This window comes from Oncorhynchus gorbuscha, linkage group LG01 (assembly GCF_021184085.1).
Source record: "Oncorhynchus gorbuscha isolate QuinsamMale2020 ecotype Even-year linkage group LG01, OgorEven_v1.0, whole genome shotgun sequence".
Classification (NCBI taxonomy): domain Eukaryota; kingdom Metazoa; phylum Chordata; class Actinopteri; order Salmoniformes; family Salmonidae; genus Oncorhynchus; species Oncorhynchus gorbuscha.
In genome coordinates this window covers 59643502-59715590 of record NC_060173.1, presented here as the reverse complement: position 1 = coordinate 59715590, position 72089 = coordinate 59643502, and the positions used below count along the sequence as shown (strand labels likewise).

Below are 72089 nucleotides of genomic sequence, written 5' to 3'. Positions count from 1 at the left end.
GTGTCATCCGCATAGCAGTGAAAGTTAACATTATGTTTTCGAAATAACATCCCCAAGAGGTAAAATATATAGTGAAAACAATAGTGGTCCTAAAACGGAACCTTGAGGAACACCGAAATTTACAGTTGATTTGTCAGAGGAAACCATTCACAGAGACAAACTGATATCTTTCCGACAGATAAGATCTAAACCAGGCCAGAACTTATCCGTGTAGACCAATTTGGGTTTCCAATCTCTTCAAAAGAATGTGGTGATCGATGGTATCAAAATCAGCACTAAGGTCTAGGAGCACGAGGACAGATGCAGAGCCTCGGTCCGATGCCATTAAAATGTCATTCACCACCTTCACAAGTGCCGTCTCAGTGCTGTGATGGGGTCTAAAACCAGACTGAAGCATTTCGTATACATTGTTCGTCTTCAGGAAGGCAGTGAGTTGCTGCGCAACAGCCTTCTCTAAAATCTTTAGGCCGATAGTTTTTTAAATATTTTCTGGATCAAGGTTTGGCTTTTTCAAGAGAGGCTTTATTACTGCCACTTTTAGTGAGTTTGGTACACATCCGGTGGATAGAGAGCCGTTTATTATGTTCAACATAGGAGGGCCAAGCATAGGAAGCAGCTCTTTCAGTAGTTTAGTTGGAATAGGGTCCAGTATGCAGCTTGAAGGTTTAGAGGCCATGATTATTTTCATCATTGTGTCAAGAGATATAGTACTAAAACACTTGAGCGTCTCTCTTGATCCTAGGTACTGGCAGAGTTGTGCAGACTCAGGACAACTGAGCTTTGAAGGAATACGCAGATTTAAAGAGGAGTCCGTAATTTGCTTTCTAGTAATCAACATCTTTTCCTCAAAGAGGTTAATGAATTTATCACTGCTAAAGTGAAAGTCATCCTCTCTTGGGGAATGCTGATTTTTAGTTAGCTTTGCGACAGTATCAAAAAGAAATTTCGGATTGTTCATATTTTCTTCAATTAAGTTAGAAAAATAGGATGATCGAGCAGCAGTAAGGGCTCTTTGGTACTGCACTTTACTGTCTTTCCAAGCTAGTCGGAAGACTTCCAGTTTGGTGTGGCGCCATTTCCGTTCCAATTTTCTGGAAGCTTGCTTCAGAGCTCGGGTATTTTCTGTGTACCAGGGAGCTTGTTTCTTATGAGAAATGTTTTTAGTTTTTAGGGGTGCAACTGCATCTAGGGTATTGCGCAAAACCGAAATAAACTAGGCTAGAACTCTGTCAGCTGCTGTAACAATGCATCCTATTATGTAACCTTGTAACATGTGACTACATAAGTCACTACCACCGAAATAAACTAGGCTAGGACTCTGTCAGTTGCTGTAACAATGCACACCCTATCATTAACTACAGCTTCAGTTATCTTAATTCCATATTGTTTGTCTTAAAGAATGTACTGAATTAAATGTAAGAGCAATGTATTTACAGTGGATATACATGTAATTATAATGTACCTACCCAGGAGCAAGCAACTTAATGTAAAGTGAAACATAATGGTATAACCTTTGTAAATACTATGTACCTGCCTTTGAGAAGGGATGTTGGGTTTATTTCTCTAGCTTCAAAGGTGTAATGTAAGTGAAATGTTGTTCAAAATAATATAATGTATAATGTTAATGTAGGTATTCATGAGCAAGCAGCTTCAAGTGAAGTGAAACACAGTAAACCTTTTTATTACAATCTTGGTGAAAATACACTTAAAGGTAAAATAACTGTTGTTACTGCACCTGTAAATGTAATTACAATGTACTTTCAATGCAATTACATATCTCATAGAATATATCAAAATGTCAGTTATTACAATTTTGTTGTAAAGAAAAGTATCATAACTACAATGTTTCTACAAAGGAACAAGCAACTTAACGTAAAGTGAAGCAGACCATGAATTACTCATGTAATTACAGTACTATGTAGTTACTGTATTACAACAATGGAAGACACCCAATACAGTACTTGTAGTTGTGATCAATGGGAATTAATCTCAATCTAGGAAAAACGTTGTAATTACTATGTACTTTCAATATTATTAAATATATTATTAAATATACCGCAGAGTATGTCAAAAGTTAGGTTGTTACAATGTCGTTAGAAAGAAAAGTATTGTAAATACAATGCTTCTACACAGGAACAAGCAACTTAACATAAAGGAAAACACATTTGTTACAACATGTTTTTGATTATAGAAGGTGAAGTTTGGTAATACACTTTGAGAGTTGGTGCGTAGCCTGTTGATCAGACATTTATATGTTTGGAAGCAAAGGAATCCAGAGTCTCCCGTTTCATGTGATATCAAACATATTTATGTGGTGTGACCCAAAAAACACTGTTAGCAACAAACATGCTTAAAACCCTGTCAAAAGAATGAAACACATTCACTTGCTGTGGGATCGTAGATCCAAAGGACCCATCGTATTGGTTGATATAAATGAAAAGTTGAGATTCTGTTGTTTTGATCAAAATAGAGCCTGCAGGGGTTGCGTGTATTTAAAGGGCCAGTATTGACCATGATTTAAATTGACTGCAGCAATGTACCCGGCACCGGGTACTCCCGGCTCCATTTCCTCTAGGGGATGCATGCTGAGAGTAAAAATCTTACAGCTACTATACTAATCGGATGTCTTTGAAGAGTGGAGAGAACTCCTTTTTTATTTTCTTCACCCAACCAGTACATCCACTCAATAAAATGGAGATACTTCTTTCAACTTTTTTTTGGTCCGATTGCCCCTTAGCCTCCCGGCCTTGCCCCTTTATTGTCTGGCACGCTCTTTCAATGTGTTGTGTGGGACATCCTGTGTGAGGAGTTGTTTGTGTGGCTGACTGTCTGGTGATTGTAACCCAGCCTTATTCAGAGACCTGGCATACGCTCTCCAGCAGTCACTTAGAGTGGTGAAACCTCTTCGCAGATGACGTCTGATGAGAGGGATTAAGGTTGTCTGTGAACGGTTTTCCACCATTTTAAGAACTGGGCGCCGTCTGTTGTGTTTGACCTCCATCATCCCAAACACCCAACTCTGTCTTCTCCATGTTGGCACCATCCTTCCACAATTGTAGTGAAATATAGGAAGAATTGCGACATGCCTTGAAATGGAAGGGATCAACAAATCCATAGGAACTACCGTAATGCCACTTATGTCATAAGGTAAGTTCTGATAGGTTAAGTTGTATAATGTTGAAAGACCCAACACATGATTCTAGGAAACATCACTGATGACAGAGCACAGAGATGTATTTATCAAAGAATTCAGTTTATGAAATGTGTAAGCCCTCTATTTTTTTAATCCATATCAGTATATCTACTGAGGAGTACCTTAAAATGAAAATGATTACCATAAGTAAAATATATCAACAAATTATCTCTCAGTTCCTAAGCCAAGATGGTGAATGTTAGTACATCAAAATTGATAATGTTATAGCTTTCTTTTGTGCGAGAACTTGGATTCATCTATCACCACCAATCTCCATAGAGAACTTGACCCAATTTGAAATCCCTTCCTCCTCTTACACCTCTTTAGGGCTTTGTTGCAGACCTTCAATAATGAAGACAAATATTAGTGATATGAGAAGACTTGAGTGTCCCAGGGATGCATGACCAACAACTTCTATAGGAGGGACACCGAAATCAAATCTCACTTGAGGTCCCAAATCGTCTTGAGCTGACACTACTCCTGTCTCGTGGAAAATACACTTTAATGGAAGTTCTCAGAAAAATAACTTTCTTTGAGTTTGTCTGTTGTTGCTATTTGCACTGTAATGCACTGTACATATTTGAATATTTGATAAAACATTCAAGCTATACTCAGTCAAGCAAAACAGGCTTTTTAAATGTCAAACAAATTGAGTAATCAAAGTAATAACTGACAGATTGATTATCAAAATAGCTGTTAGTTGCACCTCTAAAAACAGTACTCCAAACACATTTGTAACAGCTTTAACAGGCTCACAAGAATAATAAATTAAATAAATAAATAAATTAGGGCAGCAGCAGTGGTGCATACCTCCCCAGTCAGGCCATGCTGCTCTTCCCGGCATGCCACCATGACAAGTAACCCAAATGCCTGTGGGAAACACTGGTGGGGATGGGTAGCAAAGCCAGCTAAATGTTGTTGAAAATCTTGGAGAGCCCCTTTTAGCTGTCCAGTAAATAATGCATGAAATAGTTTGTAAGTGAACAAAAATGTCCTCAGAGTGAATATAGATAATAATGTATTTACTTAGTAGAGAACCCCACACTCACCAGTGCCTTTTGTATGGTTGTTATGCTTCATTTTATTGGGGGCTGAAAGAGCATGAAACCTTCTGTGGGTGATAGCTATTATTAACAAACAAAGAGGTCTAAATGATGTTTTTTCTGACCTTTGCAGGTCTACCACTAGCCCAACTATTTAATCATCAATGAAGCATGCCATCCCAGTGGAAAAACAAAACAAAAAATGTGTTAGGGATTTTTGGAAGCGCTTTTGGGTAATGCAGCCTCTGATTGTGAACCACTTTCTAAAGATGTAATTATCCCAAACATTCTGTCAAATTCATTAACCAACCGATGAAGAAATGTTACCCAATCTGTAAGTGGAACCCGAGAATGGCTAAACATTGAATCCTTCCGGAATGGAGCAGGAGGAGGAGGGAGTCTGATGGTACCTCCTCTTGCCTCCTCTTGTTTGGACAAATCCTGCAAGGAAACATGCACATTTAACTCAGACACAGGTGCATGTTTTAGAGACGGACACTAAGTGATAATTGAAATGGACCGTACGCTAAGTAATTCTATTACATTCAATTCCATTATACTATGATTATCAATAAACTTTTTCAGTAGCAGTAGGAATACCTACACATTGTTGGATATAGGAGAGCAAAAGCTTTCCAGACAGACATGAAACATATTGAGTGATTGGCTGCAGGCCAAAGGTAGACCAGAATGGTGTGCGTCTCCTAAGCTCTTTACTCACTCTACATGGGCTTGCAGTCCATAGTGTCCAGAGTGCGACTGCAGCCTGGACACAGAGCCCTTGTAGAAAGTCCAGAAATCACATTTCTCGAAAAGCATATACACAATTATGAAGGACACTGGCCACTGGAAAGCTATGAATATTCTCTTCAATGCATCGTCACAGCAACATAAAAAAAACGTGTTCCAGCTGGTGAAATAATATATGGGTCAATGTCAGAGGAGGCTGGTGGGAGGAGCCAAAGGAGGACGGGTTCATCATAACGGCTGGAATGGAATTAACGGAACAGTAACAAACACATAGAAATCACGTTTGACTCTGTTCCATTTATTCCATTCCAGCCATTACAATGAGCCCGTCCTCCTATAGCTCCTCCCCCCAGCCTCCACTGGTCAATGTAAGCCCGGCCTAGCAGTGTACATGCCTAGAACCTATGAGACTCGTCTACATACCAGCTCAAGATTAAAGTTAGATTCACTGTACATTTACACCATCAAACATTTCTTACAGTATTCCTCATTTAAAACGTTCCCAAAGTTCTCTAGGCCAATCAATATCAGTTGTCAGGTGTAATATTAACTTATGTTTCCATCTTTGCATGCATGCTGTATCATTTTCGTTTTTGTGGCCACTGATAGGACACCTCACAGATTTCTTGAGCAGGCTTTTCTTCTGGAGGTTTTTGATGTTTTCTGTTTTGTTTTTCTGCTGTTTTTTTTGTCGACAATACATCACTTAGCACGCACACCACGTTCAATAAAAAAATCCTTGTGTCGGGTAAAAAAAACAGTGTTGGATTTGGATGTGCACTTTAAGAGTTTAAATGTGTTTTTAGCTGGAAATTGTTGAAATTGTTGTGAATTACCCATGTGCAGGAAATTGAAGTAATGTTAATCAGTAAAAAAAAGACATGTTGAACGACATCGAGGACAAAAGTGCAGTGACAGAACGTTGACCAAGGAAAACCAAGATGAATAAATAGTAAGATATTAATGTAGTTCAAATTTAGAATTGATTTTGTCTTGATAATCGGTGGATTTCATGTGTCATGTTAGTGCAAATGATGCGCCTTTTGACCATCTTGATCCCAGCCTGTCATTAGCAACATAGTTAGCTAGCTAACATTAGCTAAGGACTAAGTGACACAGCTGGAATTTAGCTGGTTAACACAAACAGTAGCAAGCTACTTGTATTTTGAGAATTATACTATCTTTACTTGGTTAATTATCTAGCTAACAATGTAATAGGCATGTTAATTACCCATTCTGACACCGACTGTAACTCCTTGCCAAGACTCTCCGTGAGCTCACTGGCTGTAGCTACTGATTTGTAGAGTGTACAATCATCAGCATACATAATCATTTTAGCTTTTTGTAAGACAAGTGGCAAATAATTTGTAAAAATATAGAACAGTAACGGACCATGGTCTGTATTAAAAATATATCACCATTTTATAAATGGTAAATTTGCATGTGATCTGATTCCTTTTTTATTTTTTTACCCAGCTCCCGCTTAGCCTCAAGATGAATGGTTTGGACCACGCACCAATGCTTTGATTGGTGCAGCACCCGTGAAAGAAATTTCCACCAACTAGTTTGTCTATATTGTGCTGTTGTTCCATGCATTGGTTTTTCATTTCATGATGCGCATAGGATGTTGACATATATTATGTGAACATTGCATCCTGAGCAAAGTTGTTGTAGCCTTTCATTTCACTTCCTCTAGCTGTGAGAACCCTGGCATGAGCACAGCCTGACTTGGCATTGCTGTAGCGTAGCCAAAAAGCCTGCCAACAGCCTACCAAAGGTTGCACTGTGTCCATTACAATGTAGGAAAACTCAGTTCTAGTCCTAACCAATAGTTAGGCTATCCATATTGCCAAAGCTAGGAAACCTAGCAGTTAGGAGCGTTGGGCCAGTAACCAAAGGTCACTGGTTCAAATTCACGAGCAGACTTGGTGAAAAATGTGTCCATGTACCTTTGAGCAAGGCAGTTCACCTTAATTGCTCCAGGGTCGCGATCAATAATGGCTGATCCCTGGCTCAGACCCCACTCTCCAATTCACACATGCACTTGTACATAGGACAAATGTAACCACACAGCTGATTATTATTTCTATGGAGGATTCACGGCCGCAATTTATGTAACATGCCAAAACCTTTGAGATAACAAAAGACATGGGTTTCCCCTATCCATCAGCAACAACGTTTTGCCTAAATGCTTATGACAAATCCAGAATCGAAATGATAATTTCCGCTATGGGACAGGAATTATGCCAAAATAGGGGTGGCATTGCTTTCTGGTGGGGGCCTTTAAAGCGACATTCCTACAATTCTAAACATTTTGCCTTGACATGCCATGTTAATATGATATTTGAGTCAGATTGACAAACAAAATCAATGATGGGCCCCTTGAGGACAGGGCTCGTGCGTGCCCTGTCAGTATTTGAGTGATTACTACAAGATTAGATAGCTGGCTTGACTAACTTTCAATCTAAAAATGTACATAGCAAATTGTCAGCTAATTGAGTGACCTACATAACAAGAGAAAAACTGCTGATGTACAACCAAATTTCGAAATTGAACCTGGTGTATTTTACTATTCTTACTCTCAATAATAAGTTGAGACCCCGACATATGCGGTTGCTTATGTCGCTTAGGCCTGGAGCCGGCCCTGCAGGTATTAGTCACCATAAGAAGTTTGTAAGAAGCTTGAGAGGATACCTGGGACACCAAGAAAATACATGTCTCTGTTAGCATCAGAAACCTTAGAACATCACACACATATTCTTCAGATAATAACAGTTTGAACTTGGTGGCCTAAAGCAGCACCCTAAAAGAAGAGACTTCAGCTGAGGCAGGTGAACCTGCAAACACAGCACTTCTACTTCATTTGTCATGAGATCCTCTCTGAGCTTTACAGGAATATTACTCTGAATATATACAGCAACACCTCCCCCTAGACATTCCTGTCTTTTCATTCCTGTCTTTTACATCCTTGTATTCCTACTGCTGTATCATCAAAGGTGCTGTCTAAGTGAGTCTCAGAAATGGCTAATATATAAATATGATCTAAGATTAGGATATTCCTAATCTCATGAATTTTGTTTCTGAGGCTTCATATATTTATATGAGCTAACTTTAACCCTTTCCTGGGTTGCTTATATAGAACTGAACTCATAATAATAATAGGTTGTATTTCTAATAATTATATTTCTGATAATAACAAAGAAGGATTTAATGGATATTTGAGCAGATTATGTTCAGCCAAAGCCTTATCTGGTTTAGCTCGGCTGCAGCAGGGTGCTCTATTCTTCGTATAACTCTTCTGCATAGCTGTCTTGTTGGACTGTTGGTCTCTTTTGATTGGGGGTGTTGCCCTGTTAGCATGGGGGATAGTGGGGTGCTGTTCACTCTGGAAGGGGCCTGAGGTTGCAGGGTGGAGATGGCCTCTCTTGAAGGGGCCTGGTGATGTAAGGTCAAGCTGGCCTCTCTGGTAGGGGCCCGATGGTGCAAGGTCGTGGTGGCTGTTCTGGATGGCGCCCAATGGTGTAAGGCGGAGCTTGCCTCTCTGAGTGGGGCCTCTTGGTGCAGGGTAGAGCTGTCCTCTCTAGAGGTGGCCGGTGGTGTAGGGTGATACTGATCTCTCTGGGTGGGGGCTGGTGGTCATGATCTTGCAGGATGTATGGCAGAGTTCCTCTTATTTTGTTTTTTTCCATTGTCCCAGAGCAGTTTCTCTCCGTTTCCTAGCAAACACCTTGACAACCTGTTGGTTCAAGTGTACTACGTCGTACATCAGCTATGTGTATGGTGGTTCGCTAAGTAAACATTGTCCAAGAGAGCACAGCATCTACACAGCTCAGTGTTGTTTCTCTAAATAATGTGGAAGGGAAAATCTCCACATGGCAACAGAGTGGACATAGTGATTTTGGTGTTAGGAAATCTCTCTGCAGCTCTCGCTGCCACTTGTTGCATTGCATGAGCTACATGTTCTCTCATTGCCATCAAATCATTAGTACCTGTGTGAATTATAGTTTGGTTTAATTTGTTGCTTGACAGACTTTTCAAGGCACTTGCTGTTGTTGGGCACCATGGCTTTCTGACTGACATGCCAGGGAATAGCAGTTTCTCTAACAGATTTCCCATTGGAGTCACATAAAATGAAGACCATAGGGTGCTCTGCCTGTGTACTGCTCTTGTGTGCTGTGGTGTCTGGAGAGATGTTCTTTGGATAGAGTGGGGTGGGGTGGCCTTCCTGTCTTCCTCTCTCCCGAGGGTCCCAGCAGAGCACTAGTGTGAGTATCTTGTGGAGGCTTGATCTATATCTAACGAGGAGAATGTGCTGCTGTGGGAGGAGGAGTTGTTCTGGTTCTGATTACTTGTGCTGAGTCTGTGTTCCAGAGGTTCCCCATGAGAAGCAGTGGTATTGCCAATGAGGTGATGTGAGGGTGTGGTAGTGAGGGTTGTGGTAAGCTCCCAGTTGTTCTCTTAGAGTGTGGGTTCTGGTGTCTCTGTGTTGTAACAATTCTATGACTGCTGACAACTCCCTTTCTAGCTCCTCCCTGATGTCAGCTACCTCTCTCTTCATGAGGCTCTCGACCGTTGCCTGTTAGTCTCTCAGCTCCTCCTTATCCTGCCTCAGAACTGTCACCTTACCACCAAGACCATTCATCATCTACCTCCAGTAGGGAGATACTCCCAAAGAACTGGGACAGCTAGGACATGTTGTCTACTTGGATGTTTTGGTTAGATATGAGGGTGGGAGAACTTTTAAAATAAACGGATTTCTCCCCAGGTCTGTCATCTGATTGAAGTAAAGCAGTTCATTCTCTTTCAAGGTGTCTGCTAGCTCTTTACATTTGACATTTTAGTCATTTAGCAGATGCCCTTATCTAGAGCGACTTACAGTTAGTACATCCATCTTCAGATTGCTAGGTAGGACAACCACATATCACAGGCATATTAAGTATACTTTTCCTCAATAACGTTGCTATCAGCAAAGTCCGAGCTAGGGGAGGGGATTAATTAAGATAGTTTTTGAAGAGGTAGGGTTTCAGGTGCTTTCGGAAGATGGGCAGGGACTCTGCTGTCCGAGTTTATACCAGTTTATAATAGCAATAAGGTCCCTCAGGGGTTTTGGTATTTGGCCAATATACCACAGTGAAGGGCTGTATCCAGGCACTCCGAGTTGCATCGTACGTAAGAACAGCCCTTGGCTGTGGTATTTTGGCCTTATACCACAAACCCCTGAGGTGCCTTATTGCTATTATAATTGCTATTATAAACTGGTTACCAACATAATTAGAGCAGTGAAAATGAGTGTTTTGTCATACCCGTGGTATAAGGTCTAATATACCACAGCTGTCAGTCAATCAGCATTCAGGGATCGAACCACCCAGTTTATAATCAGCAAACAATGACTCTGGATTTTCCCTCAGCAGCTTTTGTTTGTGATGCTGTTTATAATGTTCAGAGTTCTGTTCTGCTCGTAGATCATATGGAATGTGCCAAGCTCTTGCTACTGTTGCTATTCTTTTTAAAAACATGTTTTTTTTCAATTTAAGCATTGATGTGTGCAACTTCTTAAATAATGACTTTTTATAATGAAAATGTAAAGCTATTAAATGTGTAATTTACTGTAATTAACACTGTACACATCAATTGCAATGTCCAGAACAATCTTAGGGTGGCAGGGTAGCCTAGTGCTTAGAGTGTTGGACTAGTAACCAGAAGGTTACAAGTTCAAACCCCTGAGCTGACAAGGTACAAATCTGTCATTCTTCCCCTGAACAGGCAGTTGACCCACTGTTCCTAGGCCGTCATTGAAAATAAGAATTTGTTCTTAACTGACTTGCCTAGTTAAATAAAGGTAAAATAAATAAATTACCTTGCTTTTTTGTTTGTTTGTTTCCTTTTCAATGTCTGTCTTTTAAAAATCCTGCTGAAATCCTCCAAATCAATTCCTTTTTGGCTTTAAGTAATACACATTTAATGATAACATAGACACTAAGGAGCTCACTCGGTGAAGGCCACAGGACTGAAAATGAATGAATTTAACAACCATGTCTCGGTCACTAACGAATGGACGTCAAATGTTCAGCCTGCTGCACAGACCCTATGGACACTAGTCCAGAGGGCATGGTTACATTGTGCTTAGGATCATTTGTTTACTCTCTCCATGGTTAAAGTAGAACGAAATACAAGTCACTGTTGTAAAAATGTGTGACTGTGCTACATTTATTATCATTATATGTAGAAATATTAAATGACTTTGAAATATTTAGTTATGTTATATTACACTAATTTCCTTACGGTGGACATTACATGTTACCCATATTACAGCGTTTTTGAAAATGACCCTTTTTACCTCAGATTAGTGATGTTAGTATTACAGTTCATAGTCCTCATGATCTCATGAAAACGATTGCTTAAACCACATCTTTGGTTTATTACCATTGTTTTTGTCATACACGGCAGTCAGTAGTGGTGCTTTAGAGCGCAGCTGTAATTTTCAGGCCACTCCTCTCATAAACTTCATTGGCCTCACATGAATTCATGGATTTGAGCGTTAAGCCCTCATTCAAATGAAAACCAACCCATGTTGCTATTAAAAGCCAATTTAGGCTTGATCCGAAAATGTGGTTGGAGGCTTCGTATGGAGGGTGTGACTTTTTGCGGAGCTTGTAAAAGCATGCAGTGGCCAAATCAAGACCGTACTGTTTCATAGTGCGCCTCTCAAATTTTGTAACAATGCGGTGCGTGCGCTCAGGTATACTGCAGCTCTGCATTGACATGATTGGTTGATGGTAGGTGGGGCAGGAGGTCCTGAATAAATACAACTTCCTACACAACAGCTCTGCACTCCACAAAGCACAAAAAGTATGTTTACTCTGACTTATTGCATGAAATGCTGTACGGCCACTGCAGATGTCGGATTGACCATGAAGGGCCTTTTTGAAACCGATGTGAGTTGGTGATTGGTTGGAATTAGTGTTTTGTTTCCTTTTCCGTATTGGCCATCTACCAAAATAATTTTCTCACGGAGATTTAAATGTTGATAGTAAATGGCTATGACAGGTTGTCATCTGTCAACAGATATACAGTCTGTAGTATATTCAAGTTCATTCAGGTTTGTCTGTTAGAAGAGTGCAGACTGTATATGTCCTAGTTCCATTGATTTCAATACAATATCGATGTGATTAATTTGCACGTGCCATTGATTACAGTAGAACAAGCTGATCAATTCCAGCCTTTAGTGACCGCTTGGTAAATATTGGTCCATGTACAGTTTATAAGGTGCCAATTTAGTAAAATACAAGTAATCTGAACACAAGTGTGACACAAAATATCACAACCTATTTCAGCATATTGATTATGAATTTGGATATCGAAACCCAATGTTTTGACACTCGGACATAAATAAAAAATCAATGACAACAGGAAGCAGCAATAGTTTAATTTTCAATGTATTTTTTAGGAATACAAATTGCACTTTTAACATTGTTTTTCAACAGGATTCTACTTCATCAGGTAAAAACATTCTATGATTGATTTTGATGATATTAGTGATATCGTGAATGTAATGTTTGTCCTGGCTACTAATACAGTCATTCGGTGGTAACTCTAAAATTCACTCGAAAGTCAAAGCAACTTGGGAAATATGCAAGTAAGGCTTTACACTAAGCAGTGTGTTAATTTAGCACTGAAAAGTGTGGACCCGTATAGACACTGGAACAGTGTTACTTTTAACACTCTCAGTGCTTTGTAGCTGTCTACCTGCCTGCACCTTAACCTTTTGCTTGTAGGGGGCAGTATTTTCGTTTTTGGCTAAAAAAAAACTTACCCATTTGAAACTGCCTATTTCTCAGCCCCAGAAACTAGAATATGCATACAGTGGGGCAAAAAAGTATTTAGTCAGCCACCAATTGAGCAAGTTCTCTCACTTAAAAAGATGAGAGAGGCCTGTAATTTTCATCATAGGTACACTTCAACTATGACAGACAAAATGAGAAAAAAAAATCCAGAAAATCACATTGTAGGATTTTTTATGAATTTATTTGCAAATTATGTTGGAAAATAAGTATTTGGTCAATATCAAACGTTTCTCAATACTTTGTTATATACCCTTTGTTGGCAATGACAGAGGTCAAACGTTTTCTGTAAGTCTTCACAAGGTTTTCACACACTGTTGCTGATATTCTGACCCATTCCTCCATGCAGGTCTCCTCTAGAGCAGTGATGTTTTGGGGCTGTTGCTGGGCAACACGGACTTTCAACTCCCTCCAAAGATTTTCTGTGGGGTTGAGATCTGGAGACTGATTAGGCCACTCCAGGACCATGAAATGCTTCTTACGAAGCCACTCCTTCGTTGCCCGGGTGGTGTGTTTGGGATCATTGTCATGCTGAAAGACCCAGCCACGTTTAATCTTCAATGCCCTTGCTGATGGAAGGAGGTCTTCACTCAAAATCTCATGATACATGGCCCCATTCATTCTTTCCTTTACACAGATCAGTCGTCCTGGTCCCTTTGCAGAAAAACAGCCCCAAAGCATGATGTTTCCACCCCCATGCTTCACAGTAGGTATGGTGTTCTTTGGATGCAACTCAGCATTCTTTGTCCTCCAAACACGACGAGTTGAGTTTTTACCAAAACGTTATATTTTGGTTTCATCTGACCATATGACATTCTCCCAATCTTCTTCTGGATCATACAAATGCTCTCTAGCAAACTTCAGATGGGCCTGGACATGTAGCAGGGGGACATGTCTGGCACTGCAGGATTTGAGTGTTTTGCAATATTGCACTTGTGATTTCATGATCATGATTTTTTTTTGTAATATTATTTGACTGTGGCGCTATGCTATTCAGCAGTTGCTGATGACAATTATCCCATTATCGGGATGGGTAGCGTCAAGAAGTTAAGAGACTATTTGCTACGACACACACACACACACACACACACACACACACACACACACACACACACACACACACACACACACACACACACACACACACACACACACACACACACACACACACACACACACACACACACACACACACACACACACACACACTGCATTTTTGAGGAGAGTTAGCAAATAAGCATTTTACTGTACCGTTTACACCAGTATCCTGTGCACTGACCAATAAACTTTGAATTGATTTTGATTTTAGCTGCCCCACGATGAGGACAATGAAAAACCGAGTCCAGGAATTGAACAGTTAAGCCCATGTCCTGCATCTCCCATCATAATAACCAAGGACCAACATTTTGGAGCAAACTGTATTAGTCAAGGAAGAAGCACACAAACGGTGTGAAAGTTAACTTTTGTTTATTATGTTTTAGTATTTAGTATCAATTTTATTTATGAGTTTTGGAACGGCCTAATTGACGGTTGAAAATCACTTCAACTTGTGTGTCATACCCCTCAAGCCTAAATGCATCTGTAGAGGTGAGATCTGTGTCTGAAAGTGCACCACCATCACAAAAGACAGAGGTAGGGCTCTTTGATTGGGCACAAGCTAACCCTGAGTCAGCCAACCAGTTGACCTCTGTAATGGGACAGCAGCTGCCCAAATATTTCAGTGGTTTGTTACAACCTAGGTTTATCCATTATGATCCCTTTCCAGGGAAGCTGTGTCACTAATTTCAAAATTAAGTTCAGGCTCCCTTATCCTGTACAATAACAATCAACTTGAACCATGTGCCATGAACAAAGACAATGGAGCTCCTATATGCATTAATGAAGGCCTGTACATGCAGGTGTACATCTGTGCTCACTTCTGGAATGGTCATTTGACTATGAAAGGAACATGTGTTCTGCACAGCATGGCATGGCGTGGTCCAACGGAGTGAAAGTTGCTGATTGCATGTCTCGCAGCCAACCGTGCACCTGCTTCAGCTGTAGTGCCCAAACAATAACCTCTCATAAGCACACTTGGAGCTCCTGTGTGTGTGTGTGTGTGTGTGTGTGTGTGTGTGTGTGTGTGTGTGTGTGTGTGTGTGTGTGTGTGTGTGTGTGTGTGTGTGTGTGTGTGTGTGTGTGTGTGTGTGTGTGTGTGTGTGTGTGTGTGTGTGTGTGTGCGTGTGCGTGCGTGCGTGCGTGCGTGTGTGTATTAGACACCCAGGTAAAATAGCGTTGCTTGTTAATATGTATTTTGGTGTGTATGGAAACTTTGTGTACTATATCAGGCAGTATTTCCCATCTTATATCGTTTGGTTGTGGATTTATTTAGCACTTTTCCAGTGCTTGTGCCACTCATCACTCACCCACTGTCTGAATCACTTTTACAGCCAGTGCTTGTGCCCTCCCGACAAAAAAACACACATTTACAACCCAGTTGGCCATCTCTCAGAGCCTCTTCACACTTACTACACTTTTCGTAAAATGATGGGATCAGATTATTTTTCTAATCAGGTCATATGGTATAAAAAAAAAACTTAAGACAGGGATGCATCATGTAGGCCTTTGAGTTTGTAATAAATAAAGATACTTACACATTATGTCATCACCTGCCAGGTGACATGACGTGTGTCTGCACCAAATACTCTCACTACTGGTGTCCCCCGGGGCTCGGTTCTAGGCCCTCTTCTCTCTATACACCAAGTCACACGGCTCCTTCATATCCTCCAAAGGCCTGCCCACTCAAAGACCTCTCCATTACAATTGACCCTACCTCACACAGGAAACAACGCAGGTCCTAATCTAGGCACTTGTCCTCTCCCGTCTGGACTACTGCAACTCACTATTGGCAGGCTCCCCGCTTGTGCCATCCAACCCCTGCAACTTCTCGTGAACGCTTCAGCCTACCTGGTTTTCAACCTTCCCAAGTTCTCTAATGTCACCACTGCTCCAATGCACACTCCACTGGCTACCAGTCAAAGCTCACATCCACTAAAAGGACATGGTGCTTACTTACGGAACAGAAAGAGAAGCTGCCCCTCCCTACCTTCAGGTTCAAACCCAAACGGAGCACTCCGTTCTGCCACCTCAGGTCTCTTTGCCCTCCCTACCCTACGGGAGGGCAGCTCCCGCTCAGCCCAGTCCAAGCTCTTCCCTGTCCTGACACCCCAGTGGTGGAACCAGCTTTCCCATGAAGCTAGGACAGCAGAGTCCCATCCCATCTTCCCAAAACATCTGAAGCCCTACCTCTTCAAACAGTATCTTAAATAATCCCCCTCCTCACCTCAACCCCACCCCCCAACCCCACCCCAAACCCTCCTTCTAGTTCTGACTCTACTGATACGTTAAAAATGTGTACACCTGTGATATGTGGTCATCCCACCTAGCTATTTTAAGAAGAATGCACAGACTGTAAATTGCTCTGTATAAGAGCGTCTGCTAAATGAATAAAATGGAAAAAATGTAAATTAATAATTCCAGTCAATAATTTTGTATTAAAAAGGCCCAAAGTGTGAATATAAACCAAACTTGATCACATTCCCATTTTCTCAGAACACAATTAAATAGGCCTATTTCAAGCTATATATACAGTACATAGCTTGGGATATAAAACATGACATTAGGTTTACACTGGCCAGGCCCAGATGGGATCATAGGCTTCTTTCTCTAGGCTACCTGCAACTCATACACACGTTTTCTGTTGCAATTTGCTTTTACATGTAATGATATGCATGGTATGGATAAAAATGAAGCCTGATTAGTTGTAATGTTGTAAGGTCGGCCTACTGTACTTTTATATTCATGTGAGAGGGTGAATCATTCATTTTTGACAGGCTAACGTTACTCGATGAAGGCATGCTATTTGAAACTCTGTGCTTTTGTCTTGAAGATAAAATGTAACGAGTGTAAATAGACGTGAAAATAAACCCTTTGGCAACCACAACGAAAGGTAAGACAAGGATATAATGTAAAATTTAAAAGTGGAACTCTCTTTCACCACCCGCTCCTCAGACACTCCAGCATATCTCGTAGTGGGAATAGGACCTCAGTCTCACGACCCCTTTGCCTCTCTGCCTCTCTGTCTTCTCCTCCCCCTAAAGATAAGTGTCAGTGTGTGCTCCAGTCATCCAAAACGTTAAGGCCTTTGGCTGGAGTCCAAGTGCTCTAACCCCCCCAGTGCAGTGTTCCAGCTGGCAGCTCTAGCCAGCTCTCTCCCCTACCTAGTCCACTACTCACTGCCTGCTGCACTCCCGGACTCCAGATAGTATCTACTGTATGGAGAGAGGAGGGGGGAATGAGAGGGGGTAAAGGAAGATAGAGCATTAAGCGGGAGAAGAGAGATACAGTATATCAAGTGAAGTTGGGGAATGAGAGGGGGGTAGAGAAAGATGGATAGAGAGAGGGAGGGTAAAAAGGGTGTAAGTGCACAGTTGTTCAAGTAGACTAGAGAGAATGAGTAACAGCAAGAGACAGGGTAGGTAGTTTGAGAAGGGAGACAGGAGTTTGAACAGTGTGTGTCTATACATGTGTGTGCTTGTGTGTATGCGTGTGTGTGTATGTACAGTATGTGTATGTAAATATCACCTGCCCCTTCCCCACACACACTCAACCATGGCCTACAACACAGTACGTCAGAAGGCAGATAGCAACTTCTTTACCCAGCGTACTTAAAGTGTAGTGTGTATGATAGTCGCGCCTGCTATCGCTTTTATTAATAACCTGACCTTGAATCAGGAGGAGGCCTCAATAGCTCTCTCCTTTTAAAAGCACCCCACTGTAGTACAAAATAATAGGAGGAAAGGTCAGTAGGCTACAACTGTAAAACACATAATAAGGAAATAAAGAGTACACATCCTTTGAGGGACATACAACTCCAAGAAAGAGATGAAAGTTGCACAATTATTACCATAAACCCAGTTGCAATTGAAGACATAGAAGTAGACAAAGGTGGCTCATGGAAAGTGTAACCAAGTGTAAACAAAGTGACTTGGCAAGGGGAGGGCTGTCTTTCAATTCAGAATCTGCATTGAACATGCTTTTTGGTGAAGGACTATGCTTAATCTCAGTCCAGGAAACCGTCTCGAGTACCAGCCGAGTCTAACTCAGTCTAGTCTATCAGTTGAGAGTACCAACCAATGCAGCCGGGGTGAGAGTGGGCGAGGGTTCGGAGGGTTATGATATGAGTAGGTATAGGAGGCTGCAGTGTCTCCAGCTGGCCATGGAGGGGAGGGAGAGTAGGGTAGTCCCCCCTAATTTATCTGAGAGGCTTTTCATTAGCTGGAGAGCCAGAGACGCATTTAAGCCTTGCCATGACTGCTGCGGCTGCACAGCTACATGTTTGTCTCAGCAAACATCACAGGGTTCCCACAATAGCTCAGACACACCGGTAGGATTGTCAAACATTTGCCTGCCGACAGTGCTTAGCACCTCTGAACCGAATGTTGTTTTGTGTTCACAAAATCTGTTTTGTGTTCACACAACAAAGGCCTTGCTTTGAAATCATCAGCCACTCAGTCTTAGTAAAATATTCCAAACCACAAGGTGGCAGTAGCATTGTTTCACAACGCATGTCCGTGCGTGGAGCTTTATGGTCTAGTCAATGTTAGCTAGTTAGCTGCGCTAATATTGTTATTGTTGAAGAAAGCCTTTGTTGATACTAACCATATGGCCACAGCTAGATAATTAGCTAGCAAGATGACAAAGAAATAATTGTATTCACTCTCCATAACCATATACAGACCATTGATACATCTTTAGGTAGCTGGCTAACATTAGTTAAATGATTAGCATGATTCTCTAGCTAGCTGTTCTGCTAGCTAGGTAAAGTAAAGACACTGCATTCACTCTCGGCAGCTAGCTACAGGCAGCTGCTTCGTGGAAACAGATCCATTGTGATTGAATTATAATGTTACTAGAGTGGCCAGATAGTTAGCTTGGTAAAGCATTTGGTGTTGTGTGCAGTGTGCTGCATTTAGCTACAACCACATTCGTTTCATATGAAGAAAATGTGTGACTGCCATGCTCAGTCAGCAATCTAATGTTAGTTAGCTAGCTAACTAATTAACTAGTGCACATATATAAAATCAAACTCCAAAAAAACATTATTCATGCACAAAACTCCTTAGCTACACTAAAACATGTTAAAAAATATGTATTAGGCAGCTTTTATCATTTTAGTTTTTAGTTAGAAGATTTCTCCTGATAATAAATAAAATAAGACCACCTATTTTCCCTTTCTCTTGTCACTCCTGTCGGCCCTCTCTGATTGGCTCAATGTCAAGTTTTCGGGCCACTGCCGAGCATTGCGATTCTACAAGTAGAAACGGCAGTACCTGGTCGGTACATAGCAGGTACGTCTTTTGTTCTAGCAAGAGAAGGAATGGCCTCCTACTGTCATAAGTACCTATCGACAGTCTATTGGTAACTCTTATAATTACACAAACACACAGACATGCATGCACGCGCACACACACTGGTGGGTGGACAGGGCATGGAGGCTTCTGCTAAAACAATCCCACACAATGTCCACCATAAAATATCCATGTCCTGAGGACATCGGGAAATGCCTTCAAAACCAGACACTATTAGCAACAGTGAGTGCAATTACCATCAAGTAGGCTTGGGTTTTCCTAGGGCGTTGTGGACAGGGGTGACGTGTGTGTGTGTAATCCCGTGACTCTGGATCAGAAGGTTGAGTGTTTCTTTTTTTTGTTTGAACCCTATCCCAAACTTTAACCCTTACCTTCACCATTCGGAATGAGTGCCTAAACTTAGTGTTTTAACCCTATCCCAAACTTTAACCCTTACCTTCACCATTCGGAATGAGTGCCTGAATTTAATGTTTTAACCCTATCCCAAACTTTAACCCTTACCTTCACCATTCGGAATGAGTGCTTGAATTTAATGTTTTAACCCTATCCAAAACTTTAACCCTTACCTTCACCCTTCGGAATGAGTGCCTACACTTAATGTTTTAAGCCTATCCCAAACTTTAACCCTTACCTTCACCATTCGGAACGAGTGCCTAACCTTAATGTTTTAACCCTATCCAAAACTTTAACCCTTACCTTCACCATTCGGAATGAGTGCCTAAACTTAGTGTTTTAACCCTATCCCAAACTTTAACCCTTACCTTCACCATTCGGAATGAGTGCCTGAATTTAATGTTTTAACCCTATCCCAAACTTTAACCCTTACCTTCACCATTTGGAGTGAGTGCCTAAACTTAATGTTTTAACCCTATCCCAAACTTTAACCCTTACCTTCACCATTTGGAGTGAGTGCCTAAACTTAATGTTTTAACCCTATACGAAACTTTAACCCTTACCTTCACCATTCGGAATGAGTGCCTAAACGTAATGTTTTAACCCTATCCCAAACTTTAACCCTTACCTTCACCATTCAGAATGAGTGCCTACGCGTAATGTTTTAACCCTATCCCAAACTTTAACCCTTACCTTCACTCTTCGGAATGAGTGCCTACACGTAATGTTTTAACCCTATCCCAAACTTTAACCCTTACCTTCACCATTTGGAGTGAGTGCCTAAACTTAATGTTTTAACCCTATCCCAAACTTTAACCCTTACCTTCACCATTCAGAATGAGTGCCTACGCGTAATGTTTTAACCCTATCCCAAACTTTAACCCTTACCTTCACTCTTCGGAATGAGTGCCTACACGTAATGTTTTAACCCTATCCCAAACTTTAACCCTTACCTTCACCATTTGGAGTGAGTGCCTAAACTTAATGTTTTAACCCTATCCCAAACTTTAACCCTTACCTTCACCATTTGGAGTGAGTGCCTAAACTTAATGTTTTAACCCTATCCAAAACTTTAACCCTTACCTTCACCCTTCGGAATGAGTGCCTACACTTAATGTTTTAAGCCTATCCCAAACTTTAACCCTTACCTTCACCATTCGGAACGAGTGCCTAACCTTAATGTTTTAACCCTATCCAAAACTTTAACCCTTACCTTCACCATTCGGAATGAGTGCCTAAACTTAGTGTTTTAACCCTATCCCAAACTTTAACCCTTACCTTCACCATTCGGAATGAGTGCCTGAATTTAATGTTTTAACCCTATCCCAAACTTTAACCCTTACCTTCACCATTTGGAGTGAGTGCCTAAACTTAATGTTTTAACCCTATACGAAACTTTAACCCTTACCTTCACCATTCGGAATGAGTGCCTAAACGTAATGTTTTAACCCTATCCCAAACTTTAACCCTTACCTTCACCATTCAGAATGAGTGCCTACGCGTAATGTTTTAACCCTATCCCAAACTTTAACCCTTACCTTCACTCTTCGGAATGAGTGCCTACACGTAATGTTTTAACCCTATCCCAAACTTTAACCCTTACCTTCACCATTTGGAGTGAGTGCCTAAACTTAATGTTTTAACCCTATCCCAAACTTTAACCCTTACCTTCACCATTTGGAGTGAGTGCCTAAACTTAATGTTTTAACCCTATACGAAACTTTAACCCTTACCTTCACCATTCGGAATGAGTGCCTAAACGTAATGTTTTAACCCTATCCCAAACTTTAACCCTTACCTTCACCATTCAGAATGAGTGCCTACGCGTAATGTTTTAACCCTATCCCAAACTTTAACCCTTACCTTCACCATTCGGAATGAGTGCCTACACTTAATGTTTTAACCCTATCCCAAACTTTAACCCTTACCTTCACCATTCGGAATGAGTGCCTGAATTTAATGTTTTAACCCTATCCCAAACTTTAACCCTTACCTTCACCATTCGGAATGAGTGCCTAAACTTTACGTTTTAACCCTATCCCAAACTTTAACCCTTACCTTCACCATTCGGAATGAGTGCCTAAATGTAACGTTTTAACCCTATCCCAAACTTTAACCCTTACCTTCACCATTCGGAATGAGTGCCTAAACGTAACGTTTTAACCCTATCCCAAACTTTAACCCTTACCTTCACCATTCAGAATGAGTGCCTAAACGTAATGTTTCAACCCTATCCCAAACTTTAACCCTTACCTTCACCATTCGGAATCAGTGCCTACACTTAATGTTTTAAGCCTATCCCAAACTTTAACCCTTACCTTCACCATTCGGAGTGAGTGCCTAAACTTAATGTTTTAACCCTATCCCAAACTTTAACCCTTATCTTCACCATTCAGAATGATCGCCTAAACTTAATGTTTTAACCCTATCCCAAACTTTAACCCTTACCTTCACCATTCAGAATGATTGCCTAAACTTAATGTTTTAACCCTATCCCAAACTTTAACCCTTACCTTCACCATTCAGAATGAGCGCCTAAACTTAATGTTTTAACCATATCCAAAATCTTAATCCTTAAATTTCTAACGTTTTGGAACAACTTCAACACTTAATGTTTGACATTTGGAGAAACGGAGAAATACTGAGCAGGACGAGTCAACCCAGTGTGTCAAAAACACTTTGAAATTTGACGTTAGGAGCATATGTGGATAAACGTCTAATTCTGCAGTGAGACTATGAGAGCTTGTTGAAAATAGGACCTAATTGCACAATGAGCAAGGTTTCATCTCCAGACTGGCTCTGGAACCTGTCGACTTGGGGTTAATCAGTCTGCCTGCCTCCAACCACTAAATGGGGCAAGGGTAGAATTACAAGGGGACTGATCAGACAAGCATATGAAGGGTCCCCTTCTAAGGCTAGACCAGTGGAGCCTGAATGGAGCCCCTGCCAGACACAGTTGCCCTTAGGGTTGTCTTTTATGTCCCACCAGACAACACTTTTGCGTCTAGGAAGGTTCTTACTGTGAAATTGTTGTTTGGAATCAAGCTGTCTTTAAAACAGAAGCCTCAAAATGCCTGCCTAGCCCTTTCATTAAAATAATTTGCAGAATTTCTGGCAATTAAAGCAAATGGATGCAGTTGGCTTCAAATAGCGCTATGGCTGGAGGTGTGGGCTGTGTTTTGGGCTCTCCGGGTTGGTGTGTGTGTGTTTATTATGTTTGACTTGTCCAATCTTGAATGTTTGTTTGTGATGATGACAATGACGATATCATAAGCTAAACATAGCACTGACACACACTATACAATGAATAAGAATGACAATAGGCATTACAGTATGCCATAAGGTAAAACATCTATGCATATAGGAATCTGCTCCAAGCCATTTTTCTCATTTGCAATCTGTTATGACAAACCTCACAGTTTGGCATCCTCATCAGTATGTACATTCAAATGAACTTGCGGTGTGAACACAGGATAACTAAGCGTGATTTGGCATAGCCCACAATCTCTTAATTAGAAAATGTCATTTTCCTGTCGTTTCAATATGCCTTGACTTGCACTGTCAAGACTTCGGGCATGCACTGAATTATAATAAGGTCATACAAAAGTAATGCAGCAGTATCAGCTTACACACAGTGTGCCGACAGGCATTCATAGATACGCATGCTATTGAGATACATTTATGCATGTCTATGTCTATGCACATGAATACGCTGTAAGGACAGGCACAAAAACAGACACACAGCTACAGTAGATATAAGTATTGCCTGTTACAACAGGACAGAGATTTCACTTTCATGTCGACTATCCTTGAAAAACAGAATAGAAAGAGGAAATGAGAGCTAGATGAGTAAAGAGTGAGTGAGTGAGTGAGTCAGAGAAAGAGAAGTAAAGATTGTGATACTGTGTGTTACTTATTTCTCTATGGGCCCTGGTCAAAAGTAGTGCACTATAAAGGGAATATGGTGCAATTTGGGACGCAGGCCTACCTCTTTCTTGCTTGGTCCAAGACACAACACCTAGTCCTTTCTCTCAGCAGTTTGTAGATACAAATCAACTGGATAGGTTTAAGCAATATCCAGCACAGTATCAAAGCTGGCGAAATCTATAGTTTGCATAATGTTGTACATTTTCACATAATTCATTCAACCTGGTTGACATGTCTAGTCATATCGCTCAGGTCTTTCCAGTTCGCCATAAGCATTTGGAAGCTTTGTTTTGCACAGCCCTCTCTCCCTTCTCCCGACCGGTGACAGCTGTCAGTCGGAGGCAGGAGGCTTTTTTCAGCGTCAAGCCTGCGGCTACTGGCTTGATTACTCCCTGTCGCCACTTATTTGTATATCTTTATGGATTTTTATTATTTGATACATTGGTTGCCATTTGAAAAAGGTTTGTTGAAAGTACTGTAAGTGATTATGTGTTTGCACAATATATCAGATAACGATGGACAGTCCTGGACACCTGGATCCACCAGTGACAACATATCAAATCCAGTGAAATCAAATGTTATTGTCAATGGCGACAAAAGTGACATAGTAATCAAATAAGTCACATAGGACGCAATCAAATAAGTGACATCGTAAATATATAACGTACTAAGAAAAGACAAAGTTAACTAAATCAAGCACAAGAGGTGTGTGATAGAAGAAAATAATCTCTAAATGAAAATAAGATTTAAAAAAATAGCCTATAGAGTATAGTAAGGACATTGTTTGCACATGTGCATAGTGAGTGGAATAAGGAACATTGCATTAGCAGCATATAAGTATATGATGTATATACATTAATAGTGCAGTAAGATGACACAACTATTACATTGGTCCAGTAGACAAATACATTTCAGTGTGCGAATCACACCATGACATTCAGGGGTCTCTTGAGTGCAAGCGCCTAATAACTGTGAAAATGATTTAGCTTTTAATGTTGCATGAACACAACCATTCATGATATTTTCATTTGATTATCAAACAAATCATTTCAAAAAGTAGGCTACATGTGGGCACACTACATGGGCACACAAATCCAAAATAATGTAGACCTATGCTGACAGGTGTATAAAATCAAGCACACAGTCATGAAATCTCCATAGACAAACATTGGTAGTAGAATGGCCTACCGTCATAGGATGACACCTTTCCAACAAGTCAGTGCGTCAAATTACTGCCCTAGAGCGGCCCCAGTCAACTGTAAGTGCTGTTATTGTGAAGTGGAAATGTCTAGGAGCAGCAACGGCTCAGGCATGAAGTTGTAGGCCACACAAGCTCACAGAACGGGAGCGCGCACATAGAGCGTAAAAATCGTCTGTCCTCGGTTGCAACACTCACTACCGAATTCCGAACTGCCTCTGGAAGCAAAGTCAGCACAATAACTGTTCCTCTGGAGCTTCATAAAATGGGTTTCCATGGCCAATCAGCAGCACACAAGCCTAAGATCACCATTGGACGCTGGAGCAGCCCAAACTTGGCACCGTTGCCCTGTAGTAGTGTCTCACTCAAGGCCCTGTTTGAAACAATAATGTTACATTGGCATTAAGTAAATACTGTACAAGAAAGAACAGATAGGCAAAGAAACATCTAGGCTAAGTGAATGTAACGTTAAATACCTCCATGGCTATCACATCCACATGATGCTGTGTTGAATATGATGCTGGGGCTGGCCATTGCCATAATTGAAAGACACAACCGATAAGCAACATGAATAGAGGGGCTTTTTTCTCCTCTGAATGTACATATAACTTTAGTCAATGTTGTTAGCTAGCTAGCTAACTTAAATTAGCAAACCATCTAGCATAGCAAGCTAGCTAGCCAAGTAACTCGGCTAGCAAGGACACAATCAGATAGCAAACTAGTGAGCTTAACAGCGTTTACCATCATTTAGCTAGCTAGCAAAGTCCAAGTTCATGTTTCAAGCTAGCTAGCTAATGTTAGCAAGACATCTAACGCTAGCAAGCTAGCCAAGTAAAGTTAAGTAGCTAGGCTCGCTAGCTAGCTTGCGTTATTGGCCTAGTTGACGATAATGTTCTTGTCCTGCTAAGAATTCAAATTGTAACCAGTACTTTTAGGTGTCAGGGAATGTACTGAAGTAAAAGTAAAAGTTGTCAAAAATAGAAATAGTAAAGTAAGGTACAAAAACTACTTTAGTAGTACTTTCAAGAACTTTTACTTAAGTACTTTACACCAATGTAGGTGACCAATAACCCAATGACCACTCTGACAGAATGACACAGTTCCTTGGCTGAGATGGGAGAACCTGCCAGAACAGTCTCTACAGCATTTCACCAATCTGGGCTTTATGGGAGAGTGGTCAGGCAGAAGCCAATCCTGGAGTTGGCAAAAATTGCACATGAAGGACTCAGAGCATAAGTCAAAACATTTGGAGACTCTCACAAACAAATCAAATCAAATCAAATTGTATTTGTCACATACACATGGTTAGCAGATGTTAATGCGAGTGTAGCGAAATGCTTGTGCTTCTAGTTCCGACAATGCAGTGATAACCAACAAGTAATCTAACTAACAATTCCAAAACTACTGTCTTATACACAATGGAGAACACCATCATATTCGTGAGAGTCTCCCATTTCCATGGAATGGTCAAAAGGTTTTGTAGGTCAAATCGTTCGGAAGCTACAGACATTTGTGTGAGAAGATTTTCAAGATGTCTCATTGTTTGTCAAACATCTGCCACCTTTCACCACAGATGCAGAGGTGTGACATAAGCGGTTATGGAGGAATCCAGTGGAATAAAAATTATATCTCTAGTTTAAAACTGACGGATTTTAATGGGGTTTTTTGTTTTTATTTTACTTCGATTCACGTACTGGTGTGTCATAAATGAGTTCCAATTCATTTTGATTACTTCTTTTTTCATTTTCTCTTTAAAAATCTTAATTTCTCTCATTTAGCTCTTTCTTCATTTGTCAACACTCTCATCATTAGTTTTTTTTCTGTTATGGGTAATGAAGATTGAATCTGAAAGACGCAGCAGATGAAATACAGAGGATTTGAACAAAAATGGAACTCTTTGGCCTGAATGCAAAGCGCTATGTCTGGAGAAAAATCAGGCATAGCTCATCACCCCTCTAACACCATTCCTACCGTGAAGAATGGTGGTGGCGGCATCATGCTTTTCAGCAGCAGGGACTGGTAGACTGGTAAGGATAGAGAGAACAATGAATGGAGCCAAAAACCGGCAAATCCTTGACGAGAGCCTGCTTCAGAGTCCAAACGACCTTAGACTGTGGTAAAGATTTACCTTCCTACAGGACAATGACCCCAAGCACATACTGTATACAACTCAAGCACATAAACACATATACTATTCCATCCACATATTCTTCAGATATACTATATATTCTATCTAGATACTATACATAATGGCTATACATGCCATCACTAGGGTTGCAAAGGGTCGGAAACTTTCCAGGAAATTTCCAGAAATTTTCCATGAGAAGTTAAGCCCTGGAATTTGGAGAATGTTGCTTAAATTCATCAAAAATGTTAGCTTATAACAGTTAACCTTTATTGTGGGATACACTAAAGGCAATTCTATGTCTTGTGGCATATTGTGGTTAAACTATCCCCAATTCAATGGAATTGCAACCCTCTGCATGCACAGTGCACTCTTCCATTACATGTACAGCTGATTCTCAAGATCTTGCACACAAATGAGATGCTATTGAGCCAACACTACTACACTGTCTGAGCCCAGGACTACATGCTTTCTGGTAGATTTTGATTACAATACTGGGTGGGGTGATTATATTTTATATGACATACATGCTTTTTTGTTAACTAGTAAATAGTAGCCTACAGCAAAGTGTGTTTAAATTATTTCTAACTTGTTAACCATTTCTGCGAGTTAGTTTTTGCTACCTGTGTGTTTTAGCTTGCTTGAGCCTGCTAACTGAGGAGTGTTAATTCACCTGTTCCAATACATGTTTCATTTTAAAACAGTTATCTTACAAAGGAGTTGTTTAATCTAACTGCTTAACTATTTATCTGTACATGGAATTGTATTATTTATTTATTTTTTACTCTATTTTTTTATCATCTTTAAAAGGAAAATGCCACGGGCACAATCTGATATGTGGAGACATTTCACTGCAGCCAATGTAGAAAGAAAAGCTGTGTACATTTGCAAATACTGTGCCAAATCATATGTGAAAAATGCAACAAAGATGCAGAATCATCTGGCCAGGTGCATAAAGTTCCCTCAGCGCTCACAACAACCCCTGACAAGTCCCTCTATTTCTATTTGAGGTGAAAATGATGAATCAGATACATAATCGATAGCAACAGCTCATGGTCCTCCTGGAATCGTAAGTTTGTTTGACTCAATGGAGGAACGTAGTCAGAGAAATGCTGATGAATGTCTTGCTCGAGCCGTGTATGCAACTGGTTCACCTCTGATGCTCACAGGCAATGTGTATTGAAAGAGATTTCTGAATGTTCTTCGCCCAGCATACACCCCTCCAACCAGACATGCTTTATCTACACATTTGCTGGATACAGAGTTCAACAGAGTTCAAGTGAAGGTCAAGCAAATCATAGAGAAAGCCGACTGTACTGCAATCCTCTCTGATGGGTGGTCAAATGTTCGTGGGCAAGGAATAATGAACTACATCATCTCCACCCCTCAACCAGTATTCTACAAGAGCACAGACAAGGGACAACATACACACCGGTCTCTACATTGCAGATGAGCTTAAGGCAATCATTAATAACCTTGGACCACAGAAGGTATTTGCACTGGTGACAGACAATGCTGCGAACATGAAGGCTGCTTGGACTAAAGTGGAAGAGTCCTAACCTCACGTCACACCCATTGGCTGTGCTGCTCATGCATTGAATTGGTTAGGTATGTGAAGGGTCTACAAGTTATAAAAGCAATCTACCTCACCAAGTAAAGTGTGAAGAATAAGACCACCACATTAAAGCTGCCCAGCAACACCCGATGGGATGGTGTTGTCATCATGTTTGACAGTCTCCTGGAGGGGAAGGAGTCTCTCCAAGAATTGGTCATATCACAGTCTGCCGATATGGATAGCCCCATCAAGAGGATCCTCCTGGATGATGTATTTTGGGAGAGAGTGGTAAAAGTAAGTAAGTACAAAGTACACTACCAAGCAATGGCTTTGGGATGGAGATGCAATATGGCAGTCGTGCCAACGTATCTCATCAGCCACCTGGTGAAAGGGACTTTGTGGATCTGAGGCTCTTTCTTTACTTAGAAATGTACTTGTTTTTGAAAGAAAATCACTTTTTTGGTCCATTAAAATAACATCAAATTCATCTGAAATATAGTGTAGACATTGTTAATGTTGTAATTGACTATTGTAGCTGGAAACAGTTGATTTTTTAATGGAATATCTACATAAGCGTACAGAGGCCCATTATCAGCAACCGTCACTCCTGTGTTCCAATGGCACGTTGTGTTAGCTAATCCAAGTTTATAATTTTAAAAGGCTAATTGATCATTAGAAAACCCTTCTGCAATTATGTTAGCGCAGCTGAAAACTGTTGTTTCTGATTAAAGAAGCAATAAAACTTGCCTTCTTTAGTTAGACTAGTTGAGTATCTGGAGCATCAGCATTTGTGGGTTCGATTACAGGCTCAAAATGGCCAGAAACAAAGGCCTTTCTTCTGAAACTCGTCAGTCTGTTCTTATTCTGAGAAATTAAGGCTATTCCATGCGAGATATTGCCAAGAAACTGAAGATCTTGTACAACACTGTGTACTCCTCCCTTCACAGAACAGCACAAACTGTCTCTAACCAGAATAGAAAGAGGAGGCCCTGGTGCACAACTGAGCAAGAGGACAAGTACATTAGAGTGTCAAGTTTGAGAAACAGACGCCTCACAAGTCCTCAACTGGCAGCTTCATTAAATAGTACCCACAAAACACCAGTCTCAATGTCAACAGTGAAGAGGCGACTCCGGGATGCTGGCCTTCTAGGCAGAGTTGCAAAGAAAAAGCCATGTCTCAGACGTGCCAATAAAAATAAATGATTAAGATGGGTAAAAGAACAGACACTGGACAGAGGAACTCTGCCTAGAAGGCCAGCATCCCGGAGTCACCTCTTCACTGTTGACGTTGAGACTGGTGTTTTGCGGGTATTATTTAACGAAGCTGCAAATTGCAAAAGGGTTTTCAAATAGCCTTTTATAATTATAAACCTGGATTAGCTAAAACAACATGCCATTGGAACACAGGAGTGATGGTTGCTGATAATGGGCCTCTGTACGCCTACTCCATTAAAAATCAGCCATTTCCAGCTACAATAGTAATTTACGACGTTAACATTGTCTACACTGTATTTCTGATCAATTTGATGTTATTTTAATGGACAAAAAAGTATTTTCTTTCAAAAACAAGGACATTTCTAAGTGATCCCAAACTTTTGAACAGTAGTGTATGTCTACTTCTGATAAGGGTTAAGGTTTATGTTTCTGTCTCTCTATGATATGGTAAATATATTCCCATATCTTTCCATTAATTCCCATTAATTTCCACAGTGTCACGAACATCGGCTTTGTGGAAATGACCGGACCAAGGTGCAGCGTGATGAGCGTACAACTTACTTTTTTATAAATGTCATCAACAAAACAAGAAACAAAAATGAACGTGAAGCTTACTAGGGCTATACAGGCCACTAACAAAGACAACTACTCACAAAATACAAAAGGAAAAAAGGCTGCTTAAGTATGATTCTCAATCAGAGACAACGATAGACAGCTGTGCCTGATTGAGAACCATACCCGGCCAAAACATAGAAACACAGAACATAGAGTTCCCCACCCGAGTCACACCCCGACCAACAAAACATATAGAATAAATAGATCTCTCCGGTCAGGGTGTGACGGGGCATCTACCTCAGTGGCAGCTCCGGTGCGGGACGCAGACCCTCGCTGGAGGCTTTGGACCGGGGACCGTCGCTGCAGGCTCCGGACCGGAGACCGTCGCTGCAGGCTCCAGGCTGCAGCGACGCCACCATCCGCCACCATCCGCCACCATCCGCCACCATCCGCCACCATCCGCCACCATCCGCCACCATCCGCCACCATCCGCCACCATCCGTCCTGGCTGAATATCCACTTTAGCCCGTCCAATGTGGGGAGCTGGAATGTAGCGCACCGGGATGTGCATGCGCACTGGAGACACTTTACGCTTTACCGCATAACACGGTGCCCGACCAGTACCACACTCCTTGCCGTGAGCACAGGGAGTTAGCTTCGCCAATACCCCCCCCCCCCAAAAAAATGTTTTTTTGGAGTGGCTTCCCAGGCTTCCTTGCCAGACTTGACCCTATGTAAAGCTGGTTTCCTTTACTAGCTGCTTCCACCTTCCTCGCTGCTTCCACCTGCTTCCCCGGCAGGCGATCCTTTCAAGCCAGGATCTCCTCCCACGTCCAAGATCCCTTGTGTCTTCCCATGTCCACTCTGTCTGCTCCTCCCGGCCACGCCGCTTGGTCCGTTTGTGGTGGGTTGTTCTGTCATGAACGTCGTCTTGAAAATGACCGGACCAAGGTGCAGCGTAATGAGCGTACCTTTTTTCTTTATTTCTTTAAATGTCGCCAACAAAACAATAAACAACAAAACGAACGTGAAGCTCCCTAAGGCTATACCTGCATCAAACGAAGACAACTACCCACAAAATACAAAAATAAATATGATTCCCAATCAGAGACAATGATAGACAACTGTCCCTGATTGAGAACCATACCCGGCCAAAACATAGAAACACAAAACATAGAGTTCCCCACCCGAGTCACACCCTGACCACCAAACATAGAGAATTAAAAGATCTCTGCGGTCAGAGCGTGACACACAGAAGGTTTGCAACTCTGAATATTCCACACATACATAAATATATATATAGTATATATTGTATATGCAGTGCATTGAGAAAGTAGTCAGATTTTTTTCCCCCTCATCAATCTACACACAATTCCCAATAATGACAAAGTAAAAACAGGTTTTTACATTTTTGCAATTTTATCAAAATTAAAAACTGTCAGAGTGGACATCAGGTTCTTGGTCACCTCATTTTCTGTCACAGCAGTGTTCTTTTACATAAATAGGATGTGATGTTGTTCTGTAACCAGTGTAATATGGGTCATGCTAATGTCACTATCCTATTACTTGATGGCCCATAGTCCACCAATATGTAATGCAGGTGAGCCATTGTTTACTTGACTGACCATTCTGGTCGGTAGTTCACACTAGGTAGGAATCAATTATGTGTATGAACAGACAATGTGCTGAACTAGCAGGCAAACATAATGTAGCTAGCTATTTTGGTTTATTACCAACAAAGTAATTATTGAATCACAAAGGATAACAAAAAATGCATACAGCATTTCTTACCTCTCTTTCAGTGTTGGGGTTTGCGCAACCACAACTTGTACCACCTCAGGTTCCTGTCAAACTAGCTAACATTATCATCTACAAAGCAAAGACACTAATATTATCATGTAAAAAATCTGCACATCTGCACATCTGACATTAGCTAGTTGAAATAAAGGCATTTGGCATATTGTGGGGTTTATTGCAGTGTAGCTACATGATGATATCAAATCAAATTTTATTGGTCACATACACATGGTTAGCAGATGTTAATGCATGAGTAGCGAAATGCTTGTGCTTCTAGTTCCGACAGTGCAGTAGTATCTAACAAGCAATCTGTAAAGGGATGCATAAGAATATGAACATATAAATATATGGATATGGATTGTTAGATTGCTTTGAGTACAAAACAGTCCGAATACATAGAATCTTATCTTGCTAGTTAAGTGGTTGGGTTAGCTAGCTTGAACATCGAACACATTAAGGTTAGCAGCTAACGTGGTTAGTAGGTAACGTAGCTATCAAACCAAATAATTTAACCAAACAGTTACCTAGCTACCAGTCCATGAGAATGGCGGGTATTTATGCATCCGTCTTCCACATTTCTAAATTAATTCCAATGTTCATCCGGTTTCTGTATTGGTCATGAAAGGGTAAAGCCCTACCTTCTCTCAGCTCACTGGTCACCATAGCAGCACCCACCCATAGCACGCGCTCCAGCAGATATATTTCACTGGTCACCCCCAAAGACAATTCCTCCTTTGGCTGCCTTTCCTTCCAGTTCTCTGCTGCCAATGACTGGAACAAATTGCAAAAATCACTGAAGCTAGAGACTCATATCTCCCTCACTAACTTTAAGCATCAGCTGTCAGCGCAGCTTACAGATCATTGCACCTGTACATAGCCAATCTGTAAATAGCCCATCCAACTACCTCATCACCATATTGTTATTTATTTTTTGCTCCTTTGCACCCCAGTATCTCTACTTGCACATTCATCTTCTGCACATCAATCGCTCCAGTATTTAATTGCTAAATTGTAATTACTTCGCCACTATGGCCTATTTATTGCCTTACTTCCCTAATCTTACCTCATTTGCACAAACTGTACTTTCTATTGTATTATTGACTGTATGTTTGTTTATTCCCATGTGTAACTCTGTGTTATTGTTTGTGTCGCACTTCTTTGCTTTATCTTGGCCAGGTTGCAGTTGTAAATGAGAACTTGTTCTCAACTGGCCTACCTGGTTAAATAAAGGTTGAATTGATTCAGATCCAAGAACCAATAATGATGCTTGTTTCTTTTGTCCCTGATACAAGGACAGTTTATTTGCAAACAAGTTAGCTAGCTTGTTGACTTCGTCTGCTCTGTGTTTGTTTTTGATGTCTGTAATGTTATATTGAAATTGACTTACACTTCTGCTCCTGGGCCATGGCAGCAGGGTCATTCGAGTAGGCAGGATTTCATGCAAAGACACAGATTCTCCCGTCTGTCCTGAGCTGCCAGAGCTGCCAGTCTGTCCTGAGCCCTCAGTCAACCAGGGGCTGCCAGAGCCGTCAGTCAGCCAGGATCTGCCAGAGCCGCCTGTCACGCCGGCAACGCCAGAATAGCCCTTCACTCCGGCGCTGCCGGAATCTCCCGTCCGTCCGGTGCTGCCGGAATCTCCCGTCCATTGGGACCCGTGGCGTGTCCCCAGTCCAAGGTCGGCAGCAAGGGTCGCCTCTCTAAAGAGGCCACGGAGGCGGGCTAAGAGGCGCAAAAAAACTATGGTGAAGTGGGGTCCACGTCCCGCGCCAGAGCCGCCACCGCGGACAGACGCCCACCCAGACCCTCCCCTACAGGTTCAGTTTTTTGGGGGGGACACACACACACACACTTACCACGCTGCGTTTTGGGCCTCCGATCCTTCTCGCTACTCCTCCACAGAAGAGGAGGATGAGATCTCTGACAGTATCACTTTTTGTGTCATCCTCAATGATTTTAAATGCATTATGTCCACATATGTGGTTGTATTTTACATTGGCAAATACATTGAATCAAATTAAAATCAGAACAAATGTAAGGAATTCATAGAAACAATAAAAACAGCTTGCATCCTCTGGCTGGCTATGGTTAGCTTGAAAGAGGCAGGCCGAATTTGACATGAGAGAAATTCCTTCTTGTTTTCTTTCAAATTAACTCATGGCTAGATGGCTTATAGCTATCCTCTGAGTGGAGGCAAATCACCAGAGATGCAAAAGTGGCCTGACAAGGGCTTATAGCGGTCCTATGAGTAGGGGCTACGCGCCAGAGATGCAAATCAAGTCTTGAATGGCAAACTCCACTGGACCGCTAGCGGAAGGAATTTATAGCCTTGGTCGTAGGAAAAGCGGAAAAGAGCAAGTGTTTTTGCGTACTTGGTTCTTCCATTGAAAATTATTGACTTTTTGACGTTTCAGCTACATGCAAACATAATGCCACTATTCAGGTTTGGTACCTATCTTGAGTAGGGTTGCACATTTTTGGTCAATTTTGTTGTAGACTAACTGACCCTCATTAATCGTTTAACAAACAGTTACATTGTTTATAGGGGAAATACAAGCAGAAGAGAGAATGTAAACCAGGGAAAAACACATTACTCTCCTCTGTGAACCCCCAAAAACACACAACCCTCCACAAAGCAAAAAAAAGTTAAATAACCTTACCCTATTTTGAACCACGCCTCCCCTTGTAAATGTCGATCTGTCCCAAAGTACATCCCTAACCTTGAGTGTGTCAAGTTAAATGCCTGAAACCTAACATAAATTATTATGACTGCTAATTGTGACAGAGTAAAATTTGTATCATAACTGAGGAGTCCAGTAAAAATACCAAGGAATCAACCCTACAATTCTTTATAGGAAGAAACCACAAGTAGCGTATATGACCTGTAGAAACAGGTAAAGACTGATTCACCTGTGACTTGAGGTTGTTGGCCGACCGGAGTCGTAAGAGGAAGAGAAAGAGAAGTCGAGGGGAGAAATATGTAAAGCGGATTTTGATGGTTGATGGGGTTTCTGTAAGCTTTACATTGGACTGGTTGAAAGCCGGTGCGTCTTAAACCTACCTTGAGAAGATTATTTGGCACTCCCCCCCCCCCTTTCCTTGCTCTTTTGTTGGAGCTCAGTGCCAAGCACATCCCTTCATATTAAGGGAAATGACTGTTTGGTTCCTGGAAAGGCTGAGCAGGTAGGAGGAGCTGGCAGAGAGTTCATCCACAGGACATAGAGGGATAGGGGGGAGGGAGGATAGAGAGGGGGAAGAAGGGAAAAAATAGGGAGAGAGAGAGAGAGAGAGAGAGAGGGGAAGACATAGAGCCCATGGGGAAGAGAAGGAAACTAGGAAGGAAAATGATTATGAGGAATAGGGAGAGCAAATGTGTGAGAAAAGCCTGACATGACAGCACATGAGCTTGAGGTTAGAATGGGGGAAAACCCGACAATAGTTCAACTTGTTTCCTTGAGCCTGACATTCACATGGTTATAGTTACTTCTGGTATGAGTCAAGAGCTAGAAATAAAATCTATTAACACAACATTGCACAACAGATAGATGGTGTCTAAATGGCACTATATATTCTACTAGTCAATAGCCTCAGTAAGGGAGTGGCTATTTTGGGACGCAACCATAGCTTAGAATGCTGTTAGTGAATCATCCAAGTCCTACAGTTGTAGGATCTTAATTTGAGACAGTTTGCTACAGCAGGAAAATAAACCTGCAGCCACAAGAAATGTGGATTATAATAATAATAATATATGCCATTTAGCAGACGCTTTTATCCAAAGTTATGTGGATTATGATTAATGGACATGTTTTGTATGTGTTGATACATTTTTCATTAGGGCAAATCAAGTCTGATATTTTAAAGGGAAAATTACAAACTTTAGAAGCTTTTTAAAACCATGAATACAAACGTGTACATTTCCTGCTGTGCAGGAACATTCTCAGCAACAAAAGAGTGGTCAAATTAAGATCCCACATCTGTATTTCAGGCTTTTCCACACCCCTTATTAGTAACATCCAGGTGCTAGGGGTTGTGAAACCACTAAAGAGAAAAGACTGTGGTAATATGACTGTAGAAGACCATTTCTTTGGTCGAAACATGTTGCATCATATGAAGTTAAGTGACATAGACAATCCACCTTTTAAAGGCAGTATTCAAAGTAAATGCTGCAGATATCATCTCAATTGGAAAACACCTTCAATGTCAAGCGTGCTCCAATATGGACTCAGATTATTTTCCCTTTTGTACTTTAACCATTTCTACATTGTTACAACACTGTATATATACAAAATATGACATTTGTGAAAGTCTTTATTATTTTGGAACTTTTGTTTACTGTTCATTTGTATTGTTTATTTCACTTCTCTATATTATCTACTTCACTTGCTTTGGCAACATTAGCATATGCTTCCCATGCCAATAAAGCCCCTTGAATTGAATCACGGCCATAGTCATTTTATGATCTGCCTTTTAACTATTGTATGAAAGAATGTGTAGTTTAGTCATTATTTGAAGGGGCTGTGGTCTCTCACATTTGCTAAGTAGTTTGCTGTTGTTTATCTCTGCAATCTGATCCACATTGAACTAACAATTAGCATTATTTATGACCAGAATGTCTGGATCTATGCTAGCTAATTAGCAAAATATTGTGCTACTTTACACAGACAAAGGTGAAGCCGATTGAATGGTTACAGGTCAGGTAACAAAGGAGAGGGGTGGAACACCACAAGAGAGAGCAATCTAAATACTAATCAATGCTAAAGCTGACCAAAGTTAGGCTATGAGTCAACATAATATATTACATTGGAAGCGACAGACAGACATTCAGTGGCACCCTGACAGCCATTATACTCAAGTTAAATCATCAAGCAATTAGCATTGTAAAGCAATCCAAAATGAACATGTTCCATTACCAGGTCATGATAATGTTATAGGTAGAGTTTGGCCACAGTAAATAAGTAGGCAATATTTCTAGACCGAAAGGGAGTGCAACATAAGGATTGACATGTTATTTACATACTTTAGGAGGGAGCACTAATCAGATAAGGATTTAAACATAAATATACATCCATTGTAGCCTACACTGAATTTAGTTTTTGGGAAAAATATCTACTCAAAACCTAATCAGCTGCAATTCCTCCAACAACAAACCCCTACACACAGGCGTCCGTCTGTCTGTCTCGCTGGCAACTCAATGTCCTGTGGAAGAAGGACATAGCCCCCACTGTGGTTTCCATAGTGGGGTCAACATGGTAAAGAACAGCACACTCTGACACAATACAAGGTTAGGAGGAGGGAACAGGACGAGCCGAGACTCAAGGAACACTGTGCTCTAAGGTCAACTCATAACTGTATGCCTTAAAGGTCAATGATCCACTATACCACTATACCACACACAATCTTCTTCCCATGATTCCTTATAGGTATCAGACACCATGAGGACGGCACGTTTTTGGTTTTTGTCCCAATGATGTCACCTCCTTCAGGTGAAAACCACACTGTTGTTTTGACTGAGCCTCTACTCTCAACTCTTGTCTCTTCCAACATTACGTAATCCCCACCAAATAAAAGAGGATGGTGGATATCCGTTCCCAACTCTATTCTTCATGCATGTGGCCTCATATCCCTTACTTTTGGCCAAATGGGACTTTGTGCAACGGTCCTATTGTGCTAGCGGACAGAGAAGGAGACCCAGGGCCCCCGCTGATACTATGTGGCCGCATCTCGGTTTTCTTCTCGGGAGTCCCTGGTGTCTTTCAGCCTCAGCGTCGGAGCTGTGTGTGATGATGACGCTTCCTGTGTCTGTACACCACAATGGGGCCCAGAGATGTAACCTGAGCCCCCCCCCCCGTGGGACACAATGACAGTGTCCCCATGCAGGCTTGAAAAGGCTTTGTGCAGGTGCAGGGATTCTGCTTTCAGTGGTGCTTACCTGCCCTGCCCTCCCCTGCCCTGCCCTGCCCTATCCTTCCTGTCCTTCCTTTCTCTTTCTCTTGCCTCCTGTATGTCTCTATTTCTATTCAACTATTTACCTCCCTGCATGCCTGCAACCTCGTATTTGTATCTTTATTTATATGTATTTTTTTCAGTATTTTTCAGTATTTTATCACATGCGGGTTCTCAATCCCTTCCTAGTGGAACCCCAGAGGGACGGCACATTATGTTCTAGCTCAGCACTAAAGCACTCAATTGATTTAGCAACAATCAAGTATGGTAGTACTGGGCAAGAACAAAATGTGCACCCCACTGTCTACTTAATAGACCACCACATAGAACAATCATTGCAAGTTCAACCTTAAAAATGTTAAGTAGCAATCACAGTGCTCTCCATGAGTCTCACCAATTAAGTCTCTCTCTATATACATTACATCCTCCCGCTTTCCAGATAATGTGCTTTTTCAATAAAGTAATGTAAGTGGTACATTAGTGTTGAGAACATTTAATGTGACTCTTTGTGAGTCTCTCTGTGAGACTTTGAGAAGAGCTTTAGTTAGTATAAATAGGTTAATGCATCCTCCTAATGCATTATCTGGAGCAAGGGAGAGTGAGTGAGACAAATACATTCCCACAGGTAGAGGTCACCTCCCATGGGAGAGATAGCCCTCCTTCTCTCCATGGAACTTTGAAAGAAACTGGATTTTGTTTACCGGTAGCAGGAGAGAAAAGACGGGTAGGCCCAAAACCATACTCAGCATTTTTCAGTCTTTTTCTCACACCAACACACACACACACACACACACACACACACACACACACACACACACACACACACACACACACACACACACACACACACACACACACACACACACACACACACACACACACACACACACACACACACACACACACACACACACACACACACACACACACACACACACACACACACACACAGAGAGAGATTCCCACGCACGTACGAACACAAGCACAGACACATCTCAGTGCATTAACCTGCTAATGGATTGACCCCACCGCCCTCTCTCTTTGTGTCCCGGCCGGATCACTTTCCTCCAATTAGACCAGTGAACAGCAGGTGAGCTGAATTCCCTCACACACCCAAAGGAAGTCAGCGAGCAGGAAAACAAGTCTTCCAATACATTGACCTATATGTATGAAAGGCATTATTCCCAGTGTTTTCCCAATCTGTTCCTCGGGGACCCCCAGCTGCTGTTCTATTCAAGCCTCTACCACACCTGATTCAACTAATCATGGGCGTGATGGTTCGATGAGTATGTGAATCCGATGTGCTGGGACCTGAATGCAACACCATATTTGGGTTTGATTCCAACATGGTCTAATGTTTTGCTATGGATACAAATCTTCTGCCAAACTATTAACATGTGTACAACAGACGTTTGAAAACGCCAAGACCTTAAAGGGCCATTCTTTAAAAAATTAAACGTTAGCGGAGGTTCCTCCACTTGGTTTGCTATAAAGTACCATAGTTCAAGGACATGCGCCCCACCGCAGGAGCAGAGACACAACACAAACACTGACCTCAGGGGAAGCTCTAACCGTAACCCATTTTTGGGATAAAAAAAAACACCTGGTCCTCTATCAGTGGTTAGAGAATAGTCCTACCTACTCTATCAGAGAAATGGGGGTAGAGAGAGTTGGGGGTGGGGGTTAGAAGAGGGATAAATAAGGTGATACCACTAATTTTCTCAAACATGACACCTGACATTCACATGGGATTTCCGGTTCCGGTTTAAACAAAGTGCATCTTATGACTAAAGGCTTCATAAGCACTACATAAACGTGTCACAAATCATCTATAACCGTATGTCATGCTCTATAAAGGGTTCATAAATGTGGTATAACTGTGTGACATAACCACCAATGTCAAATCTGACATTATGTAAAATATAACCCACTATGTAAAATATAACATAAACCTGTGCTATTTAAAGGGTGGCATAAGCACAGCAAACCTCTTAAGCCACAGAAAAAGTGGGCAACCTTCCCACTAATCATGATTGGCTGAGTTCTGATTGTTCTGCCATGTTGAAGGCATCTGTCTACTTGAGCTTGTCAGTCTGTGTTGGTAATCCTGTCAAGCGCAGATTTTTAAAAGATGTATTGTGTAGTGCATAAGTGTTGCTCTCCATTTTCTGGAGGATCAAGTTTTGAAATCAGTGGAATTAGAGTATGATAGCTAAAGAGATGGAGAAAACAGCTGTCTCTGGATTACATCTTCAAACTAAGGGCAACCGTGGTATGGCATTCCTGACAGGGAGACGCGTCCATAATGCATGGTAATGTATACAGGTAAGATAGTCTAGCATCAGCTACATTTTCAGATATTACACGTTTCTAATTTTGACAAAATGCTTTAATTTCAAGCTAAAGTGTACTGTTGGCACTTTGTTCATTGTTGTTTAACCTCTTAAGTCGACCCGACATGCATGCGTCTCATCTAGCCATCTGGAAATGCAAATGCGCTACGCTAAATGATAATAGCACTCGTTAAAACTCAAACGTTCATTAAAACACACATGCAGGGTACTGAATTAAAGCTACACTCATTGTGAATCCAGCCAACAAGTCAGATTTTTGAAATGCTTTTTGGCGAAAGCATGAGAAGCTATTATCTGATAGCATGCAACACCCCAAAATACCTGAAGGGGACGTAAACAAAATAATTAGCATAGCCGGCGCTACACAAAATGCAGAAATAAAATATAAAACATTCATTACCTTTGACGATCTTCTTTGTTGGCACTCCTAGATGTCCCATAAACATCACTATTGGGTCTTTTTTTCGATTAAATCGGTCAATATACACCCTAAATATCGATCTATGAAGAGTGTGTGATCCAGGAAAAAAGTCCGTTTTAAAACGCAACGTCATTTTTTAAAATAAAAAAAGTCGACGATAAACTTTCACAAAACACTTCGAAATACTTTTGTAATCCAACTTTAGGTATTAGTAAATGTTAATCATCTATCAAATTGATCACGGGGCGATGTGTATTCAATAGCTCCACGTCTTGAAATCATGTTCGGAAATTGCTCATCCAAAACATCCTGTCGGAGACCGGAAGGAATGGGCTCTCTCTTACTCATTTGACCAAGAAACAAAGCCCAGGCAATTGACAAGACTGGCGACATCGTGTGGAAGCTGTAGGACTTGCAATCTCAGCCCCATGTAATTTGCTTTCCAATAGACAATACATTCAAGTGGCGCATTGATATATTTTCCAGATTTTGGTGATCAGTTTTTATTGCGCTTTTCGATGAAACACACGTTATGTTATAGTCACAGCCGTGATTAAACCAGTTTTAGAAACGTCAGAGTGTTTTCTATCCACACATACTAATCATATGGATATACTATATTCCTGGCTGAAATGTTGCGCGATTTTTAACAGAATGTTCGAAAAAGTAGGGGGTAGACTTAACAGGTTTTAACTAGCAAATGTCAGCAGGCTGGCTCGTTAGCTAACGTTACGTGACGTGTGTGGTCTTAAACGTTGATTACCTAGCTAGGTTCATTGTTTACCTAGCTAGCTAGCTATACATATTAACAAAGTGTACTGTTAGCTAGCAAGCTAACGATAGCTGGCTGGCTCTCTAGCAGATGTTATTATTAGTTTCCCAGAGCTGTTTACTTTTGTCGTAGGAGTCTAATATTAGACAGTGTTGGCACTTTGTTCATTGTTGTTTAACAAGCTAACGTTAGCTGGCTGGCTTATTAGCTAATGTTACATGACTTGTATACAACACCCGTTGAATATGGCCGGTGTCAGTAAATGTCTGCAAAAAAAGCGTAATGAAATTGTTGCCTGCAAGAGCTGGTTAGGCTGTTTACATGTTATCCAGAGGTAAACAAATCATCGACAGAGCATCAAGTGTGCGCTCCGAGAGCAAAATGAGATGGTGGGCCTAAAGCTTAGGCTAACGGTGTGAACAATGCTGAATGGGTGTAGACAAAGAAGAGCTCTTTACCAGATACCAAAACATTCAAAGGCCATTTTCTCAAATGTGAGTTTACAAGTTGATCAATGTTCAAAGCAGAATTACTTTCCCATTGTTCCTCAAATGTAGCTCTGAGTCTCTACTTTTATCCAATGTAAAAAACACCATTTCAGATTTTTCTACATAAGACCGAATCCAGGTGGTGAGTCACATATGATCAACTATTACTCGTGATCCTCAGCAATAATCATACGGACGTACCAGCATTTAAAAGGCGATACGATTGCTGCTACTTGCTGTTTATTATCTATACATAGTCACTTTACGCCTGCATACAGTCATGGCCAAAAGTTTTGAGAATGACACAAATATACATTTTCACAAAGTCTGCTGCCTCAGTTTGTATGATGGCAATTTGCATATACTCCAGAATGTTATGAAGAGTGATCAAACGAATTGTAATTAATTGCAAAGTCCCTCGTTGCCATGCAAATGACTCCCCAAAAAACTGCCACAAAAGGACCAGCTGACATCATGTCAGTGATTCTTTCGTTAACACAGGTGTGAGTGGTGACGAGGACAAGGCTGCAGATCACTCTGTCATGCTGATTGAGTTTGAATAACAGACTGGAAGCTTCAAAAGGAGGGTGGTGCTTGGAATCATTGTTCTTCCTCTGTCAGTCATGGTTACCTGCAAGGAAACACATGCCGTCATCATTGCTTTGCTTTTTTTATCCTGAGCCCATTCATGTGTGGGGTTGCTTCTCAGCCAAGGGAGTGGGCTACATCACAATTTTGCCTAAGAACACAGCCATGAATAAAGAATGGTACCAGCACATCCTCCGAGAGCAACTTCTCCCAACCATCCAGGAACAGTTTGGTGACGAACAATACCTTTTCCAGCATGATGGAGCACCTTGCTAAAAGGCAAAAGTGATAACTAAGTGGCTCGGGGAACAAAACATTGATATTTTGGGTCCATGGCCAGGAAACTCCCCAGACCTTAATCCCATTGAGAACTTGTGGTCTATCCTGAAGAGGCGGGTGGACAAACAAAAACCCACAAATTCTGACAAACTCCAAGCATTGATTATGCAAGAATGGGCTGCCATCAGTCAGGATGTGGCCCAGAAGTTAATTGACAGCATATCAGGGCGGATTGCAGAGGTCTTGAAAAAAAAGTGTCAACACTGCAAATATTACTCTTTGCATCATGTAATTGTCAATAAAAGCCTTTGACACTTATGAAATGCTTGTAATCATACTTCAGTATTCCATAGCAACATCTGACAAAAATATCTAAAGACACTGAAGCAGCAAACTTTGTGAAAATATATTTGTGTCATTCTCAAAACTTTTGGCTACGACTGTACATGTACATATTACTTCAATTACCATGAATAACCTGTATCCCCGCACATTGACTCGGTTACCGGTACCCCCTTTATAGAGCATCATTATTGTTATTTTATTGGGTTATTTTTTTACTTTAGTTTATTTAGCAAACATTTTGTTCACTTTTATTTTCTTAAACTGCATTGTTGGTTAAGGGCTTGTAAGTAAGCATTTCACAGTAAGGTCTACACTTATATTGTATGTGACAAATAACATTTGATTTGCTTTTCAGTTTGCTGCCATATGACTGGTTTCACATCTCCAGCAATCATAAGATAACATGTATCTAAAACTATTATCATTTATATTTACAATCCCCTTATCCAAACGGATTACTCCTTTACCTAGCTCTTATCAATAGCTCTTATCCATTTGTAAATTACAGTGCATTAGGGAATTAAGTCAAGGTCAGAATATTTGTATCTTTTGACACACCACACCTCCATTTCTGTGATTGGCACAGCATACGTGTAGCTGGCTGGCATGTGTTTCCCCAAGATTAAAGTCAAATGCAGAATATGCACAGAGAAGAAAGTGGGTTTAAAAGGATTTAAGTTCCATTTACGTGTCTGTATCCTGGGTCTGATTTCCCCCCACAGTGAAACAGTGCCACTGTTCACTCTGATGAATTCTTTTTGGTTTGGTTTTTGTTGAAGAAACAGAGAGGAGAATCCAGCATCATGGTAAAAGATACAAAAGTTTTGTTCATACTCTTCTGTTCCATTATGTGCAATGATGTCAGAGAGAGAACAAACTGTGATCGTTGTTTGAAGTGACTTCTTTGTTGTTTTAATACACTATGCAAGTCCCGCCTACTTCCTGGATTGATTATATAATCTTGAAGCTTATTCAAAAACTGTATGGGACATGATCCAGGAAGTAGGTGGGACTTTCATAGCATACAGTATATATTTATTAAATATATATATAAACAGTTGAAGTCGGAAGTTGACATACACCATAGCCAAATACATTTCAACTCAGTTTTTCACAATTCCTGACATTTAATCCTGGTAAAGATTCCCTGTTTTAGGTCAGTTAGGATCACCATTTTATTTTAAGAATGTGAAATGTCAGAATAATAGCAGAGAGAATAATTTATTTCAGCTTTTATCACATTCCCAGTGGGTCAGAAGTTTACATACACTCAATTAGTATTTGGTAGCATTGCCTTTAAATTGTTTAAGTTGCGTCAAACGTTTCGGGTAGCCTTACACAAGCTTCCCACAATAAGTTGGATGAATTTCAGCCCATTCCTCCACACAGAGCTGATGTAACTGATGCAGGTTTGTAGGCCTCCTTGCTCGCACACACTTTTTCTGTTCTGCCCACACATTTTCTATAGGATTGAGCTCAGGGCTTTGTGATGGCCACTCCAATACCTTGACTTTGATATCTCATTCACTGCTCAATAGGGACGCATAGGAACGCAGAGCCTTCTAAATAAGAGTCCCTTCCTGTTTGGATTTTTCTCAGGCTTCGCCTGCAACATAAGTTCTGTTATACTCACAGACAGTATTTTTACAGTTTTGGAAACTGTAGTGTTTTCTATCCTAAGCTGTGAATTATATGCATATTCTAGCATCTTTTCCTGACAAAATATACCGTTTACTACGGGAACGTTATTTTTCCAAAAATGAAAATACTGCCCCCTAGTCACAAAAGGTTAAGCCATTTAGCCACAACTTTGGAAGTATGCTTGGGGTCATTGTCCATTTGGATGACACATTTGCGACCAATCTTTAACTTCCTGACTGATGTCTTGAGATGTTGCTTCAATATATCCACATCATTTTCGTCTTCATGAAGCCATCTATTTTGTGAAGTGCACCAGTCCCTCCTGCAGGAAAGCACCCCCACAACATGATGCTGCCACCCCTGTGCATCATAGTTGGGATGGTGTTCTTCGGCTTGCAAGCCTGCCCCTTTTTCCTCCAAACATAATGATGGTCATTATGGCCAAACAGTTCTATTTTTGTTTCATCAGACCAGAGGACATTTCTCCAAAAAGTATGATCTTTGTCCCCATGTGCAGTTGAAAACCATAGTCTGGCTTTTTTATGGCGGTTTTGGAGCAGTGGATTCTTCCTTGCTGAGTGGCCTTTCAGGTTATGTCGATGTTGGACTTGTTTTCCTATGGATATAGATACTTATGTACCCGTTTCCTCCAGCATCTTCACAAGGTCCTTTGCTGTTGTTCTGAGATTGATTTGCACTTTTCGCACCAACGTACGTTCATCTCTAGAAAACAGAACGCATCTCCTTCCTGAGCGGTGTGACAGCTGCGTGGTCCCATGGTGTTTATACTTCTGGTCTGGTGCCTTCAGGCATTTGGAAATTGCTCCCAAGGAAGAACTAGACTTGTGGAGGTCTACATTTTTTTCTGAGGTCTTGGCTGATTTCTTTTAATTTTCCCATGATGTCATGCAAAGAGGCATTGAGTTTGAAGGTTGGCCTTGAAATACATCCACAAGTACACCTCCAATTGACTCAAATGATGTCAATTAGCCTATCAGAAGCTTCTAAAGCCATGACATCATTTTCTGGAATTTCCCAAGCTGTTTACAGGCACAGTCAACTTAGTGTACGTAAACTTCTGACCCACTGGAATTGTGATACAGTGAATTATAAGATAAATAATCTGTCTGTAAACAATTGTTGGAAAAATTACTTGTGTCATGCACAAGGTAGATGCCCTAACCGACTTTCCAAAACTATAGTTTGTTAACAAAACATTTGTGGAGTGGTTGAAAAACAGGTTTTAATGACTCCAACCTAAGTGTATGTAAACTTCCGACTTCAACTGTAGATATGTACAGTACCAGTCAAAATTCTGCACCTACTCATTCAAAGGTTTTTCTTTATTATTACTATTTTCTACATTGTAGAATACATAGAATAATAGTGAAGACATCAAAACTATGAATTAACAAATGGAATCATGTAGTAACCCAAAAATTGTTAAACAAATCAAAATATATTTTATATTTTATATTCTTCAAAATAGCAACCCTGTGCCTTGATGACAGCTTTCACTCTTGACATTCTCTCAACCATCTTTATGAGGAATGCTATTCCATCAGTCTTGGGTTCCCACATACGCTGAGGACTTGTTGGATGCTTTTCCTTCACACTCTGGTCCAACTCATCCCAAACCATCTCAACTGGGTTGAGGTCGGGTGATTATGGAGGCCAGGTCATCTGATGCAGCACTCCATCACTCTCCTTCTTGGTTAAATAGCCCTTACACAGTCTGGAGGTGTGTTGGGTCATTGTTCTGTTGAAAAAAAATGATAGTCGCACTAAGCGCAAACCACTTGGAATGGCGTATCGCTGCAGAATGCTGTGAAGACACAGCGGTTGGAACCAAAAATCTCAAAATCGAACCTCATCAGACCAAAGGGCAGATTTCCACCGGTTTTATGTCCATTGCTCATTTTTCTTGGCCCAATCAAGTCTCTTCTTATTATTGGTGTCATTTAGTAGTGGTTTCTTTGCAGAAGGCCTGATTCACTCAGTCTCATCTGAACAGTTGATGTTGAGATGTGTCTGTTAAAGGAACTCTGTGAAGCATTTATTTGGGCTGCAATCTGAGGTGCAGTTAACACTAATGAACTTATCCTCTGCAGCAGAGGTAACTCTGGGTCTTTCTTTCCTGTGGTGGTCCTCATGAGAGCCAGTTTCATCATAGCACTTGATGGTTATTGCAAATGCACATTCCTGACATTTTCCATATTGACTGACCTTCATGTCTTAAAGTAATGATGGACTGTTATTTCTCTTTGCTTATTTGAGCTGTTCTTGCCAGAATATGGACTTGGTCTTTTACCAAATAGGGCTATCATCAAGTCAAAAGGTGGCTACTTTGAAGAATTTCAAATATATTTTGATTTGTTTAACAGTTTTTTGATTACTACATCATTCCATATGTGTTATTTCGTAGTTTTGATGTCTTCACTATTATTCTACAATGTAGAAAATAGTAAAATAATAAAGAAAAACTCTTGAATGAGTAGGTGTCCAAACTTTTGACTGGTACTGTATGTGTGTGTGTGTTTGTGTGTGTACATGTGCGCATGCTGTGTGTGATGGTGTGCCAGGCTCAGAGCAATGGGGCAGTAGGCTGGGTACACATTGACCAGTAACCAATGCCCAGTGAACAGACCTTCCAGTGTGTGAGCCCACAGGAAAAGTGCTTGTGCGTGCTTGTGCATGTGTGTGGTGATGAGGTTGAGAGACAGGAAGTTGGCCTGGGAGTTTGCACAGGTGTGTGTGGGGTGTGTTTGAGAGCTGTTGAGAAGGGAAAAGGTTAGCCTCTCAATTTCACATATATGGGCACTTTTCCTCTTTGGGGTACTTATTGCTTACTTAGTGCTGACAGTACGTTTAATAATACAACCATATGGGACCTTATTCAATCAAAGTGCTATGAAGATTCAGATTCAAAGGTAATGTCAATCTAAGGGTCAACATTGCATTGTACTAATAAGCCATTGTGACTCAACTTCCCAATAGTGAAACCTGTGTGTTTCCAAGGTAACTATTTTCTCCTCTTACACATTGAGGATTGTTATTCTAACAGCCCAAATGGAAATCTGGAGTGTGTAGATAACACTGAACACAATGCCAGTCCACTGCCTGCATGCACACAAAGTGCACACACACACACAGACGCAACAACTGGGTGGTCTTCCTGGAGACACAAGGGTTAATGTGTGCTGTTTCAGGTTATCGGCTCCACTTGGAGACACACACACACATACACACAGAAACACTGTCTGTATCAGTGGCCGTTCAGTCAGCGTCTCTCTCTGGCTGATATGACCAGTGTCCTGTTGGTCAATGACTGGTTGGCTGGTCAGCAGATCCAGTGTTCACTTAGCTACCACGCTTGACTGCAGAAGTAAGGTTCAATTGCACTTTCTTACCCAGTAACATACCTACCCACCGAGTATCATCAACATATGCCATTTCCACAATCAAATAAACACGTTCCCAATTTTGGTCCTGGGTATCCAAGTGGGTGCAAAAAATGCACACACCTGATTCCACTAATCAAAGGCTTGATGAGTTGATTTGTTGTGTCAGGTGTTACTGTTAAGGAAAAATAAGTGCACCCCACAAACAGGATTGGGAAACACTGAAATAAACCATTGCTCAATGCTTTGGGACACTGAATAAATAGCAGGTAGACTCCTTTCATGGGTAGATGTTTCCAATTTTCCATTATATGTGAGGACAGGTTGTTTGTGACAGGTGAGTCTTTATTTAGTTTTTATCTTTACATCTTCATTTTTTCAAAATTAGGCTGAGATTCAATCCAATCCATGCTAAATCCGCGTTATAGCACGCTTGACATTTAAAGGGGGCTGAACTTCCTGATTTAGCCTCGGTTAAAAGTTTCCTCACTAGGAAATGCGATTAGATTTTGGGTTCTGGAGGCATGCTTTGATGTGGATGTCTCTTGTGTGTTCGAATGTGGGAAGCCTTTGTACTTTCACTCTGCCTAAACAGTACACAGTTACTCACCCTTCTAGATAACTTGAAACAGTCTAACCAGGTATGATGTCTGAAAGTAGCCTAGACCAGCTAGCAAGCTAGCAAACGTCTTTCGACAATTAGATACAGCCGTTGTGCGACCGTGACAAAGTTGGTCAGGCTTTCCAAAGTCAGACCATCTGTGGAGCTAGTTAGGGACTGTCAATAAATTACACATTGTAAATGGACAATATTTTGTTGCTGCACACTTTTTTTGTCACATACACCTGATAGGTGCATTGAAATGTGGTGTTTTTACAGGGTCAACCATAGTACTACAGAGGAAGTTGGGGTTAATTGCCTTACTCAAGGGCACAACGATAGATTTTTCACCTTGTTGGCTCAGGTATTCAAACCAGCAACCTTTCAGTTGGCCTAACCCTCTATCCGCTAGGCTACCCGCTGCCCTATTTTAGCTCTCATTAAATGCTTTCAATATTTGGATATTCATTTCTGTAATTTATAGTTAGGTTTTTAAGTCATTGAAATTTGGAGCTATTGACATTTTAAAATATTGTCCCGTGTACAGTGTGTAATGATGGTCCCTAACTAGCCCCATAGGGATATCGAATGTGAAACCAAATTAGCCATGGGCATTATGATCGAAATAAACTCAACCCAAGGAAGAAAAACTGTTACGGTACCCTTCATTCCATGTCAATGCCAAATAGTCCGTTTTTAAAAGGAGAAGTTGCTTATTATGTTCAATCGATTGAGCCGACATGCGATCTCTGTGATCGTCAGCGACCATGCCTTTCTTTGAAAACTGCATTGTCAGTGCTATGAATTGAATCTTGGTCTAAACATATCTTTATTTTGTTATATTCTGCAATTCAGCTTAGTGATACAAAAACAACGTTTAGACTGTGTTTTGATAGACATAATGATTTCAACATCACTTGTGGTAGAAAAACAAGTTTGCCAACATTAACCTTTTTTTATTTTTTTAAGTTGTTCCTTTTTTCTGTTCAGGTTCTCTGCCAAAAATGGAGATGCGTGAACACAGTTCACAGAGAGAAAATGTATCACTCATGCTGTCCATCTGACTGTGACTCACACATGCGCTTGTCAGCTGGCTTACAAACATCTGGATGTCATTTGTGCAGGAGTGTGGAGAGAGTGAGGGGAGAAGGGAGGTATAGGCTGAGTAAGTGAGGGTTGGTCCACGAGAAGAGGCAGAGATGTCCCTTTTCAGAGCGATCCTTTTAACTTGTGCATGTGTGAAACATTACAAGTATCAACTATGGTTACAATGACCTTTGTTTAATTTGGGCTTGTGCTTTATGCTAGAGCTCAACTCTTTACTAGGGGTGTCTTCAGTGAGGTAAAACATTGAACGACACAGGATAAGGCAGAGGGCAGGAAAATAGGCTGTGTGCCAGCCTTTACAAACAGCTGTTAGGTTTGTTGTAGTTTAAGAACTTGGTGTGGCAGATAAGGACCCCTGCTCCTTGTGTATCCAAGGAAAGCCCCACCCTCAAACCTACACCACCAACTCTTTCCAAAACAACAACAGGCCATGGCTGTTTGTACCCACACAAGTACAAACATAAACAGTTGTACCATCTTGTCTTACCTCTCAAGTCGCAGACAGTCAGACACATATTATCTCTCTCTTACATGCACACAAAAACACACATTGCATAAACACAGATTCCAACACTCAAAGCTAAACAATATCACTCTAAACAACCAACAGGGGTGCTTTTTCTCTCTCTCATACAAGCACACGTGCAAGCCCCCCACACATGAAGTGTGAGACTGAGAGGATGTAGGGAAGTACTATTGTAGGGTGGGGTAGTGCAGTGGACCAGGTTTCATGCCAGCATGGAGCAGATGGTGACCCAGCAGGTTCATGGGACCCTGGTCCCCTACGTGTACTAGACGCCCCCACAAGGCACACTGCAAGGTCCCAGAGAGACTGAGACACAGGCCTACAGAGGTCAAGGCAAGCCAAATGCGACTTGTTTCAGGAAACTAGGCTTGTGTTGCACATCACTACTTCACAGCAGAGCCATTGGAAGGTATGACGTTTTTTTAAAACCTTTATTTAACTAGGCAAGTCAGTTAAGACCAAATTCTTATTTACAATGATGGCATAACATAAACATGTTAATACAAACATATTAATATTTGTTTTTTGGCAGAAATGCCTTCTGGAACATGTGAACTTTCACTTGCCTTAATAACAAATGGGTATGCCATTTGTAAATACAAATGAAATTGTTAAATTATGAGCCCAGTTGGTTTAGACACAGAAAAAAGAAATGGAACCTTCCCACTCGTCATGATTGGCTGAGATAATGGATGGGCTGGACATGCCGAGAGATGAGTTCGGATTGGTCTGCCATGCAGCAGGCTTCTGTTTATAACATGAGCTGCTCAATATCTTTTTTTAAAGATATCACAAAGAACTGCAAAAGTGTTGCTAATTCTCTCCACTTTCTCGAGGACCGAGTTTTGAAATCAATGGAATGCCCTGTGGAGTATGATAGCTAAGAAGATGGAGAAATTCTGGGTTTTGATTGCAAATATGCGTAGGGTGTCAGAAAAAGAACACACAGAAGGCTGTTGTATAAAACACCTGTCTCCGAATTACATCTTCAAACTAAGGGCAACCATGGTATCCGTGACAGAGATGGAGAAGCGTTCATCCATGTATATGGGTAAGGAAGTCTAGCTAGCTACATATTCAGATATTATACGTTTCTAATTTTGTTAGGAAGTTGTTTTCATTGCAAGTTATAGCATACTGTTAGCTAGCTAGGTAATGTTAGCTGACAGGCTTGATAGCTAACATTACGTGTATGATCTGTGTAGCAATATTATTACTATTATTCTGTGTAGTAATATTTGCATTGCTAGTGTAGCGGTCTTTATATGTACCACAGGAGAACCAAGAAATGAAGAGCGACACCACAGCTGTCTTTTTGGCTTTTATGTCGATCTGCAATAGTATTATGAAATGACAGGAACACATCAGTCTCCAATGCACCATCTGACAAGTTGTTCTTTCTCTCTGTGTTTTCTCGGACCCACACATACACATTCATACATAAAGCCATGATGTATAAATAATAACCCGTCCTTAATACAAATAATGTATAATCTTAATTCTTAGACAATGGAACCGTACCTGCAATAGTATTATGAAAAGACAGGACAGGAACAAATCGGTCTCCAATGCACCATCTTCATGCTCTATACAGGAGCATGAAGAAAGGTAAAACACATATCCTGTCTCACATCCCCAATACATTGCTAGGTGCTTTCAGTGTTGACAGTATTAAGATACAACAACTCATGTACAAAAACACTGTAATACAAACAAGCTACAACGTGAAATCACCTTTATCCCATTCAGACCTTATATGGCTAAAACTACATCTCCCATAATGCAACGCTAGCATCAGTCAGCAGCTCAGCTAACCGTTTGCGTCAAAGAAAGCTAGCGACAGCAATACTAGCTAGCAACAGAAATACTTTTCTGTAAACTATATTAATAACAACAATAAAACTCTGAAAGTTACATGTTTCAATAGTCTCACACTCCCTTTATAACAATATCTACAGGATTAACCTTGGGATATTTGATTTATTTCACTTTATGGACTTCTAAAAAGGTTAATTGTTTTCCTAGCTAGCTACATGTCTAAACAAAAGACTTGACTTTGCAAGTAACCATTTCACTGTACCATTTTCACCTTCTGTAACCTGTGCATGTGACAAATAAACTTGTATTTGATATAGCGTGATTAATATAGTTTGTTTTTTATAGTGTGTGTGTGTTTACCAGAGACGGTAATGTGAAGAACAACATGACCTCCACCAATGTCAAATTAGAATATAACGACGTTAGGCCAACAAGACTGTAAGCTATTTTCTGTCATTAGTTTGCCATTAACTTGCAAACATTATTCCATTATTTTCCTGCAATAATGAATACAAATTAGCTCAAGTTAAAACGTTGTCAGCTATATGATGTGGTCATTATTTGAATTGGCTAGCCAGCTAACTTAACATTAGCTAGCTTGCTAACCAGCTAGAAACTAAACCAAAACATTGTTTAGAAAGTTGCTTTTAGTTGCCTGGTTTGATAGATTAACATATAATAACTTTATTGGTGTTAAAATACACTAGTTATGCTATTTTGGACCACCAGGCTGCTGATGTAATGCTGTTGTTTTTGTGCATATACTTGTTCATAACGACAACGACAAGTTTGATGTTGGACGACAATAGAATGTTCATGACGTCACTGACAACTGTTGATAGATGTACTATAAACCAGCCTTTAGTCTGGAAACTGGCTGTTTAGTACAAGGCCTCACATTAGAATCATTAAAGAGATGAGTAGACCTAAGGCTTAAGACGGTGTGAACGATGCTGAATGGGTGTTGACACAGAAGAGCTCTCCAGTATGTTTACATTCAAGGCCATTTTCTAAAAAGTGAGTTTAAAAGTTTGTCAACTTTCAAAGCAGAATACTTTCCCATTGTACCTCAACTATTGTATGATATACCATTTTTAGCTCTGTCTCTACTTTATCCAATGTAAAAAAAACACAATTTCAAATTTTGCTACATAATTTGCTACACAATTTAACAAAAATAATATTTTAGGAGGAGCTCTACCTATCTGCTGCTGCTCAGTTAAACTTCTTAAGGCTAGTGGGCACTATTTTCACGTCTGGATGAAAAGCATGCCCAAAGTAAACTGCCTGCTACTCAGGCCCAGAAGATAGCATATGCGTATTATTAGTGTATTTGCATAGGAAACACTCTGAAGTTTCTAAAACTGTTTGAATGATGTCTGTGAGTATAACAACTTATTTAGCAGGCAAAACCCAGAGGACAAACCATCCAGGTCTTTTGTTTTTTGAGGTCACTCTCTTTTCAATGAGATTTCTATGTGGATCTAGATTTCGAAGGCACTTGCTTGCAGTTCCTATCGCTTCCACTAGATGTCAACAGTCTTTAGAAATTGTTTTATGTTTTTCCTTTGAGAAATGAAGAAGTATGCTGTTCAGAACGAGGCAACGAGGCTCGAGTCTAGTGTACTGTTGTGGTTGGGGCGTGCAACCTGAAAGCTCGCTCCACTTTGTCAGTTTATCCCGTCTTAAATTTGATCAATTATTTACGTTTAAAAACACCTAAAGTTGGATTAGGAAAGTTGTTTGAAATGTTTGGATCAAGTTTACAGGTAACTATATTAAATACTTTGTAGTCACATTGCGCGAGTTGGAACTGGTGTTTTTCTGGATGAAACAAGCCAAATAAAATAGACATTTTGGAGATATAACGGCAGAATATATCGAACAAAAGGACCATTTGTGATGTTTAATGGACATATTGGAGTGCCAACAGAAGAAGATCTTCAAAGGTAAGGCATGAATTATGTCGTTATTTCTGACTTTTCTGTTGCGCCTGGTGGGTTGAAATGCGATTTTCATGTGTTTGTTTGATGGGGTGCTGTCCCCAGATAATAGCATGGTTTGCTTTCGCCGTAAAACCATTTTGAAATCTGACACTGTGGCTGGATTAACCTCTCTGGGGTACGTTATGGTCATTATTTGAACTGGCTAGCCAGCTAACTTAATGCTAGGTAGCTAGCTAACAAGCTAGAAACTAACCAAAACATTGTTTAGAAAGTTGCTTTTAGTTGCCTGGTTTGATAGATTGACAAATACTACATTCATTTTTAAACAGATGGGTTCATTGGAGTTCAAATACACCAGTTTTGCTATTTTGGATGTCATGCAGCCTGTCGTTTTTTTTGTTTATACTTTTTCATAACGAGTTTGATATCGGGCGGCAAAAGATTGTTCATGATGTCACTGCGACAACTGTCTACAGACATGTCGATAGACATAGTATAAACCAGCCTTTAGTCTTGAAATCGTTGGTTGTGAACCCTTAAAGCGATGGGTGGGGCTCAGGCTTAAGAGGGTGTGAACGATGCTAAATGGGAATAGACAGAGCTCTCCAGCAGGTGTACCAAAATATTCACGGACCATTTTCTCACAAGTGGGGTTACAAGGTTATCAAACAGAATTACTTTTCCATTGTTCCTCAACTGTAGTGTATAATATACAATTTTCTAGCTCTGTGTCTCTACTTTTATCCAATGTAATAAAAAAAAGACTGAATCAAAGCCGGTCGGTCACAAATCAACCTCAGGTGACAGGAAGAGTAAGGTAAAAGCCAGGGAGGAAGAAGAAGACAAGCACCAACACCTCCACCACCACGAAGAAGAAGTTAATGAAGTATTACGGAAATTCGGCACAACAGCATGATTTCAATTTAAATTCATAATCCTGTGTTATCGGACATTGCATTCAATGTAAACTCTGCAGATGTTGGCTTAAAAGGAAATTGCCTTTACAGAAAGCTTCAGCGATACTGATAGGCCTAATTATTCTACACGCACACGCAAACACACACGCAAACACACACACTCAGCCAGGTGTTCCCAAACTTTTTCACTCAGGCCTCCTGTTTTATTTCTTTTTATGACTTGATCAGCTTATAATGCGGGTAGATTGTGGCTTCCATCAATGTAATTTTCTGCATCATTTCCAATCCTCCATAAGTATTTTTTGAATATATAAATAAATAAATATATATATATATAGCTTTTTTTTATACAAATCAAAATATATTTCCTTTGACTTGATGACAGCTTTGCACACTCTTGGTATTCTCTCAACCAGCTTCATTAGGTAGTCACCTGGAATGCATTTCAATTAATAGGTGTGCCTTCTTAAAGTTAATTTGTGGAATTTCTTTCCTTCGTAATGCCTTTGCGCCAATAATTTGTGTTGTGACAAGGTAGTGGTATACAGAAGATCACCCTATTTGGTGATAGACCAAGTCCATATTATGGCAAGAACATCTCTAATAAGCAAAGAGAAACGACAGTCCATCATTACTTTAAGGCATGAAGGCCAGTCAATCAGGAAAATGTCTAGAACTTTTAAAGTTTCTTCATGTGCAGTCTCAAAAATTTTCTCTAATTGGCTTCCATGGGCCAAGAAACAGGAGCAATGGACATTAGACCCGTTTAAATCTATACTTTGGTCTGAGGAGTCCAAATGTTAGATTTTTGGTTCCAACCGCTGTGTCTTTGTGAGATGCAGAGTAGATAAATGGAAGATCTCCATGCTTCACGGTGGGAACCACACATGCGGAGGAGGAGGTGTGATGATCAGGGGTGCTTTACTGGTGACACTGTCAGTGATTTATTTCAATTCAATTCAAGGCACACTTAACCAGCATGGCTACCACAGCACTCTGCAGCAATACACCATCCCATCTGGTTTGCTCTTAGTGGGACTATCATTTGTTTTTCAACAGGACAATGACCCAACACACCTCCAGGCTGTGTAGAAGACAGATTCAGACCAAAACAAAATGGCTGCAGTTTCCTACTTCCTCATGTCCAAAAGCCATTTGTATTTTCATAGCTACAACGACCCCAGTCCGATCCAATCACCCCTCCAATCACCCACCAACCCCCCCATTAATTCCTATTGACACAGTGACCACATCGATACAACTTCCCTTTAAGCACGCCACATTGTCTCTGTGAACTAACCTTTCACCTTCTCCCCTCAATATCACCTGCCATAAAAGCATCATTTGGACAGAGCATTCTCAGTCTAGTTGAGGGGCCCCTGTGAGGACCCTGGTGTTTATCAGCTATGGGCAAACAGTGGCTTTGAGGAACGGTTGGAGCCGGGCTTCTCTGACTTTATGGCATTGATTTAAGACTGGAGCCACAGAGTGAGGAATCTGACTGGGCTTAGCAGCAGGGGCCCCACTCTAGTGAGTCCTCCTAGCTAACTAGTAACCTATTGGGCCCCCAGAGACACAGAGAGAGAGGTATGGGAGACAGGAGACTGGGACATGTAATTCCTGTCTTGGCATAGTTTGTAACTAAACCACTCAAAGGTCATAGAGGTTACATTGTATCATTGTACCTTTGCTGCTAAGACATAACATTGACACAATGTTGCAAATAGGTCATAAGAAGGTTACAACATTGCAAATATGTTGTGAGAAGGTTGGCCAAGATATTCCCATGTGACAACAGAATAGGTACAGACGACAACGTATGCTAGAGTGATTGTTTCAATCAACTATATTGTAATTTACTTATATTTACTCATCTGCTAAAGGACTCCAATGTATTTGTATGTTTACCGAGTTTGTTGTTGAATAACTGTGTCAGAGGTCAGAGATAAATCCTAATGACCAACCTTGAGCCTACTGAGACTCCTATTCACCTTATTTGGGAGGGTGCTATGTTACAGAACATTCAGATAGAAATGTAATGTGTAGAACATAAGCAATTATCTGCCATGCAGACTAAAGATTACTGTCAGCTATCAGTGTCTATAAATTACATTTCTATCTGCAACTATTCTATAAGTTATCTATCAAGTCAATATCAGTAGTTAGACGGTTGCTCCCCAGTGGCATCTATAGAGGGAATCAAAATCAGTGGGGATGTTACTGGGGATAGGAAGTCAGCCAGGGCAAACAGAATTGACAGGATGTGAAGGTTCATGTTGACTGTGTGTGTGTGTGTGATGATCTGTCCACAAAATGAGGTGGAAACTGAGCTGCACTTCCTAACCTCCTGCCAAATGTATGAACACATTAAAGCCATTTATTTCCCACGGATCACACAGATCCCCAAAGAATTTGAAAACAAATCAAACATTGATAAACTCCCATATCTGTGAAATATCACAATGGGCAAATCACGGCCGCAAGATTTGTTTCCCGTAGCCATGAGAAAAGGGTGTATGAATATGGCATGAGCATGTGTGTCTGAGCAAGTGTGATGTGATTAATGTTTGTTGAAATGTATCTAGGTCTGAGTTGGTGTTTTGTCTTTATTCGTCTTTTTTCTTTATGTTGACGGTTGGACATTATTAAGCCCCAGCCAACGTCATGTGTAGTTTAGAGAATCTAAGTTTGTGGAATGTTAAGTTGTCTATTGTATATTTGTGCATTGTCTAAATACCTAAATAATATTACGGTTGAGTTTTAATTAAGGTTGAATTAAAACTCAAAATAGCAACCAGTGGAGCACAAACAACATGGTAAATACCATCAATATGTATCTGTTTATCAATGTGTATCTGTTTATCTATCTCCCCCCACTATTTGTACTACAACTATTTGCACATTGCTAAAACGCTGATAATATAGCCTTTGAACTGTCTTTATCCTTTTTTAAACCTTTTTGATTGCAATGTTTAGTGTTAATTTCAAATCGTTTTTCTTGATGTTGCTAAATTTGTTTCTTCTCGCTTTTTTTTGTTGACCGGTAGTCTAGTGGTTAGAGCGTTGGATAGTAACAGAACGATTGCAAGATCGATCCCCGAGCTGATGAGGTAAAAATACGCCGTTCTGCCCTTGAACAAGGCAGTTAACCCACTAGCATACCCTGTTCAAAGGCATTTAAATCTTTTGTCTTGCCTATTCACCATCTGAATGGCACACATACACAATCCATGCCTCAATTGTCTCAATGCTTAAAAATCCATATTTAACCTGTGTCCTCCCTTTCATCTACACCAATTAAAGTGGATTTAACAGGTAAGATCAATAAGGGATCAAAGCTTTCACCTGGATTCACATATGTCATGTTCCTAATGTTTTGTACACTCAGTGTATGTTTCCCATGCCCGTTTGAATGGAATTGAATTGAGTGTTTCAGATGCTCTGTCATACTCTGCTGTACTCTGCTGCTTCTCTCTGCCTGCCTGCCTGCCTGCTGCCTGCCTGCCTGCCTGCCTGCCCTCTCTCATGACCCTCCCCCACTGACCTGGCTGGCTTGTGTCTGTACTGGCATTGAGAGAATACGATGTAATTGGTTGGCCAGTTCTGGTGCAGAGGGAGAAGGAGGGAGAGAGACAGAATGCTGACTCAGGCACTATCTCTATTGTTCTCTAAATTGTAACCCAACACCCCCTGGCTCCAGGCCCCAGATTGGCCTTCTAACTGCGGCCAGCCGAAACTGCTACAGCAGAGGGAAGGTGGCGTATAATATGCTGTGTAAAACAAAATTCCTATCTCCCCCATTTTCCTGATAGTAGTTCAAAATCCACAATGCCTTCAGAAAGTATTCACACCCCTTGACTTTTTCCACATTTTGTTGTGTTACAGGTTACATTTATAATGGATTAAATTGAGATTTTGTGTCACCGGCCTACAGACAATATGTTTTTAGAATTTTAAAAGAAAATTACAAATGAAAACTATTCAACCCCTTTGTAATGGCATGCCGAAATAAGTTCAGGAGTAAAACATTTGCTTAATAAGTCACATAATAAGTTGGATGGACTTGCAATAATAGTGTTTATGACTACCTAATTTCTGTACCCAACACATACAATTATCTGTAAAATCCCTCAGTCGAACACAGATTGAAACACAAAGACCAGGAAGGTGTTCCAATGCCTCGCAAATAAGGGCACCTATTGGTAGATGGGTAATACAAAATAAAAACGCAGACATTGAATAACCCTTTGAGCATGGTAAAGCTATTAATTACACTTTGGATCGTGTACAATACACCCAGTCACTACGAAGATACAGGCATCCTTCTTAACTCTGTTTCCGGAGGAAGAAAACCACTCAGAGATTTCACCATGATGCCAACTGAGACTTGAAAGCAGTTACAGAGTTTAATGGCTGTGACAGGGGAAAACTGAGGATTGATCAACAACATTGTAGTTATTCCACAATTCTAACCTAAATGACAGAGTGAAAAGTAGGAAGCCTGTACAGAATAAAACATGTTCCAAAACATGCATCCTGTTTGCAACAAGGAACTGAATTTAAACTGCAAAAAATCTACTTTATGTCCTGAATACAACGTTGTTTGGGGCAAATCCAACACAAAACCTGGTTCAGTCTGCTTTCCAACACACTGAGAGACAAATCCACCTTTAAGCAGGACAATAACCTAAAACACAAGCCTAATATACTGTCACGACTTCCTCTCCTTGTTCGGGCGACGTTCGGCTTTCTAGCTATCACCGCTCCATTTTTCATGTGTCCATTTGATTTGTCTTGTTCCATGCACACCTGGTTTTCATTCCCCAATTAATCTACATGCATTTATTCCTCTGTTCTCCATCATGTCTTTGTGTTAGATTGTTTGTGTTATGTGTTTGTTGTTGATGCGCCAGACTGGTTTGTTTTTTTCCGTGGTATGTTTTTATTTTTATTTCACCTTTATTTATCCAGGTAGGGAAGATGAGAACAAGTACTCATTTACAATTGCGACCTGGCCAAGATAAAGCAAAGCAGTTCGACACATACAACAACTCAGTTACACATGGAGTAAAACAAACACAGTAGAAACAAGTCTATATACGATGTGAGCAAATGAGGTGAGATAAGGGAGGAAAAGGCAAAAAAAGGCCATGGTGGCAGTGTAAATACAATACAATATAGCAAGTAAAACACTGGAATGGTAGATTTGCAGTGGAAGAATGTGCAAAGTAGAAATAAAAATAATGGGGTGCAAAGGAGAAAAATAAATACAGTAGCGAAAGAGGAAGTTGTTTGTGCTGAATTATAGATGTACAGGGCTCGATGTACAGGGCTATGTACAGGTGCGGTAATCTGTGAGCTGCTCTGACAGCTGGTGCTTAAAGCTAGTGAGGGAGAAGTGTTAAGTGTTTCCAGTTTCAGAGATTTTTGTAGTTTGTTCCAGTCATTGGCAGCAGAGAACCGGAAGGAGAGGCGGCCAAATAAATAATTGGTTTTGGGTGACCAGAGAGATATACCTGCTGGAGCGCGTGCTACAGGTGGGTGATGCTATGGTGAACAGCAAGCTGAGATAAGGGGGGATTTTACCTAGCAGGGTTTTGTAGATTACCTGGAGCCAGTGGGTTTGGCGATGAGTATGAAGCGAGAGCCAGCCAACGAGGGCGTACAGGTCGCAATGATGGGTAGTATATGGGGCTTTGGTGACAACACGGATGGCACTGTGATAGACTGCATCCAATTTGTTGAGTAGGGTATTGGAGGCTATTTTGTAAATGACATCGCCGAAGTCGAGGATTGGTAGGATGGTCAGTTTTACAAGGGTATGTTTGGCAGCATGAGTGAAGGATGCTTTGTCGCGAAATAGGAAACCAATTCTAGATTTAACTTTGGATTGGAGATGTTTGATGTGGGTCTGGAAGGAGAGTTTACAGTCTAACCAGACACCTAGGTATTTGTAGTTGTACATGTATTCTAAGTCCGAGCCGTCCAGAGTAGTGATGTTGGACAGGCGGGCAGGTGCAGGCAGCGATCGGTTGATGAGCATGCATTTAGTTTTACTTGTATTTAAGAGCAATTGAAGGCCACGGAAGGAGAGTTGTATGGCATTTAAGCTTGCATGGAGGGTTGTTAACACAGTGTCCAAAGAAGGGCCAGAAGTATAAAGAATGGTGTCGTCTGCGTAGAGGTGGATCAGAGACTCACCGGCAGCAAGAGCGACATCATTGATGTATACAGAGAAGAGAGTCGGTCCAAGAATTGAACCCTGTGGCACCCCCATAGAGACGGCCAGAGGTCCGGACAGCAGACCCTCCGATTTGACACACTGAACTCTATCAGAGAAGTAGTTGGTGAACCAGGTGAGGCAATTATTTGAGAAACCAAGGCTGTTGAGTCTGCCAATGAGGATGTGGTGATTGACAGAGTTGAAAGCCTTGGCCAGATCAATGAACACGGCTGCACAGTAATGTTTCATATCGATGGCGGTTAAGATATGGTTTAGGACCTTGAGCGTGGCTGAGGTGCAACCGTGGCCAGCTCTGAAACCAGATTGCATAGCAGAGAGGGTATGGTGAGATTTGAAATGGTCTGTAATCTGTTTGTTGACTTGCCTTTCGTAAACCTTAGAAAGGCAGGGTAGGATAGATGTACTGTAGGTCTGTAGCAGTTTGAGTCTAGAGTGTCACCCCCTTTGAAGAGGGGTTGACCACAGCTGCTTTCCAATCTTTGGGAATCTCAGACGACACGAAAGAGGTTGAACAGTCTAGTAATAGGGGTGGCAACAATTTCGGCAGATAATTTTAGAAAGAAAGGGTCCAGATTGTCTAGCTAGGCTGAATTGTAGGGGTCCATATTTTACAGCTCTTTCAGAACATCAGCTGACTGGATTTGGGAGAAGGACAAATGGGGAAGGCGAGTTGCTGTGGGGGGTGCAGTGCTGAGGACCGGGGTAGGGGTAGCCAGGTGGAAAGCATGGCCAGCCGTAGAAAAATGCTTATTGAAAATCTCAATTATAGTGAATTTATCAGTGGTGACAGTGTTTCCTATCTTCAGTGCAGTGGGCAGCTGGGAGGAGGTGTTCTTATTCTCCATGGACTTTACAGTATCCCAGAACTTTTTTGAGTTAGTGTTGCAGGAAGCAAATTTCTGCTTGAAAAAGCTAGCCTTGGCTTTTCTAACTGCCTATGTATATTGGTTTCTAGCTTCCCTGAAAAGCTGCATATCACGGGGGATGTTCGATGCTAATGCAGAATGCCACAGGATGTTTTTGTGTTGGTTAAGGGCAGTCAGGTCTGGGGAGAACCAAGGGCTCTATCTGTTCCTGGTTCTAAATTTATTGAATGGGGAATGCTTATTTAAGATGTTTAGGAAGGCATTTAAAAAAAATAAACGGGCATCCTCTAATGACGAGATGATGTCAATATCCTTCCAGGATGCCCTGGCCAGGTCGATTAGAAAGGCCTGCTCACTGAAGTGTTTCAGGGAGCGTTTGACAGTGATGAGTGGAGGTCGTTTGACCGCTGACCCATTACGGATGCAGGCAATGAGGCAGTGATCGCTGAAATCTTGGTTGAAAACAGCGGAGGTGTATTTAGAGGGAAAGTTGGTTAGGATGATATCTATGAGGGTGCCCGTGTTTACGCTTTGGGGAGGTACCTGGTAGGTTCATTGATAATTTGTTACCTCTACCCGTCCTGGCCGGATCCAGCTCCAGTGGGATGCGTCTCTCCATTCCCAGGGAGTATGATGGGACGGCAGCACAGTGCCAGGGGTTCCTATTACAGCTGGACCTATACCTGGCCACCATTCACCCAGCTCCCTCGGGTAGGGAGAGGGTGTTCGCCCTCGTCTCATGCATTTTGGGGAGAGCTCTGGAGTGGGAAAACGCCGTGTGGAGAGAGGAAGACCACTTTGAGGAGGTCACCCGCCGCTGGGCGGGGGAAATACTCTTCCATTTGAGGCAATGGACGAGGAGCGCATAGGAGTTTGCGCTAGAGGGCCTTGGCCGCCAGAGTAGGATGGAACGACAGGGCCCTCATCGACCACTATCGATGTAGCCTACGTGAGGACGTCCGACGGGAGTTGAACTGCAGGAATGCCACCATCACCTTTGACCAACTGGTGGATCTGTCCATCCGGTTGGATAACCTGCTGGTCATCTGTGGATGTCCTGAGGGGGCTCTGTCTGTTCCATCTCCCAGCACTCCCGCTCTGGTGCCCATGGAGTTGGGAGGGGCTGCATGTAGGGAGGCGGGAGGAGGGGCCTTCACCTGCACCATCTGTGGCCACAGAGGGCACACTGCCGGTCATTGCCGGGTTGGTCCCTCTGGGAGTTGAGGCAGCAGGCAAGGCACTCTGGCGTCACCCCAGGTGAGTCTGCACCAATTCTATCGACAGAGCATTAGCTCTTAGTTTAGAGATCCCCATTATTCCTGTGGATAGACCTTTCCCGGTTCACGCTCTGGATAGTCGATTATTAGGGTCGAGGCTAATAAGGGAAGACACCATCTCCCTGGCCATGAAGACGCAGGGGGCCACAAGGAGAGAATCAGTCTCTTTCTCATTTACTCTCCTGCGTTTCCCGTGGTACTAGGCCTTCCCTGGTTGGCTCGTCATAACCCCAACATTTCCTGGCAACGGAGGGCTCTCACGGGGTGGTCTCGGGAGTGCTCGGGGAGGTGTGTAGGGGTGTCCGTTGGTGCTACCACGGTGGAAAGTCCAAACCAGGTCTCCACCGTGCGCATTCCCCCAGAATATGCAGATTTGGCTCTTGCCTTCTGTAAAAAGAAGGCGACTCAATTACCACCCCATCGACGGGAGGATTGTGCGATAAATCTTCTGGTAGACGCTGCACTTCCCAGGAGTCACGTGTATCCCCTGTCGCAAGCGGAGATGGTGGCTACGGAGACATACGTCTCTGAATCCCTGCGTCAGGGGTACATTCGGTCCTCCGCTTCAATCTCCTCAAGTTTCTTTTTTGTGAAGGAGAAGGATGGAGGTCTGCGCCCGTGCATTGACTATAGAGTTCTAAATCAGATGACGGTGAGGTACAGTTACCCGCTACCTCTTATCGCCACGGCGATTGAGTCAATGCACGGGGCGCGCTTCTTCACTAAACTGGATCTCAGGAGTGTGTACAATCTGGTGCGTTTCCAGGAGGGAGACGAGTGAAAGACTGCGTTTAGTACCACCTCAGGGCATCATGAGTACCTCGTCATGCCGTACGGGTTGATGAGTGCTCCATCAGTCTTGCAATCCTTTGTAGATGAGATTTTCAGGGACCTGCACCGGCAGGGTGTAGTGGTGTATATATCGATGACATTCTGATATACTCCGCTGCACGCGCCGAGCATGTGTCCTTGGTGCGTAAGGTACTTGGACGACTGTTGGAGCATGACCTGTACGTCATGGCTGAGAAATGCCTGTTCTTTCAGCAGGCCATCTCTTTCCTAGGGTTTCGCATGTCCGCATCAGGGGTTTAGATGGAGAGTGACCGAATAGCAGCCGTGCGTAATTGGCCGACTCCCACGACGGTTAAGGAGGTGCAGCAATTTTTAGGGTTTGCCCTTACTATCGGAGATTTATCCGGGGTTTTGGCCAGGTGGCTGCTCGAATTAACTCACTGTTGAAGGGGGATCCTGTACGTCTGCAGTGGTCGGTTGAGGCGGACAGGGCTTTTGGGCAGCTAAGAGTTCTGTTTACCTCGGCTCCCGTGCTGGCCCATCCGGATCCCTCTTTGGCGTCCACAGTGGAGGTGGACGCTTCTGAGGCTGGGATCGGAGCCGTGCTCTCTCAGTGCTCAGGCACGCCACTGAAGCTCCGCCCCTGTGCTTTCTTCTCGAAGAAGCTCAGCCCGGCGGAGTGGATGGGAGCTGTTGGCTGTGGTTAAGGCTTTGAAGGCATGGAGACATTGGCTTGAGGGGGCTAAACACAATTTCCTCATCTGGACTGACCACCACAACATGGAGTACATCCAGGCAGCGAGGAGACTGAATCCTCGTCAGGCAAGGTGGGCCATGTTCTTTACCCGTTTTGTGTTTACCCTGTCCTACAGACCAAGTTCCCAGAATATGAAGGCAGATGCACTGTTCCGGCTGTATGACATAGAGGAGTGGCCCATGGATCAGACTCTCATTCTCCCGGCTTGCTGCCTGGGAGCGCTGGTCGTGTGGGAGCTGGAAGTGGACATTGAGCAGGCATTGCGTACAGAGCCAGCTCCCCTCCAGTGTCCCGTCAAGCGTCAATACGTTCTGTCTGCTGTCTGGGACCAGTTGATCTATTGGGCCCACACATCACCCTCCTCTGGTCATCCGGGGATCGGTCAGACAGTGCACTGTCTGACTGGGAAGTACTGGTGGCCCGCCTTGGCTCAGGACATGAGCGATTATGTTTCCTCCTGCTCTTTTTTTCGATTAAATCGGTCCATATATAGCCTAGATATCGATCTATGAAGACTGTGTGATAAACGAAAAAAATAGCGTCTTATAACGTAACGTCATTTTTTTAAATTAAAAAAGTCGACGATAAACTTTCACAAAACACATTTCGAAATACTTTTTTAATGCAACTTTAGTTATTAGTACACGTTAATAAGTGATCAAATTGATCACGAGGCGATGTATATTCTATATGTTATGCAGGTGAATGAGGACCCAAAAGCGACTTGGCGAAAACAGAGTCTTTAATCCAGTAAAGTTACTTTACAAACAAAAGGCATAATACTACTCGTAATGACGAGAACAGACTGGAGACTTGATCAAGAACTGCAGGTTGCCTCGGGAAGGCACTTGAACGTAGCAGACTCAGACACCTGCTCACCACGCAGCATCTGAGGGAAACACGACACGACAGGGCAATACATAGACACAGCACGGTGAACAATAGACAAGGATCCGACAGGGCAGGAACGGAAAACAAGGAGAGAAATAGGGACTCTAATCAGGGAAAAGGATCGGGAACAGGTGTGGGAAGACTAAATGATGATTAGGGGAATAGGAACAGCTGGGAGCAGGAACGGAACGATAGAGAGAAGAGAGAGCGAGAGAGTGAGAGAGGGAGGGGGAGAGAGAGGGATAGAAAGAGGGAAAGAACCTAATAAGACCAGCAGAGGGAAACGAATAGAAGGGGAAGCACAGGGACAAGACATGATAATCAATGACAAAACATGACAGTACCCCCCCACTCACCGAGCGCCTCCTGGCGCACTCGAGGAGGAATCCTGGCGGCAACGGAGGAAATCATCAATAAGTGAACGGTCCAGCACGTCCCGAGACGGAACCCAACTCCTCTCCTCAGGACCGTAACCCTCCCAATCCACTAAGTATTGGTGACCCCGTCCCCGAGAACGCATGTCCATGATCTTACGTACCTTGTAAATAGGTGCGCTCTCGACAAGGACGGGAGGGGGAGGGAAGACGAACGGGGGTGCGAAGAAAGGGCTTGACACAGGAGACATGGAAGACAGGATGGACGCGACGAAGATGTCGCGGAAGAAGCAGTCGCACAGCGACAGGATTGACGACCTGGGAGACACGGAACGGACCAATGAACCGCGGAGTCAACTTACGAGAAGCTGTCGTAAGAGGAAGGTTGCGAGTGGAAAGCCACACTCTCTGGCCGCAACAATACCTTGGACTCTTAATCCTGCGTTTATTGGCGGCTCTCACAGTCTGTGCCCTGTAACGGCAAAGTGCAGACCTCACCCTCCTCCAGGTGCGCTCACAACGTTGGACAAACGCTTGAACGGAGGGAACGCTGGACTCGGCAAGCTGGGATGAGAACAGAGGAGGCTGGTAACCCAGACTACTCTGAAACGGAGATAACCCGGTAGCAGACGAAGGAAGCGAGTTGTGAGCGTATTCTGCCCAGGGGAGCTGTTCTGCCCAAGACGCAGGGTTTCTGAAAGAAAGGCTGCGTAGTATGCGACCAATCGTCTGATTGGCCCTCTCTGCTTGACCGTTAGACTGGGGATGAAACCCGGAAGAGAGACTGACGGACGCACCAATCAAACGACAGAACTCCCTCCAAAACTGTGACGTGAATTGCGGGCCTCTGTCTGAAACGGCGTCTAACGGGAGGCCATGAATTCTGAACACATTCTCGATAATGATTTGTGCCGTCTCCTTAGCGGAAGGAAGTTTAGCGAGGGGAATGAAATGTGCCGCCTTAGAGAACCTATCGACAACCGTAAGAATCACAGTCTTCCCCGCAGACAAAGGCAGACCGGTAATGAAGTCTAGGGCGATGTGAGACCATGGTCGAGAAGGAATGGGGAGCGGTCTGAGACGACCGGCAGGAGGAGAGTTACCCGACTTAGTCTGCGCGCAGTCCGAACAAGCAGCCACGAAACGGCGCGTGTCACGCTCCTGAGTCGGCCACCAAAAGCGCTGGCGAATAGACGCAAGAGTGCCTCGAACACCGGGATGACCAGCTAACTTGGCAGAGTGAGCCCACTGAAGAACAGCCAGACGAGTGGAAACAGGAACGAAAAGGAGGTTACTAGGACAAGCGCGCGCGACGCAGTGTGCGTGAGTGCTTGCTTAACCTGTCTTTCAATTCCCCAGACTGTCAACCCGACAACACGCCCATAAGGAAGAATCCCCTCGGGATCAGTAGAAGCCACAGAAGAACTAAACAGACGGGATAAGGCATCAGGCTTGGTGTTTTTGCTACCCGGACGGTAAGAAATCACAAACTCGAAACGAGCGAAAAACAACGCCCAACGAGCTTGACGGGCATTAAGTCGTTTGGCAGAACGGATGTACTCAAGGTTCTTATGGTCTGTCCAAACGACAAAAGGAACGGTCGCCCCCTCCAACCACTGTCGCCATTCGCCTAGGGCTAAGCGGATGGCGAGCAGTTCACGGTTGCCCACATCATAGTTGCGCTCAGATGGCGACAGGCGATGAGAAAAATAAGCGCAAGGATGAACCTTATCGTCAGACTGGAAGCGCTGGGATAGAATGGCTCCCACGCCTACCTCTGAAGCGTCAACCTCGACAATGAATTGTCTAGTGACGTCAGGAGTAACGAGGATAGGAGCGGACGTAAAACGTTCTTTTAGAAGATCAAAAGCTCCCTGGGCGGAACCGGACCACTTAAAACACGTCTTGACAGAAGTAAGAGCTGTGAGAGGGGCAGCAACTTGACCGAAATTACGAATGAAACGCCGATAGAAATTAGCGAAACCTAAAAAGCGCTGCAACTCGACACGTGACCTTGGAACGGGCCAATCACTGACAGCTTGGACCTTAGCGGAATCCATCTGAATGCCTTCAGCGGAAATAACGGAACCGAGAAAAGTAACGGAGGAGACATGAAAAGAGCACTTCTCAGCCTTTACGTAGAGACAATTCTCTAAAAGGCGCTGTAGAACACGTCGAACGTGCTGAACATGAATCTCGAGTGACGGTGAAAAAATCAGGATATCGTCAAGATAGACAAAAACAAAGATGTTCAGCATGTCTCTCAGAACATCATTAACTAATGCCTGAAAAACAGCTGGCGCATTGGCGAGACTAAACGGCAGAACCCGGTACTCAAAATGCCCTAACGGAGTGTTAAACGCCGTTTTCCACTCGTCCCCCTCTCTGATGCGCACGAGATGGTAAGCGTTACGAAGGTCCAACTTAGTAAAGCACCTGGCTCCCTGCAGAATCTCGAAGGCTGATGACATAAGGGGAAGCGGATAACGATTCTTAACCGTTATGTCATTCAGCCCTCGATAATCCACGCAGGGGCGCAGAGTACCGTCCTTCTTCTTAACAAAAAGAACCCCGCCCCGGCCGGAGAGGAAGAAGGCACTATGGTACCGGCGTCAAGAGACACAGATAAATAATCCTCGAGAGCCTTACGTTCGGGAGCCGACAGAGAGTATAGTCTACCCCGAGGAGGAGTGGTCCCCGGAAGGAGATCAATACTACAATCATACGACCGGTGAGGAGGAAGGGAGTTGGCTCGGGACCGACTGAAGACCGTGCGCAGATCATGATATTCCTCCGGCACTCCTGTCAAATCGCCAGGTTCCTCCTGAGAAGTGGGGACAGAAGAAATGGGAGGGATGGCAGACATTAAACACTTCACATGACAAGAAACGTTCCAGGATAGGATAGAATTACTAGACCAATTAATAGAAGGATTATGACATACTAGCCAGGGATGACCCAAAACAACAGGTGTAAAAGGTGAACGAAAAATCAAAAAAGAAATAGTCTCACTGTGGTTACCAGATACTGTGAGAGTTAAAGGTAGTGTCTCAAATCTGATACTGGGAAGATGACTACCATCTAAGGCAAACATGGGCGTAGGCTTGTCTAACTGTCTGAAAGGAATGTCATGTTTCCGAGCCCATGCTTCGTCCATGAAACAACCCTCAGCCCCAGAGTCAATCAAGGCACTGCATGTAGCACCCGAACCGGTCCAGCGTAGATGGACCGACATAGTAGTACAGGATCTAGATGAAGAGACCTGAGTAGTAGCGCTCACCAGTAGCCCTCCGCTTACTGATGAGCTCTGGCCTTTACTGGACATGAATTGACAAAATGTCCATCAAATCCGCAATAGAGGCACAGGCGGTTGGTGATCCTCCGTTCCCTCTCCTTGGTCGAGATGCGAATACCTCCCAGCTGCATGGGCTCAGTCTCTGAGCCAGAGGAGGGAGATGGTTGCGATGCGGAGCAGGGAAACACCGTTGACGCGAGCTCTCTTCCACGAGCTTGGTGACGAAGATCTACCCGTCGTTCTATGCGGATGGCGAGAGCAATCAAAGAGTCCACACTGGAAGGAACCTCCCGAGAGAGAATATCATCTTTGACCACTGCGTGGAGTCCCTCCAGAAAACGAGCGAGCAGCGCTGGCTCGTTCCAGTCACTAGAGGCAGCAAGAGTGCGAAACTCTATAGAGTAATCCGTTATGGATCGATCACCTTGGCATAGGGAAGCCAGGGCCCTAGAAGCCTCCCTACCAAAAACTGAACGGTCAAAAACCCGAATCATCTCCTCTTTAAAGTTCTGGTAATTGTTAGAACAATCAGCCCTTGCCTCCCAGATAGCTGTGCCCCACTCTCGAGCCCGGCCAGTAAGGAGTGAAATGACGTAAGCAACCCGAGCTCTCTCGCTAGAGTATGTGTTGGGTTGGAGAGAGAACACAATATCACACTGGGTGAGAAAGGAGCGGCACTCCGTGGGCTGCCCGGAGTAGCAAGGTGGGTTATTAACCCTAGGTTCCGGAGGCTCGGCAGGCCAGGAAGTAACAGGTGGCACGAGACGAAGACTCTGGAACTGTCCAGAGAGGTCGGAAACCTGAGCGGCCAGGTTCTCCACGGCATGGCGAGCAGCAGACAATTCCTGCTCGTGTCTGCCGAGCATGGCTCCTTGGATCTCGACGGCAGTGTTACGAGCATCTGTAGTCGCTGGGTCCATTCCTTGGTCGGATCCTTCTGTTATGCAGGTGAATGAGGACCCAAAAGCGACTTGGCGAAAACAGAGTCTTTAATCCAGTAAAGTTACTTTACAAACAAAAGGCATAATACTACTCGTAATGACGAGAACAGACTGGAGACTTGATCAAGAACTGCAGGTTGCCTCGGGAAGGCACTTGAACGTAGCAGACTCAGACACCTGCTCACCACGCAGCATCTGAGGGAAACACGACACGACAGGGCAATACATAGACACAGCACGGTGAACAATAGACAAGGATCCGACAGGGCAGGAACGGAAAACAAGGAGAGAAATAGGGACTCTAATCAGGGAAAAGGATCGGGAACAGGTGTGGGAAGACTAAATGATTGATTAGGGGAATAGGAACAGCTGGGAGCAGGAACGGAACGATAGAGAGAAGAGAGAGCGAGAGAGTGAGAGAGGGAGGGGGAGAGAGAGGGATAGAAAGAGGGAAAGAACCTAATAAGACCAGCAGAGGGAAACGAATAGAAGGGGAAGCACAGGGACAAGACATGATAATCAATGACAAAACATGACACTATATGGGGTAGACCTGAACAAATGGCTTGTCTCTTCTTCGTTTGACCAAGAAACAAAGCCTAGGCAAATGACAAGACTGTTGACATCGTGTGGAAGCTGTAGGTATTGCAACCTCAGCCCCATTTAATGTGGTTCGCCTTTATCAATGGGTTGAAGTGGCGGATGGATATATTTTTCCATTTTCAGTGATCAGATTTTCCTGCGCTTTTCGATGAAACGCACGTTCTGTTATAGTCACAGCCGTGATTTATAAAACACAGCCGTGTTTTATAAACGTCTGAGTGTTTTCTATCCACACATACTAATCATATGCATATACTATATTCCTGGCATTGAGCAGCAGGGCGCTGAAATGTTGCGCAATTTTTAACAGAATGTTCGAAATCAACATCCAACTTTACAGAGCTTGAAGAATTTTTAAAATAATAATGTGCAAATATTGTACAATCCAGGTGTGCAAAGCTCTTAGACTTAACCAGAAAGACTCACAGCTGTAATCGCTGCCAAGGTGATTCTAACATGTATTGACTCAGGGGTGTGAATGCTTATGTAAATGAGATGTCTGTATTTCATTAGCAATAAATATGCAGAAATGTATAAAACATGTCATTATGGGGTATTGTGTGTAGATCGGTGATATTTTTGATTTATTGAATCCATTTTGAATTCAGGCTGTAGTACAACAAAATGTGGAATAAGTAAAGGGGTATGAATACTTTCTGAAGGCACTGTAATAATACACTTTTAAGTTTCTAAGTTTTAGTTACCAGTTAAAATGTCTACACATAATCTCTGGGTTAAACATGTTCTCCTGGATAAGGCAGAGTTTTGTTTTCAGCAGGCTTTACTTTGTAACACGCTAGGATGTAAACATGGGGTATGTTTATGGGGTAGTGTTCAACAAGAAAACTAATTTAGTGTCATGTTTTGTCATATATTGTCTTGTCATTATGCTTTCCCTTCTGT

At 42.2% G+C, this 72089-nt stretch overlaps 1 protein-coding gene across 1 annotated transcript; it reads right to left on the bottom strand.

The window, feature by feature from the left end:
- Positions 1 to 32004: 32004 nt before the first annotated feature.
- On the bottom strand, positions 32005 to 63422 carry LOC124045501. The gene is made up of 3 exons (XM_046364874.1): positions 63206 to 63422; positions 33390 to 33721; positions 32005 to 32773 (listed from the first exon to the last, which is right to left on the bottom strand). Exons 1-3 carry the CDS (start codon positions 63420 to 63422, stop codon positions 32558 to 32560), a joined length of 765 nt encoding a protein of 254 aa, XP_046220830.1. The 3' UTR covers positions 32005 to 32557.
- Between the last annotated feature and the right edge of the window lie 8667 nt (positions 63423 to 72089).

Bases quoted from the DNA above. Each gene is read 5' to 3' on its own strand.
- LOC124045501 (XM_046364874.1), bottom strand. From the start codon at position 63,422: ATGGTGCAGGTGAAGGCCCCTCCTCCCGCCTCCCTACATGCAGCCCCT. The intron at 33,722-63,205 runs GTAGGCTACATC...TGCGCCTCTTAG, and splicing joins CTCCCGTCGGACGTCCTCAC to CCCGCCTCCGTGGCCTCTTT. The intron at 32,774-33,389 runs GTAAGTCAATTT...AATTTGTTCCAG, and splicing joins CATGGCCCAGGAGCAGAAGT to TCATTGGCAGCAGAGAACTG.